Source organism: Notolepis coatsorum (genome assembly GCF_963971535.1).
Source record: "Notolepis coatsorum genome assembly, chromosome: 13".
NCBI lineage: Eukaryota > Metazoa > Chordata > Actinopteri > Aulopiformes > Paralepididae > Notolepis > Notolepis coatsorum.
Genome location: NC_140177.1, coordinates 49,293,267 through 49,365,355, shown reverse-complemented (window position 1 = coordinate 49,365,355; position 72,089 = coordinate 49,293,267). Strand labels below are relative to the sequence as shown.

The 72,089-nt window shown below is 42.4% G+C and overlaps 4 protein-coding genes across 4 annotated transcripts; 1 reads left to right on the top strand and 3 right to left on the bottom strand.

Annotated features, from left to right (window-relative positions):
- Positions 1 to 13,976: 13,976 nt before the first annotated feature.
- snap47 (synaptosome associated protein 47) lies at positions 13,977 to 43,090 on the bottom strand. The gene is made up of 6 exons (XM_084327551.1): positions 42,816 to 43,090; positions 42,131 to 42,658; positions 41,427 to 41,926; positions 38,778 to 38,902; positions 22,328 to 22,515; positions 13,977 to 14,385 (listed from the first exon to the last, which is right to left on the bottom strand). Exons 2-5 carry the CDS (start codon positions 42,628 to 42,630, stop codon positions 22,369 to 22,371), a joined length of 1,272 nt encoding a protein of 423 aa, XP_084183677.1. The 5' UTR covers positions 42,631 to 42,658; positions 42,816 to 43,090; the 3' UTR covers positions 13,977 to 14,385; positions 22,328 to 22,368.
- A 302-nt stretch (positions 43,091 to 43,392) lies between these two features.
- Positions 43,393 to 47,932, top strand: jmjd4 (jumonji domain containing 4). The gene is made up of 6 exons (XM_084327184.1): positions 43,393 to 43,845; positions 43,965 to 44,130; positions 44,485 to 44,610; positions 44,697 to 44,964; positions 46,212 to 46,358; positions 46,824 to 47,932. Exons 1-6 carry the CDS (start codon positions 43,593 to 43,595, stop codon positions 47,157 to 47,159), a joined length of 1,296 nt encoding a protein of 431 aa, XP_084183310.1. The 5' UTR covers positions 43,393 to 43,592; the 3' UTR covers positions 47,160 to 47,932.
- Positions 47,933 to 47,956: 24 nt separating this feature from the next.
- On the bottom strand, positions 47,957 to 51,106 carry iba57 (iron-sulfur cluster assembly factor IBA57). Its single transcript, XM_084327185.1, has 3 exons — positions 50,597 to 51,106; positions 49,571 to 49,926; positions 47,957 to 48,543 (listed from the first exon to the last, which is right to left on the bottom strand). Exons 1-3 carry the CDS (start codon positions 50,971 to 50,973, stop codon positions 48,152 to 48,154), a joined length of 1,125 nt encoding a protein of 374 aa, XP_084183311.1. The 5' UTR covers positions 50,974 to 51,106; the 3' UTR covers positions 47,957 to 48,151.
- A 6,315-nt stretch (positions 51,107 to 57,421) lies between these two features.
- Positions 57,422 to 58,675, bottom strand: gjc2 (gap junction protein gamma 2; the record flags this gene model as incomplete). The annotated part of the gene is made up of 1 exon (XM_084327366.1): positions 57,422 to 58,675. One exon carries the CDS (start codon positions 58,673 to 58,675, stop codon positions 57,422 to 57,424), a length of 1,254 nt encoding a protein of 417 aa, XP_084183492.1.
- Between the last annotated feature and the right edge of the window lie 13,414 nt (positions 58,676 to 72,089).

The following is a 72,089-nucleotide window of genomic DNA, read 5'->3' as shown; positions in this document are numbered from 1 at the left end:
ACACAGATTTGGTGCAAAAAAAACTAAAAAATGTTGACCATTTGATAAACATGGTAAGAATTCCCTCCAAAATACCACATTAAGACACCAAGACCTTGAGGAACACCATAGAAAAATGCTGTGATTTGATAAGATTTTGACATATTTATGTAAAATAATTGGTAAATATGCCAATGTATAGTTTGTTCGAACTTTACAAACAAAAAACAGATGCACCTGCCAATGTGAGAGTGGTGTGCATGACACAGATAAAACAGATGCACAAGATAGAATGTCTCAAATAATCCACTTAATTCAAAAGATCCAACGCATTCCTACGTTACTGCTCTGTGCCTTGTTTGTATACAGAATAAGGCATACAAATGGCAAGGGCCAAATACCCTCGCGTCACTGCACACAGTGCCTAGGATCCACAGACAGTGAGCCATATGAACAACACGTCCATTAAAAGGGAAAATGTTTCTGTCGTCTTGTTTGCAGATGTAAGCAATATTTAATGATTTACCCCTCTAATTTGGAGATTAAAGCTCACCACTAATGATAGAACACCACCATAACGTTGACTTAGAATATAGATGTCCCTGCTCCCTGCAAACCACAGGGCAAGAGAGGAGGAGGAGAGTGACGCACGTCGTTATATATATATAGACAGGGTGATTCCACCTCTAGCTCACCAGAATGGAAAGAATGTCTTGATAGATCCACCCCATTGCGCATGTATGCACTCACATACGCACACAAACACATATTACAAAGGTATTCCTAGGGCAAAACTGGGGACCCTGCATTGTCTTACATTCATTCACTAGCCCCTAACCCTAGCCTTAAAGGTACAATCTGTAATGCTGTCAAACATCGACGTCTAGGGAAAAGCACCTGCTTGGTTTTGCACTTGGTTTGTTTACTTTTTTGTTTTGGTCAGGCGTGTGGCTTGGAGTTTAGTAACTTATTGAACTGTGAAGTTCTCCAGACGTCTCTGCGAGAGCCTGAAGTGTGGCAAGCAGTAATAACCCTCCCCCTATACCCACTGAAATCTAATCCAGACAAAGACAGAAACTGTAAACAAAGTGCAGTACCATGTTGTCATCGTTTGCCTAGAGGTCGCTGTTTGATAAAATGACAGATTCTACCATTAACATTCACCAATACAGACCTAACTTTTAAACCGTAATGAGTTATTTTTTAACATTAAGTGGTATGAAAAACCTGTGGTCTGCGTTCTGGCCCAGTTCCAAATGAACCGGGAAGCTTCAGACCGGCGAGCAAAGGGGGTCAAAAGACAGAAAAGTGTTAATCCACATCACAACATGCAGGCAAAATGTTTTAACTATCCTCAACAGAAAACTGCAGTCCTCAAGCATTTCCTATGCTTGATGTTGGGAAAAGCCCCAGGTCACACTGGAACTAGTTCCAACACATCACTTCCTCTGAAGCAGAATAAATGCTCAAGGCCTGTGGTCTTCTGTTGTGGATGATTAAAACTTTTGCCTGCATGTTATAATGTGGATTAATACCTTTTTGTCTTGTGACCACGTTTGCTGCCTGTCTGAAGCTTTCTGGTTGGCTCAGAACTGAACTCCAACCACGGGACTCGTGATTAAGCTAATTGCGTTGCACAAACTATATACTAGCAAGTGTTTCATACCACTTGTAATGGCAAATTTTCATGTTCCAATGTCCTGTTTTACCTTGCACGTTACTTCACAGGTAGAGTATGGGAGTGATCCTACGCAGTAGACACAGCAACACACACAGATGGATGTCCAGTCGTAATTCCAGGTTTAGGGGTATTTATTGCTTGAAGTTGCAGTTGTACATTCCATTCATAATGCCAGTGTAGGTTCTGTAGTGAATCTCTGTTATTCTTTGATATTTCTGTCTGGACTGCTGGGCCCTATTCCCCGTACCTGGTTCAACTAAGTCGATCAAAAGTCCCATTAGCCAGATTCAATTAACCCGATGTTTGAAACCAGGCTTTCCCTGTTCCTCGAACGCTGATTCACTCTTGTTAATTCGAACCAGACTTGATACTCAGGATAATTGCGCGCGGCCGCCTCACCTGAAAATCAATAGTGATTTAGACAAACGTGCGTCGGGGAACCGAAAAGTCTATCTAATGTCAAGTTATCCTGAAAATTATCCGGCTAACTCAGTTAGCCTGGTACGAGGAACAGGGCCCTGGGCTGCTGAGCTGCTGGTAAGAACGGTGTGCTCCTCACTACCTGTGCCCTCACTAATCACTGCACCTGTGACCCTCTAAATACCTAACCAGTGCTGTCAAATCTAAAGCCCGCCACCAGGTGTCCAATAATAATATTACAAATAATAAATAATATGGCTCCTACACCACGTAACACATGCAGCGCCAGACCCGACATTTCTCGGGTTTTCATCATTTTTTCTTTTATTCGATTTTAATATTCTATACAGTCTCACGGACCTCGGTGTATCATTGGGACTCATTCTGAGACCTCGAGATTGCAATGCCGGCCGAATCCTGCTATATGACGTCAATCCTACTTTGATCCTTCCGATTTCACATCGATCGCAACGATCATATGTCACGTACTCCAAAACGTATGCCGTTGCTGACGATCAGAGCATCACAAAACGACCCCCCCCCCCTTTGATGCCTTCATGATGAAACATAATACCTATTATATACCTTTGATTTGGAAATAGTATCGTGTCCAGGGGAGCAATGCGAACGACTTTCGCAAAATGCACATACTGTAGCGCTCCATAACTCAGCTTCCAGGAATTAGCCCGGATCACTCTGAAACTATACAATATTCACCACGGGATAACACGCGAACGTATACATGAAGAAATTTACGAGAGATAGTGACTGTCAAATGACCCATAGTATTGTCTCCATAGCTATAATATAGAATATAGATATAGCTCTACAAACATTGTGAAACACCGTGAAAATTACCATCTTTGTAAGCGTGGCCACAGGCAGTGCAGATGGAGAGAAAGTGTTAATGTCCAAAAATCCGAACTATCCCTTTTACCTAACCCAAACCAACCACTCACCTGAAAAACAGGCTTTTCCCCAATAAGGGAAGTTGTTTTTGTCCCCTTTTGGAAAGGCTGTCCCAAATTAACTCTTTGATGGCCAAACCCGAGTAAAGTCGGGTTATCTCGCCAACCGCTGAGTGCCAGAAACCGGTTTTAATTCTTTGATCTTTTCCTTTGATCCACATTCTATACGGTCAGCCGGAGCCCTCTAGGTGTCTCTGATTGATCTACCTACGTTGGAATTGCAATGACGATCGACTCTCACCAGGTGGCAGTATCGCCTACCTTTTGAACTGGGAACTGGGGATATCACTTGTCTTGTGATCCACTCCGGCTGTTTTCGCTTAGGAGTGGACCACAACATAGCAATCGGTGGAAGATTTGGTGCCTCAAAGCTATTGTTTCCCGTATGGTAGCTATGCCCAATATACACAATACACAAGTAATTGTGATCGCCATGGGATCGACTGGGATTTATTAATTTTGGAGTACTTTCTGACTGAGGTAAGGTCTATCTTAGTAACCGGCTGGTATTTTTTTTTACGTAAAACATGCTTCTGTACCGATCAGTGTCGTAGTTTACCGGACATAAAACTTGCTTTTGGTAACGATCACAGTTTTGAGTTAAAACGACCCCCCCCCCCCTTGATGATTCTGTGAAGACACATATGTACATGGTATATACCTTTGATTTGGGACTATTTGGGGCTTCAGGCGATCAACCAGAACGATTTGGGCTTATTGCATATAATGTGTCATATCTCTCGATCTATGGAAAAAGACTGGATTATTTTGGAAATGGGGCGATGTTTAGCGTGTAGCATGTAACAAACTACTGTGTGTAGAAATTAACTGATTAGTCAGTAATGGACTATGAACAATGCCTGTAAAATGAGCCATACTGTTGTCTCCATAGCTATAATACAGAACACACGATGGGTCTGCAAACATCGCTAAAATGATCTAATTTGATACAGTACAGTAAGTCAGAAACATACAGTACAGACATGCACGCAAACACACACAGCAAAGCAAAAAGGACTTTGCAACAACCTTAGCACAAAATGACAAATGTGGTCCTATTAAAACAAAATGATAGCACAGCCCATTTAGTAAATCTCTTAAACATATGCAATTTATTACAATGTCTTTACCCAGATGAAAATGTAAAACAAATGTAGAGAGCTACAGTTATTGTAATGCATATAAAATTGACAAAGTATGTTTGCTCAGCATCTGTCCCATATGACAACGATATTGCGGCATAATTGTCAAGTTATACTATGACATAATACAGCATGCGTCAAAAAAAATTAAGTTGTTGTGGGCTGTGAAAACAATGACATAGTATCCGTCCACAATCTGCTAACACTCAGTTCTGACAGGAGATGATCTAATCAAAGTAACGTGGCATTTCCATTAATTATTACCACAAATGCAGTACTGTGACGTCTGGCTCTCGCCGTGATGGGCAGTACTCTGGACCTCCATCTGCTGAGTTGACAACCTCCACCTTCACTTCTAAAGTTGGCTTTGTACGCTCTTTGCATGTCTGCGCACAGTGCAACAGCGATGGTACGCCGGCAGGGTCACGTGGTTCATGATTAATCAGGCGGCGCCAGAAACGTAGACGAAGCGGCTCATGACTCCATTGTCCCACTCGACCTTATATGGTCAAGATGCAGCCTGGGATTGTTTTTGTGGATAAAAGTCGGGCTCCCTTCTCAGAAGAAAAGAACGCAAATATTCAATGTTTCTCGCTCTCAAAACATTGGTCTACCACAGGTGCAAGTTTTCCATACCAATTAGCAAGTGCTCCACCCACAAATTTTCCATCAAAATAAACCGGGAACACACAAAAAATGCACATTAAAATGGGAGTGATTGTCTTTGATATTCAATGCTTTAATTGAAACCAGGCTGCAGAATTACAGAGCTCTGTTTTGACGGCTCCATGGTTTCCATCAGCAGAGGGGATTCCTGACTGATATCCTGAGGTACTCTACATTTCCTTCAGAGGGAGACCGACCGACGTACTGTAGCACGTCATTGTTTTCCATTAGCTTTATGGTCAATAGGCATTATAGTTTTTTTTTCTTCTTCTATCTGTAATGGACACTGGGTCAAAGGTTCACACTCTAACTCCTTCTGCCACTCACACGGTAAAGTTCAGTAACCACCTCACATATGGCAGGGCTGGGTAAACATCTGGTAATCTTTGTTTCAGCTTCGCAATGGCTCACCAGGCTATGGTCTCTCTGTGTACTCAATCTTCTCCAATTACATAGTTGCTGGCGGCTCCCCCGAGGTTACGTGGACAAACCGTTTGGGATTGCGGAAGGGGTTTCCACAAAATAGGTGTTGTCCAAAAATTCCTCACAGTTATGGAAATAAACCCAAGAAAAGAGAAGGAGATATAGAGACTGAGAGAAAGAGAAAGCGTGCATGCTTAATGTCGCTGTGCTTTTGGGAACGTTGGACATCCTGGAAGTATTTTTGCCTTTAGTGATATCTCAGTGATATGATGTCAATAAACAACTCCAGTTACAAAAGGACTAAAGAAGAAACACCATTCTCCACTTTAGATGAGTGGGGAAGATCTATAGAGGCCTACTGTGGGTCAAGTGTCTGTGACATCTAATGAAAAAACTATTGTGTAGTTTATTGTGATTGTGCCAAGAGAAAGATCATAGATTAAGATTGTAACAATTTCACTCTAATCACTCTAAATCATATCCATTTGTGTGAGGCTAGTTATAATTATTCTTCCCATTTATGTTTGAAAACTAGCAGCCAACAGTATTAAGCCGGTGGCTTCCTTGTTGGAACTTCTTAAAAGGCCACGTCACAATTATTCCAACCTGACCTCGTTGGCCCACGCCCTCGTTAAAAAGACCAAAGCCTTTGTCCTGGCCGCGGCTCGCCTCCGTCAAACATCTTGGATCCCGTTGATCCAAACCGGCGACCCGTTCCGTCTTTCAATTAATTTACATTTAAGAAGCGGCGCATCTGGACAATGACTTCACGGGTCCCCTTGTCAAGGCTGCTCTTACCACGCCGGCAGGAAGCCAGGGGGAGCTGCTGCGGCTCCTTCTCCCTCCCCCCGGTCCCACCCAGACGCGGCGCGCGCTGTCATCCAGCTGAAATGTAAACCCCAGACTCAGCTGTGTTTGTTATGGTTGCGCCGGGCCGGCCTTCGGCGAACACACAACGTTGTCACAACGTAGCTACAACAGCGGGGCAATATTTCAACAACAATCTGTTTGGTCAGCTGCAATTACATCACTATAGGTGGTCAAACACACACGCGGTTTCGCAGGCATGATAATTAGGATTATTTCAGCGAGGCACTCTCGGCGAGGGGGCTCCTCGCGGTTCTGGTTTCCTAATACACCTGGACATTCAATACAGCAGTTTAAGTCAAGTGCTTTTAAGTATGTTGTCACAGTCTTTGAACTTGACCCTGTTGGACGGTGTTCACAGCGAGTGCCACCATTACGTTGCTCAGAGGAGGTGCTTGGTTTAATATTAGGGCGTACAATACGCCGTTGTATCTTTTAATCAACTATAAACAATGGTTTGGATTAGACTGCGGTTTTATCCTCGAGATCACTGGCCCGCCACACTAATTGTTGTTTACTCTCCAGAGAAAATGAATGGCATCTAGACAGACAGCTCTATCCCAAAATGACCCCAGTCAAAATGACCCCCCCCCCCCCCACGAGGTGAGAGAGGGACACATCCTGAACTGTAATCAGACCGTGTACACTGCACATACAAGAACCACTGTCATTTTAAGTCTGTTCTCTTGTGAGTTCACAAGCTAGTATAATTACGCCATAGCGTGGCATTGTAGAAGAGGACCTTATCTGAAACTGTTGCTCGATCATCCCCCCCCCCCCCCGTGAAAAAAGTTGCACAGTCCTAAAGCCAGTTGTTGCCGGAGTGTCCCTGTCGACTCTGGAGAGTGGCAGAGCTGGGGGTCTGCGTAGTGTGGCATCACCCGGGGTGGGTAATTTATTGTGGGAGCTAAGTGTTTCCATTTGCAGCGAGAGCCACTAAAAACAGTCTTGCTGAAGGTTTCTGGGGGGCCCACTCGTAAAATGTACTGATGCGGTGTGAGCTGGCTCCTGGCCGGACAACCTGTTTGGGGAGCTGTATAGATGGGTTTTTAATGAATACATAATCCAGTCATCGCAAGAAAGGATTCCTCACACTTGCCAAAAGGTATGCTCCTTGACCATGGTGCTCCTACTCCCATGACACCGGGATGCATTTTTAGCACAGGTTTACTGAAGGAAGACCTGCGACGAACTCCAGGTCGGTGGTTTCCATTACTGCGCTCGCTGTAAATTTCCACATGATTTAGACGAAGGGAAGGTCTTTGGTTTTGGATTATTACTAAGACAACGTATATTGACTTTGGTGAACATCAAATATAGGCAGACCACAGTATGTGCGCCTACAAAGTTGTGTGTCAGACAGACTGGTCAGCAACACCGGGGCCCCGCAGGGGACAGTCCTCTCTCCCTTCCTCTTCACTGTCTACACCAACGACTTCCACTATCGGTCAGAGTCCTGCCACCTTCAGAAGTTTTCTGATGACTCTGCGATAGTGGGATGTATAAAGGACGGTGACGAGAGGGAATACCGGGAACTGGTAGTGGACTTCGTCACATGGTGCGATAAAAACAACCTGCAGCTAAATGTGGCGAAGACCAAGGAACTGGTTGTGGAGCTGGGGAGGAGGAGGAGTGCACCTGTGACCCCCGTTTCCATCAGGGGAGTTGATGTGGATATGGTTGAGGTGTACAAATATCTCGGTGTGCACATCGACAACAAACTGAACGGGTCAAAACACGCAGAGGCACTGTACAAGAAGGGCCAGAGCCGACTCTACTTCCTCAGAAGGCTGAGATCCTTCAATGTCTGTACAAGGATGTTGAGGATGTTCTATGAGTCGGTGGTGGCGAGCGCCTTCTTGTACGCTGTGACCTGCTGGGGCAGCGGACTGAGAGCAGGGGACACAAACAGGCTGGATAAGCTGGTCAGGAAGGCCAGTAGCGTGGTTGGGGTGGAGCTGGACTCCCTAGCGAGGGTGGCGGAGAGGAGCCTTGCTAAGCTCCAGGCCATCAGGGAAAACCCCTCCCACCCACTATACACAGACTTGGCTGACAGGAGGAGCATGTTCAGTGCTAGGCTCACACTACCCAAATGCAGCACTGAACGTCACCGGAAGTCCTTCATTCCAACAGCCATCAGACTATACAATGCATCACTGTGCCTCACTGCATCACTGAGCACAGGGTGGCAGTTACCATCTTCCTGGACTTAGTTTGAAACAGCACTGTGCAATATTACTCCTACTGTAGACCTCAGTATATTTTTACTGTATTTATTTACTGTATATTTTATTCCATTTTTATTCTATTTTACTCTACTCTTATCCAAGTATGGTCTTGTCAATAATCCAATGTACAGTGTTGTTTGTACAGTTGTACAGTGTCCCCCACCCACCCCTCCTACCCAACCCCCCCCCCCCCCCCCCCACTCCTACCAACCCCCCCCCCCCCCCCCCCACCCACCCAACCACCTCCAATGTACAGTCCCCCCCCACCCCCACCTACCCAATCCAATGTACAGTTTCCACGCCTAATGTATATACTCTTTTCTTTCTGGACTCTTTTTGTATCACAAACAGTACTGTAATTGCAAATCTGGTATGTCATAAATGTATAGATGGAGCAGTACTGTCTATCTGTATGTCATGTATGTCATATATGTTACGATGAATTGAAAATGGGGGACCCTGATGTAAACAAGATGAAAGTCTTTCTCTGGTCTGCATCCCCTTAACAATTGTATGTATTGAGCTGTACTGTACTGTACCCATTCTGCAATCTGTTAATAAAGTTTTCATTCATTCATTCATTCAGGCAACTTGATTTGATTCGTTTTATTATTCTAATTCGTGACCTGTTCCGTTTAAATGTTGAGCGATTTGCAGTGTCAAATTTTCCACGGGATAATAAAAGTATTTCTATTCTATTCTATTCTAAGTGTGAAAAGATAAATAGGTGGAATCCAGTTAAGACTCATTTGTTTATATTTCAACAATCAAATATGACAGAAATGTCAGAGCTTGATGGTGTCCTCATAAGCACTAGTGTTCAATCAGAATAAAAGAGGTCGGGTCAGAATTAAAGTTTTGATATTAATTGTTCATCAATTAGGAGTTGTCATCTGTGACTCACTGCTGCCCTCTACTGAACACCATCACCAAACACCAGGGTGAAGACGTGTTAAGAGAGCCATCCACTCAGACCCGGAGCGAGGGAACTTATCTTCCACAAGTCTTTATGTCTGATACAAAATGGTATCTTTGTTATGATCAGTCGATGAAGTGGTTTTAATGTGACTGAAGTGGTGCAAGATGCCTGACACATAAACCGTGAATCATGAATCATGATGAGCAATCTCAGATGGATTTCATTCTTCCTCCGAAGCCTTTGATAGTGTAGGCATTCAAAAAGCATGCATATACCATCTCAACACACCATCTTCTACAGTAGCATATGAGGTGTACATCATTTGGGCCGACAGAGAAATTGTAGTAGGATTACCTTGATGTAGAAGGGCTGAAAGGAGAGGAGTGTGTATTCCAGCTGTGAGATAGGGACTGGAGGGTGGCTGGTATTATTTAAGACTGCTTTTAGTTTTTATGCTCCGGCCACATGGAATTTTCTACAAAATCCACGACAACAAACCATTCAGTTTCAATATGTAGGATATTTGTTCTTTTTATAAAGATCCCCGACAAATGTATTTTAAACCCTTAATAGTTTTTCCACGTTTTTCAATAAACTGCCGAAAATGGCTTATAGAAGCACTACACCTTTACCCTCATTGAGAATGCAAGGATCTATGAATATGCAAATTGACAAAAAGCACCCATTGATATTTACCAAGAATTGCAAGACACGTCAATACCTACTGGTGTTTTCAGTGTATGCTGAAGCTAAAGGTGTCAAGTTAATGAATGGACTGTGACAGATTTGACCTATTAGTGACATCACACATGCAACTCAGATTTCAGGGAAGAGAAGCTCTTAGGGAAGAATTTAAAAAAAACACTCTTCTGACAAGTTCAGCACAAATAACAAACTGCATAGTCAAAGACATGCCTCCAAGATGAGATAACCATACAAAATTGAGTGGGGGGATCTTTAAATAATTGTATTATTAATGTATTTGCACCTCAACATCAATGAAAACGAGGGCCAGACCTTAATGATTTAGATTTAAAGAAAGGTTGACTGAACAAATATCCATGTCCCCAACCACCGCACTTTCACAGTCTTATTGTTGTCTCACTGTTCTGTCCTGTCTTGCACTTTACTTACAATTATTTATTTACTGTTGTATTGTTCTTAATTGTGAAAAAAGTATGCACTGTAATGCCAAAACACGTTCCATTTTGTACCTGTATGAAATGGCGAATAAAGTAATCTGAATCTGAAATGAATAAATATATAATGCCCAACAATTCTGCCCATGTGCCCTTGAGCAAGGCACCAAAGCTTAAAACAGCTCCACGGGGTCTGCGCCGCCGGTGACCCTGTGTTTTGATCTCTCCCTGAAGAAACGCAGACGGCGCAGGAGACCAGGCGTATTCAGCGACGGGGATATGCGGAAAGACAAATTGTGATTGTCTCGTGTAAAATTGATAACAAAAGTAATAGTCCCTTTCTTCTTCTTCTTGTTCCAATTTTAGTATATGTCTAGCCGAAGCTTCGACTTCTTCTTCTTCTTCTTCTTCTTCTTCTTGTGAAGTTTGGCTCGGCTGCTTATAGCTCGTATAACTCTCTGACGGAAGATGAGACGATTAAGAGAATCCAAAGAAGCAGAAAGCCAAAGGGAACCTCTGGAAGACCATGGGGAGGAAAACAATGACATGTGCAGGAGACACACGATAGCATCACCATGCCTTTCAGCATCTGGGAAAGTACCATCCGAGCCAAGCGGAGGGCATTCCACGGGAAACATCCACGAGTAGAAACAAGGTCAACATGTGCACACAATTCAACAGGAATAAATAAAGATAAAAAAATTGAGTAAAGTGCTATTGGGGGCAAAAAAGGTAAATGTAAACAAAATTGCCAGATGCCAGATCGGTCGTAAGCGGATGTCATCATTAAGGGTAAGCAGACAAGTGAACTTCATGACCTTTCTGACGTTTGCCTGTTTGTCGGTATGTACAGTGGGCCTATAGGGATTTCTGTATTTGGACCTGCATTTGTGTTTCGTTTTCTCTTATTTTATCATATTGATTGTTCTTTTTTTTTTATCTATTTATTCTTACCAAGCATTGCCATGTAGTGTCGTTTGACAACTGCCCCATGTATCCATAGTGTTAACCCTTTCACTACCACACTACCAAAGGGTTAACCCTTTCACTGCGACAATACAGGTTAACCCTTTCACTGCCATGCGACAAATGGTTAACCCTTATACTACACTACAGAAGGTTAACCTTTCACTATCACTACAGACGGTTAACCTTCTGTAGTGTGGTAGTGAAAGGGTTAAGACATTTCTTAAAAAGAATTTATCTTATAAGTTATAACCAAAGACCTAGTATTAAATAATAGTTTCTCCTATCTTTTGGATACTAGACCCCCTCCCTCCCACGCCTGGTTGGACTCAAGCACCTTCCTTCCAGGAACATTTTCTCCCATTTCTAACATTAACCACCAGGCCTTATTTCCTGAAACTAGAGACTCCCTCAGCAAAAGGAAACGAAGCAACACCTGCAGCAGTAGGAGGACGGCCAGGACATGAGTCAAGAGTCAGGCCATTACGGTCAAGACATGCTCTAATAGTGCACTGAAAATAAAAAAGATATATATGGATTTCTCTGATTTCCAATTAGGAAGTTTCACTTCCACCAAAAACCAACAACCGTCCATTTTAAATAGTCAGTTGTAAATGTGTATATGGTATGCTGCCAAATAGATAAAAATGAACATCTTTATTCATTACGCACGCATAATAATATGTTTACTTCTGCTAGCCCCCCCCCCCCCCCACACTGCCCATACATCAAATAAAAGATAAGAGATAAAGGGGTAAAAAAAGGAAACTCAATAAACCTCAATAGCAATAAAGAACTCGATACAAAATAATTATTCCCTGGAAGAACTCGTCATAACTCTGATTAAATAGCTTTTGAGTAACAACATGACGTTTGTAACACCTAAGATGTGCTAGAAAATAAAGACTGTACTGCAGTAGATATGCAAATGAGTGCTTGTGCAAAGGAATGTGGGTATATTGTGCAGTCAATGAGTGTAGTTATTAGACAGACGGCCATCAATGGTCAAATCCATCATCTATTGAGTTTGCTCTTGAAAATCATCTCTGAAATGCATTACACAAGGCATCTTAAAAAAAGTTCCCAAATAGTCCTAAATAACCTGGCAGCAGATGTCAGGACAAGGGAAGTAATATATCTCCCGATTCAAATAGATTTTTTTTTAACCTAAGAGGGGAAAAACAACCTTCCCTGCCGATGGGAAACAAGATGACAACTCTTTAACTTTCTATAACAACCTTTATGGTTCCTCATTTTGGAGCAAGAGTGCAGCCCACATGTGCCCCGGCAGAATCCCACAATGTTTGGCCGCTCATAACCAGCGAAAGTTGATTGATTGGCCATCAATGGAGACACGCTCCCCGTATGAGAGCAACTCTCGCCGCAGGACTATCGCGTAAACACACTTGGAAGTCAAGGCCAGCAAAATCCCTCGTGTCTCCATACCATCCGTTAGGAAGGCAAAGCCGGATCTCATGTATCTGTGGTCAGACGAGACCGCCGCCACTTCCCCCGTATTGCAAGGCTGCTTCGAAACCACGCCAGTATGTGTGCCTCACTCTCCCTCGCCTTGTTTTTATTTTAAGGGGGGGGGGGGGGGGGGTTGGAATTCACATAACCATGTGGTATGCTTCTGGAGTTTGGGACCTCCAAAAAAAATCGCACTGTTTATCACTCAAATCAACACAAATAAATGGGCCACAGTGAAAACACATTCAACTGGAATGAAAGAACGTTTAAATATTGCCATATCCGAGCACCCCTTTCTTTTTGTCACCCCATACTTATAGGTTCTGCGTCTCCCACGTCTTTTAACAGCGGCCTGTGTTTAACAGAAGTGATAAGTTCTTAATGACTGGGTTGGAGACATGAGAGAGAGAGAGGCTCGTCGGTCTTCTTTAAAACCCTGTTTAGTACGACTTGTCTTCCCGAGTCATAACGGAGAGAGTGCCCCTGTCGCCTGCCAAATCAAATTAATCCAGGCTCTACAATCCTGGTGGTCCCCCCCTCCCTCCTGTGAAAAAGTCCCGATCCGGGGTGGTGAGCAGATGCCGTGCCAACAGGATGTTATAATAGCAGGCTAGTTTTACAAAAGGGACCCGCTCCCATCCAAACAGCACGGCAGTCGAAACAGTAAATAACGTCCGCTTCTAGTTTGCATGTGTTTGACATTCTCCGTGCCAATTTGTCACATGGGAGACCCGTTATGATGGGTGTTGCCTGCTTTCAATGAATGATTTGAGGCAACGACACTTTTTCCTCTATTCGGTGTTAGCAAAACAAGGGGGGGACGGGGGTACCGTCCAAAAGACATGCTTGCTAGGTACATACTCCTGCCACTGGCCTTGATCAAGCCACTGGCGTTAGAGCTGGCCCCGGCGGGCCCTGCACTGTGGCTGCCCACTGTTCCTGGTAGTTAGGGTGGCTCAAAGGCAAAGGACACATTTCTCCACCGGGACAATAAAGTGCAACTTAACTTTAATCACCTACATTCCAGAGACCTACTGTGCCAGTGATGTCATCTCTCGTGACTTCTATTTATAACTGAAGTGAATCAAAAAGCACACAGACAATAAAAGACCTTACAGATATTTCACGTTTAAATAACAGTTTGTTACAATTTCACCAAAATGCACACAGCAATAAAATTACAAAATTACAATATGCAAGTCATTTACAGATAACAGACTTAAAATAAGAATGTTGGGAGATATTGATCTACAGTTAGTTGCTGCTGTCTTCCATTATAGTATTGTTATGCTGAAATAAAGTTACGATAGAGAGACCACAAATGTGTATTATTTTGTGATTCTTTCCCCCCCAAGAGTCCTTGGACTTAGGCTTTACACATTCTCCTCTTTTAACACGAATTATGATGCAGCATTCCCATCATGATGCAATACAAAGCAGGACCAGGGGAGACATGCGACAGCTGAAGCCAAACTGTTTCCAGGGAGTAGTTTTGATGGACACCTGGGGTGGTGGAACTGGAAAAGAGAAGGATTGGCAGAGAAACACTTCTTAAGAAAATAAAACGGAAAATTAAAGTTCAATGGCAGAAATTGGAATAGTAAACGGCTCCATCAAACTCGTATACTATTGGTCTATTCACCACACGTTCACTTAGATGTTTAACACATGCCTATATTTGCGGCAACATTAAACACTTCTTCCATTGGCCATATTCACACAGCTGCCATTTTGCTCAACCTGAGCAAGACATAAGAGCAAAATGGCCACATACCGTAATTCCTCTAATAGTAACCCCGGCTTGTATTTGTTTCAACTGTAGCGGATACCAGGCTTGTATTAGGAGGAGGCATGTATAAGAGAGAGGCCTATATTTCTAATTTTCAAACCGATCATAATGAATAAATCAACATTTTGTGTCAGTTTGAACCCAGTAAAATGTACTGGGTTCATTTATTGAAACCAAGTACTGTATGAAATACGGTAGTAAACAGTGCAATTACAGGTGGTCAAAAAAAGTTAAATAAAGTAAAATAGTGCAATCACAATACTGGTATAATAATAATAATAATAATAATAATAATAATAATAATAATAATAATAATAATAATAATAATAATAATAATAATAATAATAATAATAATAATAATAATAATAACTTCGTTTTATACAATTCTGAGGTAGGCTTACTCTCTTGGTAAACATTAACACCATACCATTATATGGTATTTACTGCACAGCCAGGCCGCGTGAATATTAAAGGCAACCAACTTGTGTTCGGCTTTTCTCTGATTGGCCGCGCCCCCCCGCCCCCACGCGCAGGCAAGCGCAGTCGTCCCACGTCCCAAATGAAATCCAAGGAGCGCGCGCGAGCGGCAGCGCGGGCAACCAACTTGTGGCTGCTGTTCCAACGCACTTGTGTTGGGCTGCGGTAGCAGTGGAGCGCTATGAAATGCGCTGAACTAGAAAGCGTAACGTTATTATGTTTCGCGTTTTTAACAACCAACTACCAGATTCACTCGTGTATAAACAAAGCCCATACAGTTATGAAATGCGCTGAACTAGAAAGCGTAACGTTATTATGTTTCATATTAAAGGCAACCAACTTGTGTTCTGCTTTTCTCTGATTGGCCGCGCCCCCCCGCCCCCACGCGCAGTCGTCCCACGTCCCAAATGAAATCCAAGGAGCGCGCGCGAGCGGCAGCGCGGGCAACCAACTTGTGGCTGCTGTTCCAACGCACTTGTGTTGGGCTGCGGTAGCAGTGGAGCGCTATGAAATGCGCTGAACTAGAAAGCGTAACGTTATTATGTTTCGCGTTTTTAACAACCAACTACCAGATTCACTCGTGTATAAACAAAGCCCATACAGTTATGAAATGCGCTGAACTAGAAAGCGTAACGTTATTATGTTTCGCGTTCCATTGATTAACGCCATTACCTGCTGTGCTGTAGGAAGCAGAGGTACAGTAAGTTACAGTAGGTGTAGGTTACATGTTTAATCAAAGCCCATACAATTTTTTAGATGAATGATTGTGGATATAATATAGAAAACACATCATTATGATATTGTCAGAGGAGAGGCATGACTTCGCGACAGCCATATTAGACACTCACTGTACATCAGTGTGGAACTGTAACGTTATATGTTATATCGCCCGTGGAGGCTGCTGAGCCTGAAGCGCCAGCGGGGCGACGCGGTGGTTTATCCCCGGCTTTTGTGCGCCGCCGCCGGCTTGATACAGCTTCAGCAGCAGCAGCGGCGGTGCTCTGTTGTAGGAAGCCCTTCAATGACAGCGGCGCGCTCTCATATTTTGCGAATGCATAAACTATATCTTAAATTATGGCTATGTGTCTAATATGGCTGTCGCTTATCAATGACTTCGCGACAGCCATATTAGACACATCGCCATAATTTAAGATATAGTTTATGCATTCGCAAATATGAGAGCTCTGTCATTGAAGTGGGTGGTGGCAGCATTACTAACAGTAGCGATTTTTATTGTTTTGTCATGACCAAACATAATCCCAACATAGATAGGAGGTGTACTGTATGTCAAATGTCGGTCATGTGGTGGAATAGTTTAGTACAGTCACACAACAGAACACCGCTGTAGTACAGTCACACAACAGAACACCGCTGGTTCGACCAGCGCTTCTGCCGCGCCGCAAGGGCGTGTGCTAGTGGATTGATTGATTGGCCGTGTGGCCAATCAGAGAAACGCTGAACGAAAAGCTGAACACAAGTTGGTTGCCTTTAATATTCACGCAGCAACAATAACAAAATATACCCGGCTTGTATTAGGAGGCCGGCTTATAATTGCTTAGCTCAACAGCGCACCCGGTCATTAATAGAGACCCGGTTTTTAATTGAATACCGGTTACTATTAGAGGAATTACGGTAGTTTAATTGGTTTAAATTAGGGATGCTCAATATTGGCTTTTTTACCGATACCGATATACCGATATTGTCCAACTCTTAATTTCCGATACCGACCGATATCAACCGATACAGATATATGCAGGGTCCCCCCCCCCCCCCCCCCCCCAAAAAAAACTGAATAATTTCAGGTCATTAACATTACATGGCTGCTTTTTTTTTTTTTTTTTTTTACATATCTCTTGTTGTGGAATTAACACAACATTATGCATTCTTTTGACAATAAATAAAATCAGAATTTGTTCTTACTTGCTTGCCTGGGTAAATAAAGGTTATAGAAATGTACAAAAAAATATTAAAAATAAATCAATTCCGATATCACATTTTAATGCCAATATCGGCCGATAATATCGGACATCCCTAGTTTAAATGTAATCTAATGGGCCGTTCAACACAGTTACCAAATACATTAACACCAGGAAGAAGATGTGACAGGACAACATTTACACATCCCGATGTTAAAAGGATAGCCCCATTTCCTATACAACGATGTGGTCGATTGGTAGAGTCCTGTCTCAGCGCAATCCATGCTGTTCCTCATACTAGGTCCGGCTAGTTAGCCACAAGCAAAGATTCAAGAGTTTATTCATCACATACATACCAGGGCATACAGTGAAACCATTTGCAAAGCCATTGGGGTCGTCTGTACAAGATGACTGAAACTTACACACAAAGTACATTTCAGTTAGCTTCAGTCCGCCTGTATAGACGGGAGCCTTACCCCATTGACTTTGCATTGGTTTGCGGCCACCCAGCCGGAGCCGGTACGAGGAACAGCATGGGTTGTGCTGAGAAAGGACAACATGATCATTGGTGAGCAGGAAATAGGGTTCCACGAATCAGAACTATCCCTTTAATGAAGATTCAATTAGATAAAAATGTATCGTCATTATACAGCACATGTACAGTACAACGAAAATAAGTTTGGCATCCAACCAGAGTGAAAATGTAACAGTAAAGTAAAATAGTAATATACAATGCACAGGTGATTAAACTAGATATAAAATATATAAATTATTACTACTGTGTAATAATGCCAATCAGATGTACTATATAAAGACACTATGGTAGTAAGTTATACTGGCCAGCAGCATAACTAGTAAGAGTAGGTAAGGGATATGTACAGATATAGTATCTACAGATAGCTTCTGTCAATCAATTACATTTCACAAATCCCATGTAGCTCTGCAGTGCCCACCCCCTCTCTGGTACCAGAAGAATTGTACTTATCATTGGGGTTTTATTTGGCCTCTGATGAAAATGATGACCGGTGACCAACAGCGGGTATATCACCGGGATGCTATGTGTGAAATGTTCCAAGACACGACCTGGGTGACTTGCCGATAATAATAGTCAAGCTGGTCAGACTAGAGGTGGTGGCAGAGAGGGGGATGAGAAGGAAGCTGGCTGCTATCCTGGAGAATCCCTCCCACCCCCTCTACGACGAGCTAGTCAAGATGAGAAGCACGTTCAGTCACACTCATACCCCCCCCCCGACACTCAACTAACCGCCTCGGCCAGTCCTTCATACCAGCGGCCATCAGGCTCCACAACAGTGGGCAGGGACTGCTGCCAGACATCCGACTACAACTACTAGGAACCTAAAAGGACAATAAAATACTACCTTATGCATACTGCACCTTATGTGAATACTGTATATTTCAGTTAGTTAGTTAATTATATTGATTTGTTATATTGTTTACACTGCTTGTCTTTACTACCTGTACCTCCCCTCCCCCTCCCCCATGCTGCTATGATGCCTGAATTTCCCCAAGGGGATCAATAAAGGAATATCTTATCTTATCTTAATTTCTTAGATTTATATAGCGCATATAAGAGATGTGTTGCAGACGCCCGACAGATATCTAGCATGTTAAATATCTGGACCCTTTCGGGGACAGGCAATGAGCTACAGCCAATGAGAGCACAAGACATGAGAGAGAGAGAGTGAGACCATTCTGCTGTGGTTGAGTTACATTGACTTTACTAGTGAGGGACCACAAACCGAATGAAGAAGCTCTGTCTTGAAAAGCTGTCAATTTAAAAGCAGACAAATTATGAAACCACCTATTGCAATGTTCGATGACCAATGCCGTGTTATTAGTGTCTCTATTTAGTAGTCATTCATTCATGATTTTAGGGACATTTTAAAAGGGATGGGTGGAGATCTGGGAAAAATAACCAGCCCATTACCAGAGTGTGGTTGACAAGTAGGCTTTGCTCTCCGCTAGCATTTCCTCTCGGAGAAAGAGAGACCGCTAAAACCTCGCCTTGTGTTTTCTCCAGTGCATTCCGCTGACCGAAACAAATACCTCCGTGACCAAAGCCTGTGTCACCCTATGTTTTTCGTGACAGAATGTAGTTAGACAGACTGGTCGGGACTCCTCCTGGTGAAAGATCTTATAGTGTGTAAACCCCCACCGCTGCTCAGTCACATCACATAAAACCACAGCAACTTCACAACCACTTCAAGATCCCCGATTACGAGACAGAGAGTTGTGTTGCACTGATGATTTCTAAAGTTGTGTAGTGTGTAGAGGAGCAGGAAACAACACTGTTTTTGTAGAAATGTGAATGGCGGTTATTAGGGGTGTAACGGTACACAGAAGCCACGGTTCGGTACATACCTCGGTTTTGGGGTCACGGTTCGGTACAACAGGGAAAAAATATTTAGAATTATTATTATTTATAATAATTATTATTATTAAATAGAATTTTCTTTTTAGTGCTGTCAATAGATTTTTTTCTACTTAAGACCGAAGCTTGTAACAGATATTTACTTGAGTCAAATCATGGAATTAATGTAGAATCAACACAAAGAAAGTATATTTAGATTCAAAGACTATTTTAATAGCTTTCTTTAATCTTTGAATACAGTTTATCTCCTGTGAAATACAAATGTTCAACAAAACCATCAACATTGACGCAGCTTTAAAGACCTCTTTCTTATATCCGCGGCTCTAACAGAAATAAAAACAACCCAGGCCTATATGTTAAAGTGCAGATTGGCTTAGTGGACGATAATGTCTTGTATGAACTACCAGTAATATAAATCATATTAACAACAAAAATGTGTTCCGGCATCTTCATGTCAGATGATTTTCAAAAAGGTGCATGAGTCAATGCAAAAGAAGAATAAGCAAAGATACTGCTGGAAGTTCAGAACGTTGAACATTTTTCACTCTATAGATTAATCTAGATAAATTTTTTAACGCTTTAAATTATTTAAATTAATCTCCAAAGTTAAAGCATTAACTTTGACAGCCCTAATTTTTTTTATTAAGTTATACTTAGTTCTACCTAGGCTTGCCGCGGTAGTCAGTCAGTGATAACGGTGTCATTCTTGTGTTCAGGAATCCACTTGAGTAAATTAATTGCCTAGCGCCCCCTCCCCCCACCGGTCCCCTATACTTTCACTTTCACTTCTAGAGTAGATTTTACTTCACGTGAAGCAGAGACATTGTTACACAGCAACGACAGAGGATTTATCAATATGTTGGATTTAGGGCTGACCCCTATTAGTCGATTAGTCGACTAATCGGTCGAAAGGAGCCTTGTCGACCAGCCAACCTCTTAGTCGAATATAATTTTATTTATTTTTTTATCATTCTTTCCAAAAGAAAAGAGGCCTAGAAGCGTGGCTAGCGCTAATGGCGTGCATACCAGAAGCTAACTGCCTATGAAAACAGGCACAGAGGCACTGAAAGAGGATTTCACCCATCTAATGAACACACTAGACTAGACAAATATCAAGATGTATCCATCAGTGGACCAATTTCATGCTTTTGCAGAGGACAAGAAGCCTTCAGTCGACTCCTTCAGACATTAAGCACCCCCACAGCCCAAATGGAATGATACAAAAAAAGATATATATTAAAAAAAATTAAAATTTAATATTATACTTTTTTTTGGTCGACCAATAGTCGACTAACGGCAAATTTTGGCCAATCATAGTCGACCATCCAAATCCTTAGTCGGGGCAGCCCTAGTTGGATTTAAACACCGCAGCTCGACTGGAGAGGAGCTCAGAGTACCAGTCCAGATCAGAAAAAGTATGTTTGCGTTTCTCTCTCTTGAATCAGCTGTGAAGGGAAAGTAGCGCGGAACACGTTGATGTGTGCGCGCGTGTGTGTGTCTGTGCAGAGTGCGTGGTTAATTTGTTATGTCGGCTTGTCATCCTGCCTTTACAAGCTTCAACGTTTTATTCATCATCTAAATGTGGCAATACAAGCTTGATATTCAACGTTAAATGAATGACCTTCTGTGTTAAGACTGGTATTAAGCCAGTAAGGATATTGAGCATACATTTGTCAAATGTGCAAGTGCAACCCTAGTTTCACCTAGTGGTATGATGCGTCGTATTCTTCGTATGGCTAGATGTACCGCACCGTGATGCCCGTACCGTAAATTCGCGGGACGAATACACGTACCGTTACACCCCTAGCGGTTATAGTTTTACGTCTCTAAACGCTAGGATGTCACAAGGTAACAGTAATTCATGTTTTTAACTTTATTAGAATAGTGCCACTGTGAGGCCAAATTACTGTGAACTTCACAGGCCTCCTTGCCATTATAAAAGGAAAACCTTTTTTTTTTTATATTTGGTGCAAATTGGACAGTGCGTTCACAACTAATGCATCACTTCCTGTTTACCACGCGGTCGAAGTGGTCCAGTCATATGGTTTGGCCTATCAATTATCTAAATTACACATTTACAGATGTGAGTCCTTGGATTACACACATCAAGTTTGGTGGGAATCAGGTGAACAGGCAAGGGGGAGTAGGACACATTTTTAATTACAGAAAATCCAATATGGCGGTCTTCATAAGTCCATATCGCTGCTGTCGGGACAAAACCTCATAACTCCATTTTTTGAATTTTTTTTTATTATATAAATCAACTCCGTAGATCATCCTCCATATGTGTGTGTGGGTTTTACAAAGTTTAAACAATGGGAAAGCATTAAACCGATCATCTGTCTAAACCTCCTAACTCTATTCACCCTCAAATCTGTGTTAGTTTTTTTCATCTGCTGAAAAGTTGGGTTTTTGGAGTTATGAGGTTTTGTCCCGACAGCAGCGATATGACAAATGTGTTGTCCATGAGTAGATGCATCTCTGGATATCTGTTTCATGACTGTATGACTAATGGGTCAGGAGATAATCATTTGAGAGTTTTACGTTTGGCCTGATTGTGGCGCTAGAGGAAAGGTCACGGGGGTCACCAAAATCAATAAGGTTCTTCCTTTAGGAGTCATGAATGTGCACTACAAATTTGAAAAGATATGAAAGCAAGCTATTCGAGTTATCGCGTTCAAACCTAGGATCTGCTGTAGCGCTCGGGGTGAATTCAAAATATCCCTGACACTGTTCGATTCGCTAATCTTAACATTACTGAAAGGCTACAGCCACGGAGAAAATGGGAGAAATACTTCCGGAACAATAGAGGGGGGGGGGGGGGGGGGGGTCAGGCACTGCTATGTTGGACGCCGCTTTGTGAGGAGAAGAAAATAGAAACTTACAGTGCATTTCTGAGTAGTTGACACAAGTCTGGTGGACTGAGCTACAGAAGTCTCTTCATGCGGCAGGTGTGCTTGTCTATGTCCATGGTGGCCCGGTCGGTGGAGCTGGTCAGGACGTCCAGAGCCTCGTCGTGGCGCTCCAGCTCAGTCTCCGCCTCCAGTGCCAAGTTCTTGAGTTGCATCAGCATCTGGGTCCAGACACACACAAAATGTACAGTACAGGCCATAATTAGCTAAATTAAATACACGCTGGCCCCCTTACCAAATTTGGACCAGCGAAGCAGAGGCAATGGATGAGAGAGGAAACTGGAGCTGAGAATGTATGGACAATGGGGATCTGAGAGAGGGTGGAGGTGTAGAGATGGGGTCAGTGAGTTAAGCAAGGGAGTTGAGTCAGTGGAAAAGAGGAGCTGGGAAGAGTGATTCTTTATTCGATTCACAGCTCTCGCTCTTTCTCCCTGCCTTGGCCAAGAGAGAAAGAGAGAGAGAGGCTGAGCATCTGTTAAATGGCTGCAGATGAGATGGCAACATTACAATTCAACACACAGCCGTTCACCGTGACACAATCACAGCTACTCATGTGACAACAAGCCTATGATACTTGATGCGCGAGGTAAAGGGAGGTCTTGGCTCGTCTCCTGAGGTCATTGATAGCGGCAGCCAGTCGGTGACACTTTGCTTTCGACTTTCCACGTGTTCTGGGAATTCTGCAATTCCATCTCTGCGCTCCGACAACTGTGTATGTTATGGTCGATGGAACAACTTAAATAAACCATGATGTGCCAAGCAAAACCTAATAAACACTCACTCCGAACCCCACCACCGTGGTTTCTAAACTAATATTATGTTATCCTACACATGCTCACACACACACACATTATGTCAGTACTCGCTGGCCAGTAAACGTGGACGTTGCAACAGAGCACAGGAACAGCTCCAGACACTAGTTAGACAACAGATAGTATTTCAACACAACCTAAGAAGTCAAGCTAGAGTAATATGACTTAATCACACTGCACGGTTACAGTAATTCCAACAAGGAGTCCTGGTGGTGTCATAGAATAAATAATGAAATTACTATTTTTAGGCACTGCTTATACCACAGTTAGAGGACTTAAGTCATGCAGAAACCCCCAATATTAACATTTATTTAGAATGGGGGGTGGTGTGTGTGTGTGTGGGGGGATCATACCTGTGAGGTAAGCTATTTCTAAGAACTTTGAATTAATACAGAAAATAACATAAAACACATTTTGGCGATTTCAAGGAACAAGGATGATGAATTTTCAACTTCAAATGATAATAATACGCAATTGGATATCGTTGGACAAAGGGGGCTATTTGCTAAAACCCTTAGCTGGACATTAAGCTTAGAAAGCTTCTCGACAAGTTGCCCCACTGTAGGTCCTAATCTTGACCTGAATTACATTAAGAATAGGGTGTGTCCAAAAGTGTACCATTTAGTAAAAAATTGGTAGCCTTTCAAGTTTGAGGAACCATTATAACTTATCAGTGGCTTATTGTCTGCCGCTGATAAGAGAAACAATAGACAATCACAACTCCATAAGTGACCTAGGACTATTTGTCAGTGCTATGACGAACTTGTCTGAAAAATTATTACATAGAGAAAATGATAACGAATTACACAAAGATAAAAACAAAATGTTGACACGGCTATGATGTACAATAATTAACTAGATATTGACTATCGAGTGCTCACAATGGGCCTCATTCATGAAGCGATACTGTATAAGAACAGATTTCGTTCTTAACTACATTTAGTCATTTAGCTTTAGCTGACGCTTTTATCCAAAGCGACTTACAAGTTCTGTACGACAAGCCATCAGGAAGGGCACAACTCTATCAGCTGAGCAACAATGTTCATCAAAGTGTTGAGTGCTACAGTGTAGGTTAGTTTATTAGGACAAGTGCATGACAGAGTACGGTTAGTTAGGGTTAGATTTTTTTAAATTTTTTATTCAGATAATGGTTGAAGAAGTGCGTCTTTAGTCGACGGCGAAAGATTGGACGTGTTTCGGCTGTCCTAACTGGGGTGGGTAGTTCATTCCACCATTGTGGGGCAAGGACTGAGAATAGGCGACTTCTCTTTGATGACCCTCCCGGAGCTTGGATAGGAGTAGGTCTGAGGCGGCCAGAAGATGCAGAGCGTAGGGGTCTTGAGGGTGTGTAGTTAGAGACCATTGACCGGAGGTAGGCGGGAGCGGTTCCCTTTGCCGCATGGTATGCTAGGTCGAGGGCCTTGAAGCGGATTCGTGCAGCAATGGGAAGCCAGTGCAGGTCCCTAAGAAGTGGGGTGACATGGGCCGACTTCGGTAAATTTGAGATCAGGCGGGCCGATGCGTTCTGAATGAGTTGAACGCAGCAGCGTTCTTATTTTGTTCTTACCTGGGATTCAGCAATGTTTTCTTATTGTTGCTTTTCTCTCAGGCAAGACCAAATTCTAAGAGTGGTCGAGAGCACTCTTACCCAGATAAGAAACTCTTACCCAGATGAGACACATTTAAAAAAGCCTACCATTCATAATAATAATAATACATATGATTTATATAGTGCTTTTCCTAATTCTCAAAGACACTTTACAAAACAAACAATATAATACAATACAGTTTTAGTAGATAAAATAAAAATATATAAAATGGTGAGAGAGGAAGGAGTTTATGGGTTGAAAGCAAACCATTGGCCAATTGCCCCCAAATACAGTACCCCCAAATACGACTTTATAAACCCAGAACTTTTCAATAATAATTATTATTATAACTTATTGCGTGCGTTCTGCTTCTGAAATGGATTATATATTGCTGTTAGAACAGTTAGATGCTGGCTGCCCAGGCCGTACGCATAGGAGGGAAAGAACAGATGGTGGAGGTAAACGGTATCCTATCCCCCCCCCCCCCCTCACAGTGAGCTGTGGTGTTCCACAAGGAAGCATACTAGGACCGCTACTGTTCCTAATTTATGCAAATGACATGTCGTCAGCTTGTGACTGCAACTTGTTCTTGTTCGTGGACGACTCAGCCCTGCTGGTCTCTGACAAGAACAAGTTACAGGTTGAAAAATCCCTCAGCTCAGAACTCGGCAGAATCGCCACCTGGCTCGCTGATAACAAACTATCATTACACCTGGGTAAAACAGAGTCCATTCTCTTCGGATCAAATAACAAACTGAGCAAGACCGACGGCTTCTCAGTTACAGTGGTTGACAATATTGTCACAAGGAAAGATGAAATTACATACCTAGGTTCCATCCTAGAGGCAAATCTTTCCTGTGACAAAATGGCATCCAATGTACCGGTAATAAAAAAAGCCAACCAACGAACTAGATTCTTGTACCGGATCTCCTCTCTGGTAAACAAGAATACCCTGAAGACTCTGGCAGGAGCACTCATTCAAGGGTACTACGACTATGCTTGCACCTCATGGTACCAAAGCACCTCAAAGGCGCTAAAAACAAGATTACAAACATCACAAAACAAACTGGTCAGACTACTACTTGACCTTACTCCTAGAACCCACCTCACCCCTGCCCACTTTGACTACCTAGGATGGCTTAGAGTAGAAGACAGAGTACAGCAACTTGCAATGGGCCTGGTCTACAAGATACACTACACGACTAAGGTACCCATGTACATGTCAAAATACTTCACAAAAGGTCAGTGAATACCACGACCACAACACCAGAGGGAGCTCCACAAATCATGTTAAACCCAGATTCGGCTCAAACAAGGGACTAAACACGTTTCACAATTATGCCACATCAATGTGGAACGCCCTACCCAAAGCTGTAAAGGAATTTGATTTGATTTGATTAGGGATCCCCATTAGCTGGTGCGATAGCAACCAGCTAGTCTTCCTGGGGTCCACACACAAAAAAACATACAAAAACAATCACTATTGCAAAAAACAAAATTATTAAAAGTCAGTACACACAATGCATAATGAACCTACTGTAACAATTAATATAGCTAAAATTACATTAGTGTAAAACAAAAACAAAAAATTACTTTACAGTGTTAAAAACAATTTAAAAACTATTTAAGATTCTTTTTAAAAGTGAATCTACTGTAAATGCAGCAGAGGTTCCGAGGCAGGCCATTCCACAGAGTTAATGCTCTAAAAATAAAAGATCTCCCCAAAGCGCTGGTTCTAGGACCTGGCAATTCAAGCTGCCCACTACTGGAACCTCTAGTGTAATGCTCGTGCACAGTATTACTAAAAACAATCTGATTATGTATAAAAACAGGAGTTTTACTGCTCATGACCAACTTGAACAGCACAAGTATATTAAAAGACAATCTATTTTCAACGTTAAGCCAAGAGGCGGGCATGCATACGGCTCACATTAGACCTTAGTGAGCAGCCCAGTACCAACCGTGCTGCCCTGTTCTGGACCACCTGGAGCTTCCTGAGGTCACCACTGGCAGCAGATGACCACATCGCAGAGCAATAGTCAAGATGACATAAAACTAAACTTTGCACTATCTGACATAAAAGGGGACGGGCAACAAAAGAAGCACATTTCCTGGAAATACCAATTGCTCTTCCCATTTTTAAAACAATATAATTAATATGCTGAGACCAAGACAGAGTGCAATCCAGCATCACTCCAATTAGTTTAGTACTTTCAACTTGTTGAACTGCTGAATTACACAAGTTTAAATTAAGCTTTGGATTTGTAGATAACCTGTGCCTTCTTGTTCCCAGCACAATACATTTAGTCTTGGAGATATTAAGGACAAGTCTATTACATACTACCCAGTCATGCACAACTTTAAGTTCTCTACTCAAAACTTCATTAAGTACATTGCATGATGGTGCAGCGTAATACAATGTTGAATAATCTGCATAAAGAACTGTTGTAGCACATTTGGTAGCCCAAGATAGGTCATTAGTAAATACAGAGAAGAGCAAAGGTCCTAGGCAACTTCCTTGCGGCACGCCACACTCTAGACCTCTGCTACTGGACAGGCTGCCATTTAGATACACCTTCTGTGATCTAGAGGACAAATAACTTAGTATCCACTTTAAAGCAGAAGAGTTAAAACCATAACATTTAAGTTTATCAACCAGTAGAGAATGGTCCAGCACATCAAATGCAGCACTAAAATCTAACAGCACAGCTCCCACCAACATAGATTTATCTATAGCTTTAAGCCAGTCATCAGTCATCTGTATCAAGGCAGTAGAAGTAGAGTGACCAGCTCTATAGGCATGTTGAGAATCTGTTGCAAGCTTGTTTGAAACAAAATATATATATTTATTTTTTATTTTTTTTTAAACATAACATACAATTAGATATACAAGCATTAATTAACAGTACACATCCAATGAAATCACCATTTATAAAAAATGTAGCATACGAGATATACACCTAATACTTGCTATCTAATACCCTGCATACATATGCTCTCGCTCGCTCCCCCCCCCCCGGACCCCCACTTGGATAATCCATCCATTATCATTCACTCCTAACCAGGCACTACTATTCATATGCTAGCTTTTATTCTCTCCACCACTTCTAACCACATTGCAATTTTGGTTTCACTGACACCTAGAGTTCTTGCTGTAGATATTTCTAGATAAATCACATCGAGATATGTAAGAACCCAAACCTTCCGACACATTTTTTCCAGTTGAAACCATCTTGATGCCATCAGCTTTTTAGCCGCTGTGATACCAGATAAAACGAATCTCTTTAGCTGTATAGGGACTGCAAACTCAAAAACATCATTCAACAGCAATACAGAGGGGTGTACAGGTATATTCAGAATTAAGAAATTTGATAATTGCTGGGACACTTCTTTCCAGAATATCTTAACTGGTGGGCAATCCCAGTACATGTGCATAAATGTACCCTCATCCCCATTTGTACATAAGGAGCATCTGGAGTCTTGTTTAAGTTTCAAGTTTCTTTAATATTTGTCATACAGAAGTACAGAATACTTTTATACAAAATGCTTCTTACTGTTACTCTCCAGAGACTGTGCAAGACAAGATAAGTATGAAATAAAATAACATAGTAAAATTAGAAGTAAAAAAATGAGGTCACAGTGTTCAGTTTAGACATATGTACAATGTTCGATGCAGAATAGACGTAGTTACCATACAATATACAATACTGTGCAGTGTACTAATATACAATACTATATAGTGCAAGGCAGAAATGGGACGAGGTGCAATTTAGGTACAATTCACAGTAGGTGTACGAGTTGTAGTGCAAATCCTTTATCAATAAATATAAGTCCCATTCTGTTCAATCTTATAGGAGTCAGGTATGTCCTATGAATATAGTTGAGATTAATTTGTTGATGGTCCGGGTTACGTGACGCAAGTCGAACGTTTGCCCAGGCTTCTTGCCAATCAAAATTTATTTCCAGGTCTGGTATATCCCTCCTCCAGACTGAGTCTAGGGGGAGGATTCCATATGAGGACGTTAGTAATTGATGATAAAAATCTGATACAAAACCTCTCGATGTTTCTCTTTCATAGAAGAATTTGTGGTATCTGTGGTGTTCAATTGGTATCCTTAATGGGACTCCATGAGCCTTCAAACATACCAATAACTGTGCGTAAAAATAATATGTGGAACTGGTGAGATTACATTTTTTATGTATGTCTTCATATCTACAAAAACCCTGTTTGTTGAAAACATCTCCTAATGTGTGTATGCCCTGCTTTTCCCATTTAGGGTATCTTATAGGTCGTTTTCCAATCAGGAGTGCATTGTTATTGAATAGGGGAGTATGACTATGCCATTTATGTGGGTTCGAATATTTTTTTTGTGTTTCACGCCATATCCGGATCGCATGAGTAATAATGGGGCCAAATTTCAATTCGCATTGCTTAATTGATAATTTGGTGTATACTATGTTCTGCAGTCTATGTGGTGCTACTATATTTACTTCAAATTTTCTCCAGGATACTGATGCTTGGGAATCAAGCCAGGTTGTCAGTGGTCTTAAAGTGTACGCCTTAAAATAGTGGTAGAAATCTGGAAATGCCATACCTCCGTCGGCTTTGTTTCTCTGTGCGGTGGATCTTTTTATACGTGGAGGTTTGTTATTCCAAATAAATGTGTATGCGGTAGAGTGTAATTTTTTCCAGTAACCATCTGGAGGGGGTAACGGTAGCATTGAGCTAATGAAGTTGATTCTAGGTAGGACATCCATCTTAACTATTGATACCCGTGCCTGTACTGAGTTTTTAAGTTTTGACCACCTGTCAAAGTCGTATTTGATCTTATCTTGGATTTTTATGTAATTGTACTTCACCGTTTGGCTTATAGTAGGGGATACTTCAACTCCCAAACATCTGAAGTGTTTAACCATTGGTATTTCTTCTGGAAGGAATATATTTTTTGCAGGGGCATTAAGTGGAAGGAAAGCCGACTTTGGCCAATTTATCCTAAATCCTGATAGATTGCCAAAGTCATCAATCAGCACCTTATAAAAGGATTAGAATAAAAAAGATTAATCCCTTGGTTCACACCTGAATTATCTGCCTTGCTTAAGGAGAGAGATAGAGCCTGGTCACTTGCCAGACGCTCTGGTGATCAGTCACACTGGGCAGCATTTAGACGGCTTAGAAATAAATGTACAGCATCTGTGAGAACGGCTAAAGTTGAGTATCACTTAGAACTAGTAACCAGCTCCTACTCAGATCCTGCTAAATTTAGGAAGGCGGTGAATTTAAATAAGACCAGAACCACAATTTCCCTCCCTACAGAGATTAGAAAGGGTGAATCCTTGATCTCGGAACAAAAAGAGGTCTGTTTAGCCATAAACCAACATTTTATCGAAGCTGGTCATCTATTTGAGAATAGCCATGTAGGGCCACCAGGTGGACAGGAGCAGGAGCCCTGTACATTCCCTGTGCAGATAGGAAATTATTTTCAGTTTCATTTACAACCCTTGTCTGTAAACTCTGTTCTTGAGGCACTTCAAGCCATTGATACCAGGAAATCAACTGGAGAGGATGGGTTGGATCCTTTTTTCCTTAAACTAGCTGCACCATTGGTTTCAAAGCCAATAACACACATATTTAATCTTTCACTACTAACAGGTGTGGTTCCTGTTGCCTGGAAAACAGCCCATGTGACCCCCTTGCATAAAGGGGGGGATAAAAGTGACCTAAATAATTACAGACCAATCTCCAAGTTATCCTGTCTAGCAAAAATCCTGGAGTCATTGGTAAACAACCAACTTAAAACATTCATCACAAAACACTATATTAAACCCACACCAATCTGGTTTTAGAGAAAACCACAGTACAATCTCTGCGGCTACTGTAGTTATAAATGACATTGTATCAGCCCTTGACAAAGGAAAGCATTGTGCTGCCCTGTTTGTAGATTTGTCTAAGGCATTTGATACTGTTGACCACCTTCTCCTCTTACAAAGATTGCAGAGTGTTGGCTTTGATACAGGTTGGTTTCAAAACTATTTAACAGAAAGATTTCAGTGTGTGAAAATGGGAAATGCCCAATCAGAGCTTCTACCCATCACAAAAGGTGTTCCACAGGGATCAATCCTCGGCCCGGTCTTATTTACCATTTATATTAATAATATTGTCTCATCTCTGAGCAGCTGTCAAAGCCACCTTTACACGGATGACACAGTTCTCTGCTGATTCTGTGCAACTGGCCACTAAATATTTACAACTCTCCTTTGACGCCCTGCAAGATGCACTTATTAGTCTAAAATTGGTGCTTAATGCCAGTAAAACTAAATTCATGTTGTTTTCCAAAGCCAAAAATATTGTTTATAGTGACTTGCATATATCGACTCTGAACAGTTCTGATATCGAGAGAGTTTCAGAATACAAATACCTTGGTATTTGGATTGATGAAGGACTTGCATTTAAATATCATGTGGGCGTTCTCGCCAGTAAATTACGGAAAAAGAATGGCTTTTTGTATAGAAATAGAGCCAACTTCCCTATGATTAGTAGAAAGAGAGTTGTTGAAGCAGTGTTCCTATCTGTTTTGGATTACGGAGATGTGATTTATAGACATGCAGCGGCTTCCACTCTTAAGCCCTTAGACTCTGTTTATCATTCAGCCATTAGATTTATCACCAGTGATAGTTATGGTACTCACCATTGTATCCTATATAATAAGGTCGGGTGGGCCTCTCTGGCAGAGAGACGTAAGTTGCATTGCAATCTTTTTATCTATAAAGCCATAATTAGAGATTGTCCAAATTATATTAGTTCTTTATTGGAATGGACCACTGGACCCTGTCATACACGATCCAGTTCTTGGCTTACACTTAAGAGTGCCTAGAGTTTGTACTGAACTTGGTAGATCTGCTTTTGGCTTTTTTGCCCCTACATCATGGAATACCCTGCAGGAAACACTGAAACTAGACACTCTAGTGTCTATGGGTCGGTTTAGAACCTTAATGACCAATCAGGTCACCACAATATGTACAGGGTATCTGCAGGTTTAGCCCAGTCATATTTAATGCTTTTTAAGACTTTTTAATGCCACTCAGAATTAAATTTAATACCAATTTCACAATAACAAAATGACAAAAATCATGCAATGACACCAATTAGTTTAAGTTTAGGGACACATTGGTCCAAAGATGTTTATTAAAACATAACTTGGAAACTTAAAAATCTTGAACTTAAAGGAGTAACTGGATTGGATGAATTTCAACAAAGGGGTGACCAGACATAAATAGCAAATATAACAAAATATACCAGGGGCCAAGCAGCAAGTGCAACAGCCACTGTCAGAACACATAACTATTACCACCCTCCCCAGGGTATCAAAAAAGTCAACCAACAAACAAGATTCTTGTGCCGGATCTCCTCTCTGGTAAACAAGAATAGTAATACCCTGAAGACTCTAACAGGAGCACTCATTGAAGGGTACTACGACTATGCTTGCACCTCATGGTACCAAAGCACCTCAAAGGCCCTAAAAACAAGATTACAAACATCACAAAACAAACTGGTCAGACTACTGCTTAACCTCACTCCTAAAACCCACTTTACCCCTGCCCACATTCAAAACCGCTCTTAAAGAGCACCTACGGGAGGCTGCAATTAGAAACTGGGCACCGTAAATGTCCAAACCCCCCTCACCCCCCCTCCTAATGTACAGTCTCCTCCCCATCATATGTATATATTTTCTGTTAGGATCTCTGGGTAACAGTACTGTATATTTGCATATCGTATATGTCACAATTGTAACACTACAGTACTATATAGTATACCTGTATGTCATGTATGTCCCTATGCCATAAATGTCATGATGTCATGTATGTTGAGTATGTCATAAATGTCATGTCACTATAATTGAAAATGGGGGACCCTGATGTAAACAAGACACGTCTTTCTCTGGTCTGCATCCCCTTAACAATTGTGTGTATTGAGCCGTACTGTATTGTACCCATTCTGCAATCTGTTAAATAAAGTTTTCATTCATTCATCCAGTTGTTTTGTTTTTGTGGTTTTTGTTGAATGAATACTTTGTTTAACAGATTGCAGAATGGGTACAATACAGTACGGCTCAATACACACAATTGTTAAGGGGATGCAGACCAGAGAAAGACGTTTGTCTTGTTTACATCAGGGTCCCCCATTTTCAATTCATAGTGACATTTATGACATACTCAACATACATGCCATTTATGGCATAGGGACATACAGGTATATAGTACTGTACCGTTACATTTGTGACATATACGATATGCAAATATACAGTACTGTTACCCATAGATCCTAACATACATGGGAGGATACTGTACGTCATTAGGAGGGGGTGGGTGGGTGGGAGGAAAAAATACATAGTGGGTGAAGATCTCATCGAACATAAACACAAACGTGTCCTTGTTTACATCCGTGAATAGATTATTTTCAAGTTAAGACCTCAGCTTCAAGCTTTGGCGTGGAGCCGAATGTTATCCGGACTTCTGTTGGTGCAGATGTTATAGTCCTACCTGAGATGGCGCAGCTGGTGTGGAGGCAGGGGCCGAAAATAAATGCGAAATAGTAGTTTGCAGGCGGTTTTTGCAGAACGCTCAGCATGTGCGACGCGACTGCTCTTTTTTTTTGCAGCGGGGCTTGTAATGGTCTTTGACTGGGACCAACCATCGCGCAAACAGTGGATTGTCGAGCGTGTTCTCATTAAATTGGCACTTAGTTTCCCATATTAACGAGTGCAAATGCTAAACTAAACTAAACGTAAGTATACTGTGACATGCTACAGAAGCTTCAATACACGGGTGCGTTTATGGGGGACCCTGATGTAAACTTGAGTATAGATGTAGCAGTACTGTCTATCTGTATGTCATGTGTGTCATATGATGAATTGAAAATGGGGGACCCTGATGGAACCAAGACGAAAGTCTTTCTCAGGTCTGCATCCTCTTAACAATTGTATGTATCGAGCTGTACTGTACTGTACCCATTCTGCAATCTGTTAATAAACTTTTCAATCAATCAATCAATCACGTTAGCGTTATCGCTTCGCCTTGCTAACGTTAGCTAGACTCCGTTGCTGAAATGGTTCCCCGGCCAACACATTACACAAGGAGTTGTGTTGGTTCCGCCCCATTCCGGTCTGCGTGATTCTACAATGAAAAGTCAAACTTTATCTCCCGTTATAGTTTTCCCCCAGATTTCATAATAAAACATAAGATGACATGGGATTTTATCTTTCCTTTCTATGGCATTTTTAAGACCTCTGAAAATGGATTTAAGACATTTTAAGACAAACTATGGCCTTAATAATTGATAAACAAATGTAAGACCTTTTAAGACTTTTTAAGGATCCGCGGACACCCTGTATGTAATTGTTTTTAGATTATTACCTCTGTTTTAATTTTGAGCTATTTTATTCTTTTTAAAAGATTTTTTTATAATTTGTTTTAATGTTGTTGTTTTTTTTTTTTTTTTCTCCTTTTTCCCGATTTTTTCTCCCATCCCACCCTTCCTGGTTGTTGCGTACTTTCCCCTACTGTTGGTCCGGGAGACCGGAGACTGTCACATGCTTTCCTCCGACGCATGTGCAGCCTGGGGCAGGCCAACCTGGCCGCGCAGGTTCTCACCGGGGAGAGTGTAGCGTGTGGGAGGCCACACTATCTCTCCTCAGTTCCAACCCTCGCTGAGCAGGCGCCCCGACCGAACTGTAGGGGTCGCTGTCCACAACGCCCAGGACCCACCCTTCAGCTTTCCCACCCCCTGATACAGCCAATTGTATCAGTGTGAGAGGCCAGCCAAGCTGATAGCAACGCCGGGAGCTGGATTCGAACAGGCGAATCCTAGTGTCTCCCGGTGTTGGTGACGAACGTAATCTCTGTGCGCCACCTGCCCCACCCCCTTTTTTAATGTATTTTAAAATGTGCTCTCAATTATTCTGATTGTCTGATGTCTTTATATTTATGAACACACTGTGACACTTGTGTATGTAACATCTCGACGGCACTGTAAATGAGTTTAATTACTCAGTGTATTATCGAGTATAAATAAAGATTGAATTGAATTGAACTGAACTTGAGAAGATGAGGCATTGAGGTGTTAGGGTTTTGCATGAACAGTATTACGTCGTCCGCATATAAACTAATTTTATGTTGTGTGCCCTTGATTGCGATTGGTTCTATGGATTGGGATTGTCTTATATATTGTGCTAAAGGCTCTAATGATAAATCGAATAGTCCGGGACTAAGAGGGCAACCCTGTCTAGAAGAGCGTGATACCGGAAAGATTTCGGAGGTGATTATACCTGTTGTAATCATGGCCGATGGGTCTTTGTATAATACTTTAATCATATCAATGAATCCTTTTCCTAACCCCATCCTTTCTAATACTGCCCATAGATAGGACCATTCCAACCTATCAAAAGCTTTCATCGCATCCAGGGACAGCATCGCCTTAGGTGTGGTCTCATCCTTGCTGGCATCTAGTACATGTAGTAACCGTCTTATATTATCCGTGATCAAGCGGCCTCTTATGAAGCCAGTCTGATCAGGATGAACTAAAGACGTCATATGTTTTTGAAGTCTGATGGCTAATACCTTGGAGTACAGCTTGATATCGGTTCCGAGGAGGCTTAAGGGTCTATAACTACCGCAATCGGTGGGGTTTTTGTCTTTTTTAAGGAGGACTGTTATGAGTGCAATATTGTCGTTCTTATGGAAGTTCCCCTCCTTGATTGAATATAAAATCATATTAAGTAATAGGGGTCCAATTACGTCCCAACATGAGAGGTACATTTCTGGTGGGATACCGTCTCTTCCAGGGGCCCTGCCACTTTGCATTTCAGATATGGCCTCCCTAAGTTCATCTAGTGTGATGGGTGTTTCTAACTGTTTAGCGTCATCCTCTGATAGTTTAGGGAGGTTAATTTGATTAAGATATGTGTAAATTTTTTTTTGATAGAAAGGTCGTTTCTGATTTATACAAGTTGGAGTAGATCTCTTTGAATGTCTCGTTGATTTTTTTAGGGTCTGTAACAAGTCCTTGTTGTGCTTTAATGGTAGTTATATCTGCAAATTTTGCGTTGACTCTTAACCGCATAGCTAGTAGGTGACTTGGTTTAGAACCATGAAAGTAGTGCTGTTGTCTTGTGCTACGTATTTGTACTTCAGATTGTTGTTTATAAATGGCAAAATACTCTTGAATTTGTGAATGCACCAACTTTTCCATGATTTTGCTCAAGACAGGTAAAATACTTATAGGTCTAGAATTTCCCTCATTAAAAGCAGCTTTGGTATCCTTAGGTAAAAGAAAAACCTTAGCCTCCTTCCACATCTTTGGAAATAGACCCACATCCAAACATCTATTCATAATATGACATATAGGAGATGCTATAATACCAGCAGTCATTCTCAGCACTTTACTATCCAGGTTATCTAGGCCTGCTAACTTACTATCAGGAAGAGAGCGGAGTAAAGGAATGTGAATCACTACCCACTTTCAAAACCACTCTCAAAGAGCACCTACGGGAGACTGCAATTCGAAACTGGCCCCTGTAAATGTACAGTAAATGTCCTAACCCAATAATACACAAGACCCTCTTCTTGGGACCAAGTAAGGTTGTCGATATTCCAATGTACAGTTTTGCTTGTACAGTTGTACAGTTTCCCCCACCCTGCCTACCCAACCCCCCCCCCACCCACCCAACCACCTCCAATGTACAGTTCCCCCACCCCACCTACCCAACCTCCTCCAATGTACAGTTTCTACATCAAATGTATATACTCTCTTTTTTAGACTCTTTTTGTATCACAAAGTCTTTCTCTGGTCTGCATCCCCTTAACAATTGTGTGTATTGAGCTGTACTGTATTGTACCCATTCTGCAATCTGTTAATAAAGTTTTCAATCAATCAATCAAAACGCATAGAACGCATATTTACAACCTCTCCTCTCCTCTCTTCTCTGTATAGATGTAGCAGTACTGTCTATCTGTATGTCATGTATGTCATATATGTTATGATGAATTGAAAATGGGGGACCCTGATGTAAACAAGACGAAAGTCTTTCTCTGGTCTGCATCCCCTTAACAATAGACCTATCTCAAACCCTGCCCCTTTTCTTGATCCTCCAATCACAGCTGTCGCTTACCTCGGCGAGGAAGTCCGAGGTAAGCGACAGCTGTGATTGGAGGATCAAGAAAAGAGGGCAGGGTTTGAGATAGGTCCATTGTGTGTATTGAGCTGTACTGTATTGTACCCATTCTGCAATCTGTTAATAAAGTTTTCAATCAAATCAATCAAAACTCTGCTCCACACCTAAAGTTCTGAGCGCACTCAGAGTTTTAGCCACGGACATAACCTATAGGTTCGGAAATACCGGATCTGTCACCTGTCATCTCTCTCTGAAAGGAGAGAGCATATGGATCAGCGGCATATATATATCAGTATACTGCGCGATTGGTTCTTGACAAGCGCGCAGCCAGTCGTTCAGTATTGACAAAGCCTACTTTGCTGGAACGATTTATTTCGCACTATACAGTACGTATACGTATAATAAGTACAAGTATAAGTCTTTATTTGTCATCAGATTAACACACACACATGTGATGAGCGACCCACAGGAACACACACACACATGCACTGAGTTGCAAGTCGTGAGACGTGTGTGTGTGTGTCATTTTGAGATCAGTCGCAAATTGCTTCCTGTTGAATATATCAGACAGGGATCAGATGCCGAACCACGGCTGTTTTACACACGCCTCATTCGCCTTATAAGGAGATGGTGGGCGTGTCTGTATGCAAATGAATTTTTGCGCAAACACGCTTTTGAGTTTAAGAATGAGTGGGATTCATCATGCAAATCTCCTGGGTAAGCACAGATTTCGACGTTAAGAACGGCTTGATGAATGTGGCGGTGGCTTTTCTTATTGTTCTCTTAACAGACAGGTAAGCAAGAATATAAGAAAAATAATAAGAGAGTATTGTTGAATGAGGCCCAATGCCTCTACTCTACTGCTCTGGCTCCCAGGTAGTTTGAGTAAGAAAACAACAAGTAAATGCCGTCTATATTCATTCTAGATGCAGGGAAGGAAGCGGTTTATGTAACCTATTATGTACAGTCTATAACACAACTGCGAGGTTTCTCACTCTAAGCAACCCATCATAATGTGGTACGTGAAAGATAATTGTGGGATTTTGCGTCACTGTTTAGGTCTTGTGTTCACAGCCCGTGCATCTAACTGTGCACCCTGTTATAAGGTTCTGAATGGAAAGACTTTAAACAGTCTGACCAAATAACTGACCATGTCTCTTTCCCTCTCTTAAGCCCAATAGGGACGTTGGTTTGTGGTCTCACCAACCGGCATTTAAAACATACAGGATGAAAAATAAAAATCATTATGCTGAATCGCGGTTTGGAATGGAAATAACGTTTATACTCTCCATCCTGGTTTTCGTGTGGACAGCTTATTTTCTTAAAAACGTATTGTTATGATGACATAAGTTTAACACATGCCTCGGTAATAACACATACGAGAACCTAATCATCAAACTACGTGTTACCAAATTCATACCCTAGTTTATAGTAACAATAGTCACTATTTGTGGCAAGTGTCTGTAATTTTCTGCACGTAGACATAACATTTGTATGGCCTGTCCTATGCAGGGCAAATCTACAGGTGACAATGGGTGAAGTGTTATGTCTATTGATGCAGTAGCATCCAGATTCATAGACCAAAGTTAGAGCACTGTTGCAAAAAAAAGACATTAAATCACAATATTATTCTTACTTTTGGCAGTATAATACATTTTGCAATCTTTCGTTTTTTTCCCAATACAAATTAAACTGTGGTATGATGTTTTTGGATGTCACTGGCTATTCTCATCCAATTTGATACTGTTGCAATGTGCACTTTTCTGATCATATTTATCGGATAATAATAATAAGTATATATATATATATTATTTATTTTTATAAAATATCATTGGCAACCCTACATGGCCCTTACCTGTCTGAGCTCCTGGGCCTCAACCTGACTGACAGCTGGCTGGAGGACGTGCACCTGCACCTGGGAGAGCTCCCCAGCTGGGACCTCCACTGTGACTTCTGTCTCCTGGCATCTCTGCAGCAAACCTGACTCCATGGGTGGAGAGGGGGTGAAAAGAAAAAAGCTGAAATGGCCCACCTTGGAGCACATGTGCTGCGTATGAGGTAGTTGGACAAAAAACTAGCAGTACAGAAACTGGGATGACTTGACTTTCACCAAAACACATTTCCATCGAGCAGAGACGCCCCACAACCTAACACAACAATCATGTGTATTGAATGTGTTATATCCAACATTTGACGTATGCTTAGATTAGAGCTGTAATGGAGCTTACAATAACCTTACATTACAACCCAGTGCAACTAGATTGTTACATAGGGTACTTGGTGAAATGCAGTGCTAAAAACAGACCTTTACTGCCACATGGTGGTGGAATCCACAACATAGAGCTGTGCTGTAATTACCAATATTTTGGTAAAGGGTTTCTCTGCAGCATTGTGGAATTTCCTTTCAATGCCTTTTGTTAACACCTCCCTCCCCCTGTATCCTCCTATCCTCGCCCCTCACCGGGTCATCCCGCCACCTTTTCTCCCAGATAGCTGTGCGTGGCACAGCGGAACAACAACACAATCATCAAATTTGCTGATGATACAGCAGTGGTGGGCCTGATCTCTGCCAACGACGAGAGGGCCTACCTGGAAGAGGTAGAGAATCTGTCACAGTGGTGTCAGGAGAACTGCCTCTCCCTGAACGTCAGCAAAACAAAAGAGATGATTGTGGACTTCAGGAGGTCGGGGGTCAAGGACTACAGCCCCCTCAGCATCGACAGGGCACCGGTTGAGAGAGTGAACAGTTTCAAGTACCTCAGAGCCCACATATCCGAGGACTTGACATGGACCACACACATTGACAGTGTTGTGAAGAAGGCACGACAACGCCTCTACTTCCTCAGGCGCCTAAGGAAGTTCCAAGTCAGTCAGAAGATCCTTAGGAACTTCTACTCATGTACAATAGAGAGCATCCTGACTGGCAACATCACCTCCTGGTTTGGGAATAGCACTGCACAAGACCGTAGCAGACTACAAAGAGTGACACGTTCAGCCGAACGCACAATTGGAGGGGGGCTTCCCACCCTCCAGAACATTTACAACAAGCGGTGCAGGGGGAAGGCGTTCAAGGACTCCAGCCACCCGAACAACTGCCTCTTTGAACTGCTGCGGTCAGGCAAGCGATACCGGAGTCTTAAGGCGAGCACAGAAAGACTCAGAAGAAGCTTCTATCCCCAGGCCATCAGGCTGCTCAATGAACAATAAACACTATGCAACAACCATCAAATGCACACAGCACACACACCCACACGCACACACTCACTTAAACAAACAACACACTGCAGCACCCACACTCCACACTTTAGATCACACAAACACACTTTATATTTATTGATAAAGGATTTGCACTACAACTCGTACACCTACTGTAAATTGTACCTAAATTGTACCGCATCCCATTTCTGCTTTGCACTATATAGTATTGTATATTAGTACACTGCATAGTATATTGTTATATGGTAACTCAGTTACGTCTATTCTGCATCGAACATATGTCTATACTGAACACTGTGACCTCATTTTTTACTTCTAATTTACATGCTATACTATGTTATTTTATTTCATACTTATCTGGTCTTGCACAGTCTCTGGAGCGTAACAGTAAGAAGCATTTTGTATAAAAGTATTCTGTACTTCTGTATGACAACTATTAAAGAAACTTGAAGTGGGTGCTTGACCCAGTCTCCTGGCCAGAGAAAGTCAAGTCCTCTACTGAACTCCTAACCTAAATTGTATTTGATTAGCCATGTTCTATCAATAAATGAGTATCAACCATGAAGATCTGACCACATGATTATTGGAACATGATTAACCTCTCCGGTTCAAATAAATTGCACAATATTCTGTGGTCTGAACAAAGGAGTCTAGTCTGTTAATTGTTGAAAACCAATTATTAAGGAAATCTTGAGTTTAGCTCCCAGAAGTGAACACCTACAAACAATGGGCTCATCTTGAAGTAACGCAGACAATATATTTTACATTGCTTATAAGATTTACAAATTTTTTTTTTTTAATTACAGATCACAATCCTGCCTCGGCTGGTTGCGTGCACACAGAGCAATGTTGGTAAACAATAAACCTATTGTAGCCTAAAGACGGTTACTTACCGGGTGCTACGGTCCAGACAGGCCCTTAGTTACAGTGATAACCAGCACCCACGGAACTGTCCTTTAGGTGTGTTTATTTGGAATGGGCAGAGATGATGTACGCATTTCAGCTGAAACATGTCGTCACTGCCTCTTCCAAATAAACATACCTAAAAAGACAGTTCTGTGGGTGCTGGTTATTTCTATAACTGTTTATTTGGAACAGGCAGAGACAACAAACACATTTCAGCTGAAACGCGTACATCATCTCTGCCCGTTCCAAATAAACGTATCTAAAGGACATTTCTGTGTGTGCTGGTTATTTTAACTAAACAATAAACACATATAAAAGGAAGCAATAAACAAACAAACAAACAAACAAACAAACACCCTTACTGTAAATATACCTTCCTCACCTTGGTTCCATACTGAACTCTCTGTGTGACATGGAGATGTGGCTGGCGTCGTCTTGAAGGCAGTGTACTCACAGGTGTACTCCACCTTCTTCTTATACTGCATCTCCAGCACAGACATCGCCTCTGGCATCTTGGCGGAGAGAAGACGGTAGCAGATGTCCGGCCTCCCGATGAACCGCTGTCTGACACTGATCTCGTACGGATTGTGCACCCTGATGTCGTCAACCTCGCTCCGTTCGAAGCGGTGGATGAGCTGGCAGTTGGTGTCTCGCACCTCCAGCGACGACACCAGCACCAACAGGCACCCGGGTTTCAGGTCCGAGTCCCCGCCTTTGGACACCACAGCCGGGATGCCGGTGATCACCTTGTTCCGACCCGTCCCCTTGCCGACGGCGGAAGCGGCAGCTTTGGCGGCATGTTCGGCCTTGGCCTCCTGCTGACATCGCCAGGGGAGTTTACCAAACGGCCACCAGGGGGGAGACTCCAGCTCTGACAGAAGCCTGAAAACAGAGGAGATAGGAGTGACAAGAACCCACACTATTGTCTGATTGTCACCATTTTACATTAGGTTTCATTTGTATGGCAGCTACAGGATCTTAATAACGTACAGCACAGTGGCATAAACCTAGGATATTCATAAAAATCTAAATTAAACACTCATGCTAAGTGAAATCAACCCTGAAAATGTTATTAAATGCCATTACTTGTCTGCCACGCCCAAATCAGAGTCAATCTTTTCCAGTCCCTGCATCATGTTATCAAACTGCTCTCCCTGGTGGTTGAGGACTCTGCCTGTGTCCTCCAGCCTTCTCTGTGCCCCAGCCACCAGGCTGATCAGCTCCCTGCCTTTGGACGGCTGGGCCTCGGCCCCCTGGACCTCTGTGGTGGGGGACAGCAGACGTTCTCTCCAGAAATGCTCCAAGACATTGTAGACCACCACCCTGTTGGGCTTCAGGGAACCGAACCAGTGCTTCACGTTGCCCTGTTCCAGCACAGTGAGGGTGCTGAAGATGAAGCTGGACGACTCCATCTTGATCTCCATGATCCGGGAGAGGCGGAAGCTGGCCAGGCTCTCCTTATCATTCTGGTCCGAGGTGAATCGCAGTGTGGTGCGGGTGATGGACAGGATGCCATTTTCCCAGCATTTCTCATTGTTGATGTAGTAGGAGCCAGGCCAGCTGTGGATGGGAATGTCCCGACTCATTCTGGAGGATGGTGGAGATGCTGCACACCTAACGTTAAGAGAAGGAACACGAACACATCATCTGAATAATTTAATGAAAACGTATGCAAATGCTTCATTGGTGTTAACTTCATCCTCATCTGAGAGTTGACAGCATGCGTTCGGCTCTGTATTTACTATGTAGCAAGTTATGACGTTAACGTTACCTACTAACGCAAAGGTCATCCAAATCAAAGTGCGAATTGGAAAACGATCCAGGCAGTTGGTGGGCTGAGGCAAGGCGAGGTATGTCAGTTAAAATGTCAACGTAGCTAGCTGGAAACCCGTAGCGTTATACGAGCCCGTTATTATATGAAACGTTTCATATAAGTTTCTCATGCTGCCATTCAAAATGTATTCCGTTTAGCTAGTGTCGACATATGTACATACAAATATAACTGCATTGGTTAATTCAGACGAACGACGCCTTACAAAGTCATCACAGCAGTGTTGTTTATTACGGAAGTGAACATGGCCACGTGACACGTCCAGCAGTGTTTACGGTCCGACTGGGAACTGGTCCTACCTAGCTAGCTAATTTGACATGGTTTTGTAAATATAAACTGCGTGTTACTCTTTAATCCAAAACAATAAAATGTGTTGTCACAGTAAATGAAAGTGTCATTGTGTGTAATGTTGTGTTTAAAATAAATGTTTTCGAGTATGTGCAGCGTTCTTTTGTATTCCCAATCCCCTCCAGCTTCGCGATGGAGCCGGATGGAGCAAGCGTGTTCTGTTGTCAGAAAATAAAACGTTGCTTGTTTAGCTTTAGCATAGTCCTTGAGCTCGCTTAAATAAAGGACAGGCACAATGCCATTTATCAACATTAACGCGGTTACTTATATAAGCTAACGTTAGTTTTTAGCAACATTTCTAGATTACTATTCAGTGACAGCGTAGCTAACTAGCTAGCTGAAGGTTTGTTTACCATCATCATCATCATCATGGACAGGGAGTCATATCATAACTGCTGCAGTCTCGTCAAAATACCAAGGCAATCATATGAGCAATTTTGGTCTTCACACTTTGTGGACTACATCGAGAAGGAGTTGAGTTATTCTAAATTCTTTAAAAAGTACCTGCTTCCCAACCATCCATGTATGTTTTCAAGAAGGTTCACCGAGGACTGGAAATGCAGGAAACAGTGGGTAACAGAAGAGGGGAAACCAAATTTCCAAAAACTGTTGCAAGAATTTGGTAATTAATGTTTATTACCAATGCATTAACTACTACTCGTCAGCGTGAACACACTACTAATAAGCAAAGGTTCAGTGCACCTGTTTTATTGCTATTGAAATGTGTAATTTCCCTTGCAGATGAGACTCCAGTTCCTGTTGCAAATTGTAATGCAAAGGAATACAATGCAAATCCCAAGCAAATGATGCCTTTTAAGGAATTTATCCACTACTGGAGGGAATACATCCAGAATGGACACTCGTCACCAAAAGGATGTCTCTATCTGAAAGACTGGCACATGCTAAGGTTTGATTGAAAACGTTATTAACAGATTGCAGAATGGGTACAATACGGCTCAATACAAACAACTGCTAAGAGGATGAAGACCAGAAAAATACTTTCTTTCATCTGTTTACATTTGGGTCCTCCATTTCAATTCATCAAGACATACAAGATATACAAATATACAGTACTGTGTAAGAAAAAGAGATACAAAAATATATACATCCAAAGGGGGAGAAACTGTACAGATTGGGGGGTCTCAAATTAATATGAACTGAACCTTACTTTTTGTGAAATGCCTTTTGGAAATGCAGTTATTCATGCTCACACAGTGCTAATGCTGAGATGTGTAGTAATACGCCATGCTGTTTCCCATAGGGACTTCCCGGAAAACAATATTTACGCCACACCAGTGTTCTTTTCATCTGATTGGCTCAATGAATATTGGGATACGCTGGAGGTTGACGACTATCGGTTTGTCTACATGGGACCCAAAGGCTCATGGTAAGTCAGCAACACAGATTATAAATGGTACAACTATATCCCAATACATATTTTTCTTTAATATGATCTGCCCTTCATTGTTCTAGGACCCCGTTCCATGCTGACGTGTTCCGCTCCTACAGCTGGTCTGCAAACATCTGCGGTAGGAAGAAGTGGCTCCTGTATCCGCCTGGCCAGGAGGAGCTTTTAAGAGACAACCACGGCAACCTCGCCTACGATGTAACCGCACCCGATCTCCGGGACAAAGTGTTGTTTCCACGTGCTGATGAAGCCTGTCAACCTCTTGAGATCATTCAAGAGGCGGGTGAAATCATATTTGTGCCCAGCGGGTGGCACCATCAGGTTTATAATCTGGTAAGATCTATAGGAAGGTAACCACTTTGATTGATTGATTGAAAAACTTTATTAACAGATTGCAGAATGGGTACAATACAGTAGCCTACAGCTCAATACTAACAACTGCTAAGAGGATGAAGACCAGAAAAATACTTTAGTCTTGTTTACATTTGGGTCCTCCATTTTCAATTCATCAAGACATACAAATAAGTATAACACATTTATGACATACAACACATACAAATATACGGTACTGTGAAAGACAAAGAGATCATGAAAAAATATACATCCGAAGGGGAAGAAACTGTACATTGAACACTTCACTTGTACACTTCACAGTGTTTGAACTTCTATGACAAATTACCATTAACATGTATTCATTAATTTCATTAACCTTTATTTAACCAGGTAAATACCATTGAGATTATAATATATTTTCCGAGAGTGACCTGGCCAAGAATGGCAGCAGTACAGAAGTTTCATACAGTACACACACACAGACACACACATTAAAAACAGATCAGCTCAAAAGTGCTTAACAGTAAAGGTGCAGGGAAGCCATGTTATCCTATTTCAATTAAAACAATTACAAACAGAGTCCGTTTATATAGCTTGAGTGACTAGATCCTGGAGTTTAAGTTAATTTAGCAAACTATTCCATACAGATGGTGCCGAAAACACGAAGGCCTTATTTCCTAATTCAGACCGAACTCATAAGTATAATAGAATAATAGTACTAATAGTATAATACAGTAGAAAGCAAAGGTTATCTGATACATTTTGAATCGTTTATTAGTTTAGTTGGGTAAATGGACCTAAGCCGGACAAAATAAAGTTAGCCTAAATGCGTGAAACAGAAATAATATAGTTTTAAACACAAATTTGCACTTGAACAAATGTCTCCCAAAACTAGAATTTAGAATGGGACTATGTGTTGTCAACAAAAGGCTTTCTGGAGCCGCTCCACTGACTAGGCCAGCGTTGTGGGCAGTACTCCGGGTGTTTCCTCGAATATGGGTACATTTACTAGTATATGACTGTTGGCACTACAACAAAGAACAGTTTGTTTAGATGTAACTTTCAAACCGATGAGTACAAAAGTTAGCTTAGTGACTCCCAATTCATTGCATTGCAGCAAAATGTTTGATAATGGCATCAGATGATTTTTTTTCTTGCATTATAACTGTAGGGGAGTTTTTTTTTTGTGTTTTATTTATGCAATCTATCAATCTTGATACAGTGACTTTCCTCAACCTATTTTGCAGGAGGACACAATCTCCATTAATCATAACTGGCTGAATGGCTGCAACGTCGACATAATGTGGCAGTTCCTTCAAAATGAGCTGTCTGCTGTCCAACGGGAGATAGAGGAATGGAGAAACACCATGGACTCATGGCATCAGCACTGCCAGGTACTGTAAGGAAAACACAGTCGGTAGTGATGCACCGATGTGAAAATTGTGGCCGATACCGATAACCGATATTAATATTGCTGTTCTGGCCGATACCGATATTTACCGATGTCGATATCTCTGTATAGAAAACACTTTTTTATGATAATCAAATAAAGAGCTATTTTCCAAAACGCATAATTTTTTTACCTTTGTAACTTATTTTCAGAAATGACTGATATTTTGAAACTATTTAAGGCCAAAACATGTAAAAAGAAAAAAGAAAAAGATAAAAAAAAAAAAATTAATATCGGCCCTATCTTGATATCGGTCCGATACCGATGTGTAAAAAAACGGCCATATCGGCCGATATTATATCGGCGGCCGATATATCGTGCATCACTAACAGTCGGTCTACACGCCGTCTTAAAAACATGCTGTTCTTAATATGTACTGTGTTTTGACGTTTTTGTGCTCCTTTCCCAGGTCATTATGAAGTCTTGCTCTGGTATCGACTATGGAGAATTTGCCTCGTTCCTGAAAATCATCGCCGACAACCGCATATCTTTCCTGAGCTCTTGCTCCTCTGGGAACTCCTCCAACTACCCGAGGCATCTCTCTGAGACCCTCGCCACGCTCGGACCTCATCACGCTGCCTTTGACCTCCAGAGGGTTGCGCATATTCTCCAATGCCTTCTCTGCAATGAGGACTTTAAGAGACTGGATCATTCAACACTGAGCTCACAACCCGAAAGCCTGTTGCAGAAAATTCGAGAGACCATACACTCCACTAGAGGGCAGCACCTCCCTTACCAGGAATAGGCTTACTTTTATTATCCCCCTAGTTCTGTGTTTTCACAATGTGTCGTGCAATTCCCACCAATACGGGTCAAATGCCTTCATCACAGCTCATTGGCCACAGTTGTCATTTAATGATAATCATATTTGATTACAAATTACCTGCCGTTTGCCCACCAAGATGTCTGCAGTCAAATACTATGAATAAGTATCTTGGTTAAAAAAAGAAGAAAAAAACGTATCCTGGTGTAGTTTTGAATTAATAAGTGTGCCAATTTGTATGTTGTGAATAAGATGTTGATAAAGTTAAAGGGGCACTGATTTATTCTGCACATAATCTAACACATCCCAAAACTAAACAATTTTGCACATTCATTTAGAGTTATTGAGAGTGAATGAGTTTGAATATGGCCACCAGTGATGTCATTGGGGAAATGTAATCCTTGTGTTGTGTTAATTACAGCTCCATGAAATGACGTAGATGGAAAGATAGCAATACCTTGTCTTATAGGGATTGCTACCATATAATTTCATTGAGCTGTAATTAACACAACCCAATGATTCAATGTCCCCGATGACATCACTGGTGGTCATAATATTCAAACTCAACTGTTCAAACGGTTTTGATTTTTTGGAGTGCGTGTGTGAGATTATGTGCAAAATAAATCAGCAGTGTTTTTTTGGTGAAGTGCCCCTTTAATACTACCCATACAGTCCTATCTTCTGTTTGTGAACTCTTGCAATTTCTAATGTGGCTGTGAATGTCTGGAATTCATATTTGCACTTGAAAATATAAAAATGAAAACAACCAAAACTTGGGATTGTGTTTGTGCATTTTTACTAAACAACAGACTTATATATTAAAGTATATCTTCAGAGCAAATCAGTAGAACACCTGTTAAAATGCAGAAGAAGCAAAAATAGGTGAATATCTCAGACAAAGACTTGGCACAGAGAGTCTTCAACATATTCGCAATGCGTAATCACATTAACGGAACTATTAGAGATTTCCAACTTTATTTTGCTTTCGAGTCTTTTGGCCACCAGTCCGGCACGGAGACCTCCAGTGTCACGGTGGTGTCGTCGGGCGATTTGAGCGTCAGCTGCTCTTTGGCGTGTGCCAGGCGGACCAGACTCAAGCCGAGCTCTCCGGTCCCTGCCCGGTGCTTCCCCGCGGCCTTGCCGGACTGCGTCTGTAGCGACGCTCCTTCTGCGACGCCTTCGACCGGCGTCGACAAGTGCACGGGCATCAGTCGCTTCCTCACCACCCCGGTGTGATGCGTCCTGGCCGTGAGCTCCTGGCCTATGTAGCAGCCCTTACTGAAGCTGATGCCCTGCATGTAGACCAGGTTGGACTCCAGGGGAAGCGCCACTCCCGGGGGAAGGTCTTTAACTCCCTCGGGAAGTCCTAGGAAAAAGGGAGTAACGACAACAAAAACACTTGTTACATGTGTCAGGGGTTCACAGGTAGATATTGTAGCGAATTCAGGGAGCTGCCTGGTAATCGAACCTGGGTCGCCCAGACCACAGACGACATCACTAACATCGTTAACTAAAGGGTCTGACCCATTTGTTGAGGGCTAGCGAGTCTAGGCATCCATGGTCTCTTCTATGTGCCGAGTTGACTCATTCACTCTCAACAACTGTCAAAGTAAATGGATATGTGCAAAACTGCTTGAGTTTTTGTATGTGTGCGATTATGTGCAAAAATAAATCAGCATGTTTCTTTTTTTTGTGAAGTGCCTCTTTAATGTCCTGCTTCACATTTATTAAACAGTTACACACATTCACACCTCGGAGCTCCCCAGTACAACTGTCTACTACTGACTAGGGCTGAACGATTAATCGATTTTAAATCGAAATCACGATTTGGAACGATGCAATTATCAAAAAAAAAAAAAAAAAAATTGTGTGAGGGGAAAGCATTATTCATCACTTAACCTGCGCAGATTTCCCTGCCACTCCGGGTACCTGGGTGTCAACCTTTTGCTTCTCTAACCTTTAGGACACAGCTAAATTGCCAACTATAAAGTATCGTCTCTAGAGGACATCAAGGACAGAATGCTTCCAAGGGTTGAAGTACCAAGTGGAATTTTTAACAGAGGACTTACTTTTAGACCACATCATGGTATGTTTACTTTTACTTTAAAGCTGCACTATGCAAGATTGGTAAAAACACTTAACGAGTTCTACTTTCAAGAAGTTTCAGGAGCACATAAAGATAATAATCCACACATCGCCCCCTCATGTCTCCTACAATGTTGATGAGATGGATCCATATTATTTATCACACTTGTAAGAATAGGAGTATTGATCTATGATCAGTGCTCAGGTTACATGACACCTCACTATGTAATAATGGTCACAGATCAGCACTCCGACTTTAAGACGCTTGAAAAATAAAATACAGGTCCTGACCTTTTTCTCGGTTTTACCTATTGCATAGCGATGCCGATGGTACTCCTTCGTGTAGCCTCGCTGACACGATGCAATGATATCCAAAGGGTCAACCTGACCGTCCAGCAGCAACCTCCAGCCCATAGCTTCAGTCCGCGGATCGGCCACACACACCAGGCACTTTTCTGGAGCAGATAAATGCGGTGCGGCCTTCTCCTCCTGACTCGCCCTGGTGTTTTCCTGAGGGAGCACCGCCCACACAGAGAGGTCGGGACACGGGTTTATGGTCACCTTCCGGCGGATCTTGTATATCTTCAAGTGTCTCAAGATGGAGTCTTTCATTGTGCTGTCACACTCCAGGAGAACACCACTCCCTGCCTCTGCTTCCTTTAAACTGAAAGCAAACACAACATGTCAGAACCTTAGTCACACTCTGTATGTCTGCATGTTATCCTTTTTACATGCCTGTAGATCTACAATATCTATATCCGTAAATATTCCTTACCTACTCTTACTAGTTATACCACTCAGTATGACTTACTACCACAGGGTCTTTATATCTGTATCATCACTGTACTGTACATAATACAATAACACTGTATACATCTGATTAGCATTATTACTCAGTCAGTAGCACTCAATTATATATACTCCAGTTTAATCACCTGTATGTCACTGCACTTTACTGTTACATTTGCAGTCTGGTTAGATGCCAAAATAATTTTCGTTGTACTGTACCTGTATAATGACATACATTTGAATCTAATCTAATCAATGATGGCTACAACCTAGATTCCTGACCGTGTACTTACTGTACCAGTATGTAAGCTGGGTTTTAACTGTATTGTACACGTCACTTGTTTTTCATTTCCAACATCTCATCATAAATGTGGACAAACGTACAACTGGATGTAATAGATAAGTAACGTTCCAGTGCCACACCCACAAAAGTCGACTGTGTTTTTGTGGTCTGTCTCTCACATGTATTCTATGACAAGGCCTACATGCCTTTAGATACTTGTATCTGTACCAGATCTATAGGGCCATCAAAACAATACATGTACCTGTAAAGCATGATGTCATACAGCGTCCTTCCCTGTACGTTCAGCATATGCGCATACATAACGTCAGCTCCACGTTCAGGCTCTTCAAAGAGCTCCATGTCATTGGTAATTATTCCTTGGAGAAATGAACTAGTATCTTGTCCTTGGATTTTCACCAAGGTCCGGTGAGGAAGGTTGTAGCACACAAATTGTCGCGGTCCGTTTTTGCCCGCGTCCTGGTTGTAATTCTTCACATGGATCACTCCTGGACTTGGTATACCTATCAACTCCAAGCGGTACCGATCGGTACATTTTCTAGCGTGACGCATATAAATACGAAGTAAACCGCTGGACGCTATCGTGCTCCTTGCGAAACAAAACATTCCCATACTATGCATTGTGTACAATGTCAGAGCAGTAACTTCGACTTGTACAGTAATGTGTGTAATAAACGTCCCTGATACATGAGATACCTAGGACCATAGTTATGTCTAGGACACAGCGTTTGACTCTATGGTTTGACTTATCCAGGGTTCACTCCATTTTGAATTCCCACAATGCATTGCTTAACAATATTGGAACACGTGGTGAGTGAGTCGACCGTGGGTGTGCGGCGTGATTGCGAAACCTAGCCGCATTTCTCGGAGACACTCTCTGATTGGCACTGACTGACGCTCTCTGATTGGCCACTGACGCTATTTGCCCAATCGTGTGACAAGCTATGTCTTTGCCCATTTCCACGTCAAACAGCCTGCAAACTACCTGGCGTTCTATCGCCATGCTCTAAGAGTGCCTAACCAGTGTAGAAACAGGCGTCGGCCAGTCAGAGAGCGTCTCCGAGAAATGCGGCTAGGTTTCGAAATCACGCGGGTGTGAGTGGGTTTGATTGATTGATTGAAAACTTTATTAACAGATTTGACAACCTAGGATGGCTTAGAGTAGACGACAGAGTACAGCAACTTGCAATGGGCCTGGTCTACAAGATACACTACACGACCAAGGTACCCATGTATGTCAAAATACTTCCCAAAGGTCAGTGAATACCACGATCACAACACCAGAGGGAGCTCCACAAATCATGTTAAACCCAGATTCGGCTCAAACAAGGGACTAAACACGTTTCGCAATTATGCCACATCAATGTGGAACGCCCTACCCAAAGCTGTAAAGGAATGTGAATCACTACCCACTTTCAAAACCACTCTCAAGGGACACCTACGGGAGACTGCAATTCGAAACTGGCCCCTGTAAATGTCCTAACCCAACCCCCTCCAATGTACAGTAATTTACCTAGTATGGTTTTGTCAATATTCCAATGTACAATTTTGCTTGTTTGTACAGAGTCTCCCCCCCCCCCCCCCCCCAATGTACAGTTTTGCTTGTTTATACAGTGTTTCCCCCCCCCCCCCCCCAACCACCTCCAATGTAAATTACCCAGTATGGTTGTCAATATCCCAATGTACCCCCCACACAACCCCACCCAACCTCCTCCAATGTACAGTTTCTACGTCAAATGTATATACTCCCTTTTCTTGACTCTTTTTGTATCACAAACAGTACTGTATTTGCAAATCTGGTATGTCATAAATGTATAGATGTAGCAGTACTGTCTATCTGTATGTCATGTATGTCAATGTCCTGCTGAATTGAAAATGGGGGACCCTGATGTAAACAAGACGAAAGTCTTTCTCTGGTCTGCATCCCCTTAACAATTGTGTGTATTGAGCTGTACTGTATTATACCCATTCTGCAATCTGTTAATAAAGTTTTCAATCAATCAATCAATCAATCAATCAATCAATTGCAGAATGGGTGCAATACAGTACGGCTGTGACTGCAGCTTGTGACTGCAACTTGTTCCTGTTTGCGGACGACTCAGCCCTGCTGTCTCTGACAAGAACAAGTTGCAGGTTGAAAAAACCCTCAGCTCGGAACTAGGCAAAATCTGCATATGGCTTGCTGATAACAAACTATCATTACACATGGGCAAAACAGAGTCCATTCTCTTCGGTTCAAATAACAAACTCAGCAAGACCGACGGCTTCTCAGTTACAGTGGGTGACAATATTGTCACAAGGAAAGATGAAATTACCTACCTAAAAACAAGATTACAAACATCACAAAACAAACTGGTTTTGATTGATTGATTGATTGAAAACTTTATTAACAGATTGCAGAATGGGTACAATACAGTACAGCTCAATACACACAATTGTTAAGGGGATGCAGACCAGAGAAAGACTTTCGTCTTGTTTACATCAGGGTCCCCCATTTTCAATTCATCAGGACATATATGACATACATGACATACAGATAGTCAGTACTGCTACATCTATACATTTATGACATACCAGATTTGCAAATACAGTACTGTTTGTGATACAGAAGGAGTCAGGAAAAGAGAGTATATACATTTGACGTAGAAACTGTACATTGGAGGAGGTTGGGTGGGGGGGGTTGGGTTGGGTACACTGGGATATTGACAACCATACTGGGTAATCTACATTGGAGGTGGTTGGGGGGGGGGCACACTGTATATACAAGCAAAACTGTACATTGAGGGGGGGGGGGGAGACACTGTACAAACAAACAAAATTGTACATTGGACTATTGACAAAACCATACTAGGTAAATGACTGTACATTGGAGGGGGTTGGGTTAGGATATTTACAGGGGCCAGTGTTGAATTGCAGTCTCCCGTAGGTGTCCCTTGAGAGAGGTTTTGAAAGTGGGTAGTGATCCACATTCCTTTACAGCTTTGGGTAGGGCGTTCCACATTGATGTGGCATAATTGCGAAACGTGTTTAGTCCCTTATTTGAGCCGAATCTGGGTTTAACATGATTTGTGGAGCTCCCTCTGGTGTTGTGATCGTGGTATTCACTGACCTTTAGGAAGTATTTTGACATGTACATGGGTACCTTGGTCGTGTAGTGTATCTTGTAGACCAGGCCCATTGCAAGTTGCTGTACTCTGTCGTCTACTCTAAGCCATCCTAGGTTGTCAAAGTGGGCAGGGGTGAGGTGGGTTCTAGGAGTAAGGTCAAGCAGTAGTCTGACCAGTTTGTTTTGAGATGTTTGTAATTTTGTTTTTAGCGCCTTTGAGGTGCTTTGGTACCATGAGGTGCAAGCATAGTCGTAGTACCCCTGAATGAGTGCTCCTGCCAGAGTCTTCAGGGTATTCTTGTTTACCAGAGAGGAGATCCGGTACAAGAATCGAGTTCGTTGGTTGACTTTTTTTATTACATTGGATGCCATTTTGTCACAGGAGAGATTAGCCTCTAGGATGGAACCCAGGTAGGTAATTTCATCTTTCCTTGTGACAATATTGTCACCCACTGTAACTGAGAAGCCGTCGGTCTTGCTGAGTGGTCAGACTTCTATACTTGACCTTACCCCTAGAACCCACCTCACCCCTGCCCACTTTGACAACCTAGGATGGCTTAGAGTAGACGACAGAGTACAGCAACTTGCAATGGGCCTGGTCTACAAGATACAGTTGGGATTTCAGTTGGGCCTGCGCAAGCAGAGGGGGTTAGGGGGTAGCTGCAGAAGCTACACTAGCTACAGGGGCTAAGCTAGCAGTGGGGGTTAGGGAGGTAGCTACAGAAGCTACACTAGCTACAGGAGCTAAGCTAGCAGTAGGGGCTGCGCTAGCTGCCTGGACTGTGCTAGCTGCGGGGCCCAACATTTTTTTTTTTTTTTACTAGACATCACTCAGGTGTATTATTGATGCTCTCATTGATACTATGTTTGTTTCTGAAGTGTGTGTGTGTGTGTGTGTGTGTGTGTGTGTGTGTGTGTGAGATATATATAGAGAGGGGGGGGGGCTTTGGTAGACTATTGCATTGGTCCATTCATTGAAGATGAACGCAATGCGACATCCTTTACTAGGCTCACCCACCAACAGTGCAGGTGCTGAACTGCTGATCCGAATGTATAGGTAAAAACCATATTATGCGTTTTCATCAATAAAAAAATGGCAAAAAAGAATTTCACTCGCGCGCCAGCGTACAATTAGGGTTTCACACAGCGAGGCGCTGGGGTCTGAAAGCTCGGAGTTGCTAATAAACATTTTAAATCATTGTTACAAAACAAGTGGTACTTACAGAGCGAGCCGTGTATTTCCGCCGTTGGTGTCACAGCGCATGCGCACCAGGCAGCCAAATAGCCTGGTGCGCATGCGGAATGCCCCACTGTCACCTACCCGCGACCCCACTTTGGGTCGCGACCCGTAGTTTGAGAACCGCTGCAATACCCCAAACAATTAGAGTGTTCCTTATTGTAATTTGTATACACTCTTAAACTTTGATTAAACAACTGTTATACTACCTTTCCTCCTAATTCCTTCTGCCTGCACCGCTGAAAGAAGAGAATTGATTCCCAGAGCTTTAAAGGTATTGAATCACAACGCAGAGTACCAGCAACCCGGTTCTGAGCAGAGCAGAACCGAAATAGCTTGGGAAATCCACTTCAAACTCCACAGCTCCGGGTAGTTAGCCACAGAACAAATGTAAAGTAATGGGGCCACACTTCAGTCTGTACTGAAAAGTCCTGAAAAAAACACTGAAACCTACTCCACAGTGCACCCAAAGCAACGCAGTTTCTTTTCGACTATGTTTAAGTGATTTTAGCGTGTGCCCCCATTAACCTTACATCAGTTTCATGGCTAACTGGAGGAACTAGGAAGCGCAACATTATCGATGAGTATGGACATAGGGCTAGCAGTCACGCATTCTGAACTTACCCTTTAATTTTCCTAAGTGCAGAGTTCCTGCATAATTATTGTCTAATCATCATCTAATCAAATATTGTTACATATATTTACATTTAGTCATTTAGCTGACACTTTGATCCAAAGTGACTTACAAGTTCTGTATAAATCAGCAGGAAAGGTACAACTCTGGCAGCTAAGGGCAAGTAAGATTGCTCGTCAAACAGTGTCGAACTTGAGTGCTTCACTCTTGAGTGCATAGAAGTATAGACATATTAGCATAGTAGATAGTATAGGCACAGTAGAATACTTAGTAGCAAAGTGCATACTAGTAAAATACTACAAGTAGTAATGTTTGTGTACATATTGTACAAATATACTGTAGTTATAAAAAATAAAAGTCCTTAATATTGTGATTGATTGATTTTTTTCCATATCGCTCAGCTTTACTACTCCCCCCACTGTGTGGAATATATAATGTGCCAGAGGGCATGATCCATATGCTACTGTACATCTGTGTTAAACCAAGCCTTGGGAATTTATAGCATGCAGTACTTGTGCCTTACATAATTTATTTTGCACTATACAATAAGCTTGGATACAAAATCAACTACATCAGATGTAATTTAACCCGAACGCTCCCATAGTATTGGCTATTGGAATAAAGATTACACTAATTCAAGTTTGTTTTATTTCAAAGTATCTTTACAGCCTGTGAATCTTGGAGGACAAGAAAACACACACATTGTATTGTATATGGTGAGAGAGAGAGAGAGAGAGAGAGAGAGAGAGAGAGAGAGAGAGAGAGAGAGAGAGAGAGAGAGAGAGAGAGAGAGAGAGAGAGAGAGAGAGATATGCCACAAAAGCAGGACCCAATCATTTCAAATAGGTTTATATTTCATGAGTAAAACATTTGAACAATCTTTAAACAGTTTGAGGCACTTTGACATATCGTAATAGTAAAGGCAGAATTAGGTATTATTCGGAAACTACTTTTAAAAGAATATGTTGACAAAAAAACACAAGATGCCCATTTTTAAGACAAAATGCATAAACATGAAATAAATGTTGAGCTAATGTGAAGCTAATGTAACTAAGGAAGGATGGGTCTTCAGCTGTAGTCTGTGCACATTTACAAAGTAAAAGCATGCATTATCATCTCCAAATTGCAGAAATGATCAGTATTTAGTTTCAGAATTTCAATACAACTCACTTACCTCTTCCTCTTTCAAATTGAACTATCTCAAACCCCATCCTCTCATCTTGATCCCCCAATCACAACCGTTGAAACAGTTGTGATTGGAGGATTAAGTAAACAAGGCAGGGTTTGAGATAGGTCAAACTGGACACGGCAAAGCTTTTGAAAAGTATAGAATAGATCAAAGCTGATCTGTTATTGACTTAGAAACTCATATCATTATTTTCCATCAAATTATTTCACATTTTGTCTGCTTCCAACAGCAGCCATACATACTACATCCAATATTATTTCCTTAAATATTATACATGCGTCTTTTCAAAAAGATCTTATCATCAGTCAATCCCCCCCCCCCCCTGCATTCTGTCCATTCACAAACAATCATGATTCATCAGAAGTACGTAAATGTGCAACTACACAGTGTATTTGCACTGCATTTAAAAAATTTGATTTAGGCCACCATGTATAAGAGACACCCTGTAAACGTTGAATCTTCCTCACACAAATCCAGTTCCACAGCAGCCAAGGGTAGATCAAATAATAGTTACAATAATTTAAAATGGTAATTTTTATCATTATAGCTAGAATTAGAGATATTTATCCAAGGATAGTATATGTTAAGCATGTCCAAGCTATGATAAGCACAAAACAACACACTACAGTAATGAAGAAGATTCACTGAATTTGGTAATGTCTTAATGTTCTTCAGGTTTTTCCTTTTTTTTTTGTTACTGTATTGTTTGAAAGTCACTCGTAGATTTGTATGCCCTCTATCAGCTATGCTTCACTAGTATTGTGACAATTGGGTAGTGGGATTGATAATCTATTCCACCACTGTTATTGTCATTCATCTTGGCATCATACGCACATCCTCACACTATTGTCTTGGTGTTCCAAAAAGGCTCTTCCATTGATTTACTTCAATGGGATTTTAATCCTAGATCCACACAGAGGTCTTTCCGTCTTTGACAGCGGTCCCAGCTTTCTCTGTGGCTGATTTTGGCCTGGCTCCTTGCTTCTCCTGCACTGCGTTGACCCGGTTCTGCTCTGCCATGGTGCCGCCGGACACCGGACTGCTGGCTCTGGAGGCGGGCTGGTTGCTTTTGGTACTATACGTCTGGAAGGCCATATCCAGCTGCTCCTGGGCAACCCTCAAGTGTCGGTGTAGGCTGGCCAGATCCGAGGGGATGTTCTCATCTGGACTGGTGTACTGCTGCTCCTGGGCCACATTGGCCATGTTCTGCTCGTGGGCGACGAGGCTGTTGGGGATTTTGCTGGGCTTGTCCGACTTCATGACAAGGTTGTACCCCGGAGGAGAGGCTGGAATGTTTCGAGAGAACGGGTAACTGTAGGACGTCCGGCGACCTCTGTTCCTCTTCTGACGCAGGGTGTCACGGAAAGTGCCGATCCCCAGGTGGAACATCTCACACACATTGAGGAGCAGACAGAGGCAGCTCACCACGTACATGATGAGGAGGAAGATAGTTTTCTCCGTGGGCCTGGAGATGAAACAGTCCACTCTATGGGGACACGGGACTCGGTTGCACACGTATGAGGGACTAACGCGAAACCCGTAGAGGAGATACTGGCCTGCCAGGAAGCTAATTTCGAAGATGGCTCGAGACATGAGCTGCAGGACGTAATACCTCATCAGTCCCTCCTCTATGATTCTTCGGCGGCCGTCGTGTTTCTGTGGGCCAGTGCTGGCAGCTGGCTCGTGTTTTGCCTCCTGCACCTCCAGCGTGTCATCGTAGATCATGGGCTCTGCGTCGTCCACCTCCTCCTCCTCCAGCACGTCCTCCAGAGGGTGGCTCACTCTCCACCGGGTGTGCGGCGGCGGCTTCTTGCGGAATCTGTTGCTGTACTTCCTGCGCTCCGCCTCCGAGGTACGGGCTATTTTGTGTATAGCGTAGCCCAGGTACATGACGGAAGGGGTGGAGATCATGATGATCTGGAAGACCCAGAAGCGAACGTGCGAGAGCGGAGCGAAGGAGTCATAGCAAACATTGTCACAGCCCGGCTGCTTGGTGTTGCATGTGAACTTGGTCTGCTCGTCCGAGTAGATGGACTCCCCCCCGACGGCGGTGAGCACGATGCGGAAGATGATGAGCACCGTCAGCCACACTTTCCCCACAAAGGTGGAGTGGTTGTTGATCTCTTCCAGTAGACGAGTGAGGAAGCTCCAGCTCATGTTGGCCTCTCAGGTTTCTCAACTAGAATCTGTAAATATAGATCAAATAATTGATTAGGACTGGACTTAATCTGGGGTCTGCCATATGACAATGAGCACCTGTACCTACTTGGATAAATTAGGTGCGGGGTATTGGGAGTGTGGGGGGTGGGGGGGTTGGGCTCAAGATCAACAGTACTGTAGGTGCCATACACCATCAGAAGACTGGGACCCTAATGAATCGTTTGAGATGCAGCTCAACACTGTCAATCATCTCTATGTGATCAACATTCTTCCTATCATCTTTCCTATTTAAATTCAGATTTGTCTGAGTATATGGGGGCTTGGGACATTATCTAATTTACCTATAATAACCAAGACCATGTTTAATTATGTTAAATAAGATGCTTCAGCAATTTCTGGATTGATACCACAGTTACAGATTTGGAGAATTGAAGGGGGATGTCAATAATCCCTTCAAACCATTAAGACCCCAAGACCTTGAAGAGCACTTTAGAAAAGCTCATACTATGATTTAGTATTAATTTTTTAGGGGGGGGGGGCAGGTGGCGCACGGAGATTACGTTCGTCACCAACACCGGGAGACACTAGGATTCGCCTGTTCGAATCCAGCTCCCGGCGTTGCTATCAGCTTGGCTGGCCTCTCACACTGATACAATTGGCTGTATCAGGGGGTGGGAAAGCTGAAGGGTGGGTCCTGGGCGTTGTGGACAGCGACCCCTACAGTTCGGTCGGGGCGCCTGCTCAGCGAGGGTTGGAACTGAGGAGAGATAGTGTGGCCTCCCACACGCTACACTCTCCCCGGTGAGAACCTGCGCGGCCAGGTTGGCCTGCCCCAGGCTGCACATGCGTCGGAGGACCAACAGTAGGGGAAAGTACGCAACAACCAGGAAGGGTGGAATGGGAGAAAAATCGGGAAAAAGGAGGGGAAGAAAGATAAAAAAAAAAAAATATATATATATATATATGATAATAATACTAATAATATTAATAAATAAATAAAAGTAGCCCAGTAGAGCCTGTTAAAGAGGCACCCTGATAGACTCCAGTAGAGTTGCAAATTAGTGGGGCGCCAGCGTGGCGCACCACGTAACGCACTGTGGTGCAACACGGCCGTCCCATGTTCGACTCCCGAACCCGGTGACCTTTGCTGCATGTCTTCCCCCATATCTCCTCCCGTTCTTCCTCTCTGCCGGACTTGTCCAATAAAGCCAATAAAAAATCTACCAAAAACATAATCTTTAAGAAAAGAGTTGCAAATTTGTTGTAGATGACTTCTTCATTGGTGGGGAGAGTTTGAGCTATTAAGGGAACATAACTGAACATACCAGCCCCTCAAATGGAAACGGCTGAGTCATGGTAACAAAATGCTAAAATAACAAATGTAATCCCTGGGCCCATGGGCCGATTTGAGATGAGTCAAATGATTGAGTACAGGTGTCCTTGAAGCTGTATTGAAGTTAAGTATGAGAGACAATGATCTCAATGTCATCCTAGAGGCAAATCTTTCCTGTGACAAAATGGCATCCAATGTAATAAAAAAAAGTCAACCAACGAACTAGATTCTTGTACCGGATCTCCTCTCTGGTAAACAAGAATACCCTGAAGACTCTGGCAGGAGCACTCATTCAAGGGTACTACGACTATGCTTGCACCTCATGGTACCAAAGCACCTCAAAGGCGCTAAAAACAAGATTATAAACATCACAAAACAAACTGGTTGACCTTACTCCTAAAACCCACCTCACCCCTGCCCACTTTGACAACCTAGGGTGGCTTAGAGTAGACGACAGAGTACAGCAACTTGCAATGGGCCTGGTCTACAAGATACACTACACCACACAGGTACCCATGTACATGTCGAAATACTTCCCAAAGGTCAGTGAATACCACGACCACAACACCAGAGGGAGTTCCACAAATCATGTGCAACACAGATTCGGCACAAACAAGGGACAAAACACGTTTCGCAATTATGCCACAACAATGTGGAACGCCCTACCCACAGCCGTAATTTTTTTTTAATCCCTACCCACATTCAAAACCGCTCTCAAAGAGCACCTACGGGAGGCTGCACTTCGAAACTGGCCACCGTAAATGTCCAAACCCCCCCTCCCACCCACCCCCTCCTAATGTACAGTCTCCTCACGATCATATGTATAGGATCTCTGGGTAACAGTACTGTATATTTGCATATCGTATATGTCACAAATGTAACAGTACTATATACCTGTATGTCATGTATGTCCCTATGTCATAATTGTCATGATGTCATGTATGTTGTGTACATGTCATAAATGTCATTATGAATTGAAAATGGGGGACCCTGATGTAAACAAGACAAACGTCTTTCTCTGGTCTGCATCCCTTTAACAACTGTGTGTATTGAGCCGTACTGTATTGTACCCATTCTGCAATCTGTTAAATAAAGTTTTCATTCATTCATTCATTCATTCATTCATTCATTCATTCATTCATTCATTCATTCATTCATTTGTCTTCAATTATATATCTTGAACCACAAACTGTACAATCATATACTGTAGTTCTTAAAACACCAGACACGTTTCTCATCTCATTGCATTGTTTACGTAACAAAAGGCATGTCAATGTAAAGTTACTCAAAATGTTATAGCAGTGAGTATTGTGGAAATCTGAATGAAGCCCCTTGAGAAACTATCCTCCTGCATAATTGTCAACACATACTCAAACCGTTTCAGAAAGCCAATCAGCTATATATTGCATAATTTAATCTGTTACCCTGATTCGCTGTCTGTCAGTTGTCTGCAGGATATCAGCTAGCTAGTCAACAAACAAGTTGTGAAGTCAAAAACATCCACAGCAACCGTGACAATTGACTTATCACCTGATAAAACAACCAGCACAGGTTAGCCAATGGTAGCCAATGTTAATCTCCCAAACGGAACCGATCAGACTTGCCCCATGAATTTGTTGACATACTGAGAGTCGGCTGTGCTCAGAGAGGGTGCACAGTTGTGAAACAGTTATAACAAATCAAATTAAGCTGAACCTGAAGCTGAAACAAGGACAGTGTCATAGATGTGAAGCGTTCTCGTATAGATTCAACTGCTCTTCAATCTATACAAAGCACCATGCCGTGAGTCACCACTAGGGCCAGAATGGCTAAGTGTGAATGAATGAGTGAGTGAGTTCATCATCATCAGGTGGCTTCTTTGTTCCGAAGGTTGCCTATCACTCTCCAACCCATTCTGTCCCCACTTATTCTCTCCAATTCTGTGACTCCGCCTCTCACTCCGCTTCAATCACAGACGTTGTCTACCCAGCCTCTTCTTGGTTTTCCACTTCCTCTCTTTCCATCCACCTTCCCCATCACCACCTTCTTGAACATCTCCCCGCTGGATCCTCTCAGAACGTGCCCACACAACTCCATCTTTCTCTTTTTCAACCTCTCCAGCAGCTGTCCTCCTTGCATACCCGCTCTTCTCAGTACCTCCTCATTCTTGATCTTATCCTTCCATGTTATCTTCAGCATCTTCCTCAGCGTCCACATTTCAAAAGAGTCTATCATCCTCTTTGCCTCTTCATTCAGCATTCATGCTTCTACTCCCTATGAAAAGACATAACATACGTTTCCAAAAGCCCTCATGCATCAACGTGGACTTTGAACTTGACCTACTTCCACACGTAAGCACGGAATGTAGAACTAGCGTACGCACAGGGAAGTCGGCATTCATCACACGTGCGTACGCAGGCTCTATGGTCCTCCGTGTTGATGAATACCACTTTGTTCTACCGTCAATGCTCGTGCATGATTATCCATATATGGTCATGAAAATGAGGAAACACCCCCCATGGGATGTGAAATAATGGACCGACCCGAGCGGGACTCCGAGAAACTCCACGGAGAATTCACTGCTGTCGAACCAAGAAGACACTATCGCGTATTGTGGGATAAATAAAAGGCGGATTTGTAAACGGTGATGTCAGATATCAACGGCTCCCTAAGACCATTGCTGCAATTCTGCCTGGACAGCTCAAAATACTAATAAAGACCGTTCGTTGACCAATGACCACTGTTTGGCGTTGGTTGTGTGTCATTATAACCGTGCTTGTAATATGAATGCCTTTATTAGTTGTGTTCGATTGGCTATATGATTTTTAGATGCATCTATTTTGTTGTCGGCTAATAAAGACCGCGCTGGAATATGACTGCCTTTTCCCGTGTTGTTTGATTAATACCCCATGGATTAAAGTTCTCCTCAATTTTATTCCAAATCGCGATGGATCTCCCGTCAATTTTCTACCTGCTGCATATGATTTCTAGAGGCATACTACAATCTATTTTGATGTCAGTATTGGGTAGCCTATATAAACAATATAATACGAGAGCATATACAAGAACAATGAATCTCACTGCATGTATGATAGCCTGCCTTTCAATACATGAACTTGAATCCCATCATATACATAGTCTGTCCACTATAGTGTCATTGCAATGCGTTTTCTATTCTTTCTTATACAGTAAAAAGGGGGAAGAACACTATATTAATATGACTTGTATTCTGCTTACAGCTTCGAAGTTCCACTTGTTTCGTTTAACGTAAAGCCTTTTAAATATAATCAAAACGTTCCCGTGTTTCTGCGGTCTGCGCAGAATAATAACGAGTTGAGCTTTATGATTTATGATGAATTGAAAATGGGGGACCCTGATGTAAACAAGACGAAAGTTGGTCTGCATCCCCAATTAACAATTGTATGTACTGAGCTGTACTGTACTGTACCCATTCTGCAATCTGTTAATAAACTTTTCAATCAATCAATCAATCAAGCTACGCGGAGCGCAGTCAGTCAGTAGCCTACACCCCGTATATTCCGATAACGCTATATAAACCATGCTGCATTCATTCTGAGAGAAAGATCTATTATTCCAAATGCTATTTATAGGGTTTTGACCATAATTACACTACTGTTGCTATTTTACAATGAACTATAATGAACTACGGTTCGTACAGAACGTGCCAGTGTTATTATGCACAGAAGCTCATTTCCTTGTTGTAATAATATATTCTACCACTGGGCGCTAGGTACGCCAGGTCTGAAAAGTGCGTAGATGTACGCACAAAGTCAAGTTCAAGTTGAAGTTGATGAATCCCACTCTTTGCTTAGAAATGATCGTACGCACAGGGTAAGCACAGATCTGTGCGTAGAACACGTTGATGCATGAGGGCCACGCGTGGTCTTCGTTTTCCAACTTATGTTTTGTCTCAATAATTCTTTAATAGTTAGTGACGGTTATATAGAGATGCTTCACATCTAAAAAAAATTAAATGACACTCCTAACATTAACATTCCACTATATGCTTTTTCTAGCTGAAATAACATCTTTGGACTGGCACTTTAAAGCAACATCCGTTTTAAAACTATTGCAAAACCCAAGACTAAACTAAATACATGTCAGTGATGTGGTGTAGCAGTAATTTGGTCCTCATTCCATACAGCATTTCTGGTTCAATCTTGTTTTATACATTTTAAAATTACCATCTGATGTTCTGTTAGAGAAGCATATTTATAATTTTTCTTTCTTCCTTTTTTCCCCATAATACCAGAGAGAAAAATATCAGAGAACGTTACTAAATGGTCAAATAAATGATAAATGTTGCATTTTATATAGCGCTTTTATCCAAAGCGCTTTACAATTTTGTTCCTCACATTCACAGATTCACTCACACATTCACACACCGGTGGCAGAGGCAACCATGCAAGGTGCCAATCTTCTCATCGAGAGAAATTAGGGGTTAAGTGTCTTGCTCAAGGACACTTCGACATGCTGCCCGGGAGGAGCGGCAATTGAACCGGGAACCTTCCTACTACCAGACAACCACTCTACCTCCTGAGCCACTGTCGCCCCCGTTCAGCCCTAACACGTTCAGATGCCAGATATGATGAAGGAATTTAGAAAATAGGAAAATATTTGTTAATCACACACTCACACTTACAATAGCATGTCTCTCCATCCAGGAAAAGGACATCCTGTTAACCCCATTTGATTACTATGATAAACACCCTATTGCTCTGCTCTACCTCCTAGGCCATTCTGACAAGGTGACACATTGAATATAAAGAATGGGATTTTTGCTGTCAGTGTTAATTCTGGCAGCAATTTTACATTTAAAATGAACAAAGTTTCTTGGTATTTTGGTATTAGTATTTGTCACTAGTCACATTATAATCATGTCCACGCTAGTTTCTGTACACCAAAAACCTTCATGTTGGTCAGATCTATCTATACTGTGTGCTTACTGGCATATCTCTACTGCATTCTCTTTGGCAGTTGGCACTTGGCAGTTATATTAACAACTGTAATATTAACAATACATTTGATTTATATATCGCTTTCCACCAAGGGGCAGGGGTAGTGAGACAAACAACAGACAAGCGTAACACAAACGTACAAGGATGGATTGGGGCAGGATTAGAAAACATATGTCATGTCTTGGGGGAAGGTGTTCCAGAGCCTGGGAGCTGCCCTGGAGAAGAGCTCTGTCCCCAAAACTGTGAAGGTTGGACTTGGGGTGTGGAGAGACGGCAGGCTGAGGGACCGAGAGGGTTGGTAGGGGGAGAGGAGGTGAGATGGGAATTGGTGAAGGGCTTTGTAGGTGAGGACCAGAATTTTGGTGTTGTTACTTTGTCATGCCCATCTAAACATTAGTTCCATTTATAAAGTGGCACTCTGAGTGAAGGGCATTACCATTTTAGAGCACTGGCAAGAAGTGGTCATTTCTTGAACAAAATATAGACCTCAACAGCCCTTTTTCAAGTAACAAAAACAAGACGAAAACGAAATTCCACTATACTGAAATGAAAGAAACATAGAATAAAATTTGTTGTCATTTATGTTAGCTAAAAAGTGTCTAAACAACCAGCTGACATAGGCTATGATTTGTTATTGAACATCAAATTAAATGTGTATTTGTATTTTGTACTAAAGTAACTGTATGATGGGGTCAGTAATAGATTCTGTTTTCTCCTCAGGAAAATGGAGGATAGTCCCATCTGAGTGATGGGGGTAGGGCCCAGATGGAGTGAGCTCAGATATGAAGGTCTGTCTGTGTTACACTGAACTGCAATGGAATCCCTATGGTTACTGTCCCAGTTTGCTCAACATGCCTCCTCCGCTCTCAACTGCTGAATAACTACTGCTTTGACATGCTGCTACAGAATTATAACATCAACGACAACAATTATATAATAATGATAGCTCTATTGGGACTTGTATTTATTTTCCTTTTTCTTTTTTTTCAATATAGAAATCCAGCATACATCAGGAATTTCTTTTAATGTTTAAGTCATACTAAAAAAAACATAGGAGTGAACGACACGTTTTGGATTGTGGGTTCTTCGGGTTCTCCCTCTTCTGCTAAAAAATCAACGATTTAAGTGACTGAAATATTGATTCTAAATAGATCCTTAATAAATAAATAGTATATGAGATGACTAAGTGACACTGCCCTGTGGGGACAGCTATAGCTTCTCTGTCTTGTCCTACACGGGGCTGCTGCATCACGCTCTGGGTGATGATGAGCTCATGGCCGTGTCGCTGTGTTCCCTGGCGTGGGACATGCCGTCTCCCCTGCCATCTGAGTGAACAGGACAGGCTTGTTGCTCTGCCACGAGGCCTCCCCTCCAGACCTGTCACCGATGACACTGGGGAGGGGTATGGCCACATGGAGACAGATGGCATCTATGGTGGGTAATACATCTATCTGCCCCGCAGGAAGAGCATGACAGGAGGGTCACTTCACTAAAGATTTATCCAGGGTTTTGGCCAAGTCATGTGCTGTTTTAGGAGGGTTTCATGTTGAGATCTTTATTCTGTTGTCAAACTAGAAGTACTCAATGTTATCTTGCATGCAATCTATATGCAAATGTGCAAAATTATGATATATAAAAAAGCACAATAGGATTCATGATCATATAGTATAGGTCCAACTTGCACAAAATAACAGTGCTCACTGAATGCAAGACAACGCACATCAGAGAATGCAATATCTGAACAAGAAAATTGTGAACATATTTTCATGCATAAAACCTTGCCTTAGGGAAAGATCTATGTTCTTTTAGATGAAAACATTATTTTGCCTCAGATTTGTAATGTGATGGTTGTATCCAGCTATAGTATGATAAATAAAATAAAATAACAATACTTCTAAATAATTGTACTGCTATTTCTTCTCATCAGTAAGAAATGCTTGTTTAGCAATACTAACAGTGATGTCAATTAAGCCTTTAAGGGGCACTTCACAGAAAAACAATGCAGACTTATTTTGCGCATAATCTCACACATAAACTGTTACACATAAACTGTTTAGCACACATTTATTTAGTTTGACAGTTATTGAATGTTAATGAGTTTTACTATGGCCACCAGAGATGTCATCAGAGGACACTGAATCATTGTGTTGTGATAATTACAGCTCAATGAAATTATGTAGATGATTGCAATAGGGATAACAACACAAGGATTCAGTGTCCTCTGACATCACGGGAGGATATATTCAAACTCATTCCAACTAAATAACTGTCAAACTAAATTAATATGTACAAAACAGTTTAGAGCCTTGGGATATGTGTGAGATTATGTGCAAAATAAATTGGTGTTAGTCTTCGGTGAAGTGCCCCTTTAAGTGCATGATAATCTACGTAAATAAATCAATTGATAATCCACTTTCAAACTCTGTTACAAGGATGTACAGCATTGCTTTGTGCTACTTGGCTATAATTGGTATAAACCTTCATCATATTATAGATACAAATTTCACATTTATATGCTCACCTTTAGGATGGCGCTGCTTGACAATTTGAAGCAGAACGTTTCTATACATTTTGCATTGGCATTTCCCAGCTTTTCACCGAAGTGGAATCACATTTTCAAATATAAAAGCTTTCATTCAGACACAAGCAGTCAGCATTCCATAAATTGACCAACGTGCAATTTCCCCTCGTGCGACTACAGTGGCATGGTCAAAATATAACGGACATCACAGGGTTTGTTGGGAGAACGTCAAACGACAAAACCCACCTGGAGAAGCTGCACATGCTTTGCCCATCCTGAAGTGTGTCCACATTGCCTCTGTTCTCCCTAGATATCCCACGCCAGCTCTCCTCCACGGTACAGGAGGTCCATCCTAACGACCCCGGCCCCTGCCCTCTAACTGCTCACTTCCAACACAATAAACTGTTAAAGAAACATTTGATCAAGCCTTCTAGACTACTGTCTGTAATATAACCTGTTTGTTTATCCTATTGCCCCGCTCTCTGTGAGGAGCTGAGATGTCGCTGCTGTGAATGCCTCACATTCTGACTGGAGTCTGGTTTCTATTACACCAGCCTTCTGCCCAAGAAGGAAATTAAAAAAGAGGCAGAAAAAAAAACCTCCTCCTCTGGCAAATTACCCTCATCCAAAGGGGTCAGACTGCAGGATATCAGACCGAGATTCAAATGAACTCCTGAGTGAGGGAACCTTGTTAATTATAACACCCTAAACCTTCCTGCAACCCCACACTCTACACATGAAACAAAGACGATGGGGGTCTCTCTCTCTCTGTCTCCTCTCTCTCTCTCTGTTTCTCTGTTTCCTCTCTCTTTCTTTCACATACGCACACACCCTCACTCTTCTCTGTCTCATCTCTCTCATACACATACACACTCTATCTCTCTCTCCCTCCCTTCCCCTCCATCTCTATCCCCCTCTCTCTGCATGTCTCTCTCCCTCCCTTCCCCTCCATCTCTCTCCCCCTCTCTCTGTCTCTCTCCCACCCTCCCCCCTTCTCCCCTCTCTCTTTCTCTCTCCCTCTCTCTCTTTTTCACACACACACTCTCTGTCTCAGTCACTGTCTTTCTCTCTCTTGTCATCTCTACAACACAATGTATATGTGGGCTCAGATCCTTGCCACCTATAGCCCGTCTCCTCATGACCACCTACAGTATAAGCCCTGATGATACAGTAGCTCACTGTGGAAAAGGTGACGTAGAGACTTGCGTTATACCTCACACATACACACATACACACATTTACATGATGTAGAGACTTGTGTTATACCTCACACATACACACGTATACACATTTCAATATGTGATGTAGAGACTTGTGTTACCTCACACACTTACACATTTCAATAAGTGATGACTTGTGTTACACCTCACACATGCACACATATACACATTTCAATAAGTGATGTAGAGACTTGTTATACCGCACACATACATTTCAATAAGTGTGAAAAATTATATACATAACCCCTCCCTCTCTCTATCTATCTCTCTTTATCTATCTATCTATCTCTCTCTCTCTCTCTCTCTCTCTCTCTCTCTCTCTCTCTCTCTCTCTCTCTCTCTCTCAGACACACAAAGTCATACAACTACACTAAAGGCAGATCAAAGGAAGTCATATACACAACCCCCCCCCCCCTCTCTCTTTCTCAAGAATTGTTCAAGAATAGGAGGACATCACAGACAAAAGCCACATTGCCTCCGAGCAGATCCGCTAGAATGTATCCAACAGGTATGCTCAGTCATAGTATGTGTCATAATATTTAGGCCTTCCATCCAGGCGAGCGGCCAGATATTAGACCAGCGGACGGGTCACACTGTGCTCTTCACTCCACATCTTTTCCGACTCTGTGTTTATACTTAAAAAGCTTTCTCCTCGGCATGTGAGATGCAGTAGCATACCATGTCTCTTAAAGTGTATCAGCCCCCCCCCCCCATGTGATTAGAATCAATAACATAGTACACTGTGGACAGAAGTCATGTCTGTCTGTCAATGATATATCTTTTTTTGTCCTTTGTTTGTTTTACTTTTGTCGGAAGGGAAATATAAGGATAAATTATTTTATCCCGTGAGATTAAAGTGGGAAGATAATTCTTCCACAACTTTACAGTCCGCCAGCCACTGCTCTTAAATTTTCGGGAAGTGATCTAAACTCAGCTACTTTTAATAGACAACACATAAAGGGTTTAGTGTCTGGCTTGTATTAATGAAGTGGATCTGGTCATTGTCACAACGGCCATATTACAGTAATGATACTCAAACTAGCCCCTCAATAGCCCTTAATTATATCCCATTTGAGGATAAAGCAATGAAGCAAAATGGTACAAAATATGAATTGTCAATGAATTATGAATCTTCAATGCCAATCACAAAACCTACACGTTCTGCTATAGCAATGTTTTCCCCCCACTATTCTCAAATTTCGCAGGACTCTGCACAAAAAAGAAACAAGATAAGGCTGTGTGTTTTTGTTGGTAAAAGTCAAATGAACAAATGAGTGTGTGAGTGAGTGTGTGCACAACCACGAGAAGCATGGTACAGGCAATGTGCTGAGATCTGGGTCTGTGTGAGTGTGGTGAGCGAGTGGACCAAGTGGCTGCAGAGTCTGACAGTGAGCCAGCTGGGCCCTGCAGGAGTCCACCCCTCCACAGGCCTCGCCTCCAAACATTCCCCTCCTCGTCTGACGAAGGAGATGTGGCGTTGCATGCGCCCCTTGTGCAGCATGGAGGAAATGAGCAGAGGGGGATGCTGCTGGAACGACTGGAGCATTTGGGTGTTGGGGTTTAGCTATTAGACATATGTGCTTTCCCTAAGGGTCAGACCGCCACGTGTTTGTTTCTTAAGTTGCATTGCATGTCTCTCTCTCTCTCTCCTCCTCCAAATGCACCCTGCCACCCTAAAGACACCAGATGGTCCAGTGAGGACTATGGGTGAGAAAGTTGTGTGACGCAGATTCACAAGTCAGTCAGGGAGAGTGTATCTTTCCTTCATGGTGTATTGCTGAATATTGCTGGGATCTTCAATTAACAGTGTGCTTATTTCAGTTTAGTTCACCCTGTAAGTTATTGATTGAGAATAAAACCAAGAAGTCCATTGATAAGGGTATAATAATAAGAGTGATTGGTTGCATGCTCATTCTTACAGGCCCTGGATTTTATTTTTCACACTGGGCTTTTGAATCATCCCTGTGGTGCATTTACCATTATGATCTACACAGGATAAGCATGGTTTAGTGCTCACTCCCAGCCAGTAGGCTATGGCTATCACCTCCACGAGGTCACTGAGAGTGCTGTGGGTTTGCAGCACAGCCGAGAGTTGAGATGATGCAACAGTCGCGGCCAACAAACGCAGGGAAGTGAGCATCTTGACAACTCTCCTTGGCCGCCGCCAATGTCATCCCCAGGAGTTTCATCTCCATGTATCCACTGAACAAAGTTGATGCGCGCAGACTGGGGGCTATGGAGGTCTGTGTTTATGTAACAGATCAAGCTTCAACCATGTGACTTAGACAACCCCCACCCCCCAGAGTGACACAAGACACCAGAGCAAAAGCATGCAACTCAGTGCTAAGCCCCTCCTTTCCGCTCCTCTCCTATCTTCCTCTCTCCCCTCCTCTCCTGATCTCCTCTCCTCTCCTCTCCTCTCCTCTCCTCTCCTCTCCTCTCCTCTCCTCTCCTCTCCTCTCCTCTCCTCTCCTCTCCTCTCCTCTCCTCTCTTCTCCTCCCCTCCCCCACACCACACCACCATCGTTCAACTGCTCTTACCAGGCTGCGAAGAGGGCATCCCATAGGCTCCCTGAGAGTGGTGGCAGTCCTATCTCATTTGTTCATTATTCTCCCCGTCTTTTCAGCCGGGCCTATCCTACCCTCTGGGTGAGTGAGTCCCGTGCCAGTTTGACTAAGGCTGGATTCTACTGAAGCGACTGGGATGAGAAGCCTGGCGGTACATGCCAACATCACCCCAGAACAACATCCTTCAGCTGGGCTTGGGTCTCTCTCACAAGTGAGAAAAGCAACTTGCATTTGACATGTAGTACACTGCATTCATATCGCAGTCTGGAAAACAACATCAACTCAACTTGATGTGTATGTTTTCACAGTTCATGTTTCTTGATATAAATCACAGTGTGTAATTATGCACACTTAAACCTAAACTTAAACCTCAACTTATTGCCACATACAGTATTTTCCTACAAAGCATTGGATTTCTCAATCAACTCATTCATGCATACTAAGGCACATACAGTAGCAGTAAAACTAAACAGTTTATCATTGTTGATGAGCTGGACTCGTTGAGTTCATAATGTCCACAATAGAGGATATTATATTATTTTTATCCACTTTTTCTCCCCTTTTTCTATTTTTCTCCCATCCCAATTTCGCTGTGCCAATTCTCCCCTCCCCTGTCTTGAACGCTGCTCGCATATGCCCCCCACTGGCCGGTTGTAGGGAGGATAGAAGCCTTGCATCACATGTCCCCTCCGATACATGTGGAGGCAGCCTGTCACATCTTTTCACCTGCCAGCGCGGACTCTCATTGGCGAGGTGTAACGTGTGGGAGGCTCACACTACCCCCGCCAATTCCTGTCTCTGCTGTGCAGGC

Coding starts and splice junctions, on each gene's coding strand:
- snap47 (XM_084327551.1), bottom strand. CDS start 42,630: ATGAGTCGGGACATTCCCATCCACAGCTGGCCTGGCTCCTACTACATC. Junction 38,903..41,426: donor GAGTTCAGTATGGAACCAAG/GTGAGGAAGGTA, acceptor CCATGGAGTCAG/GTTTGCTGCAGAGATGCCAG. Junction 22,516..38,777: donor AGGCCCAGGAGCTCAGACAG/GTAAGGGCCATG, acceptor GTCTGGACCCAG/ATGCTGATGCAACTCAAGAA.
- jmjd4 (XM_084327184.1), top strand. CDS start 43,593: ATGGACAGGGAGTCATATCATAACTGCTGCAGTCTCGTCAAAATACCA. Junction 44,611..44,696: donor ATGGGACCCAAAGGCTCATG/GTAAGTCAGCAA, acceptor TCATTGTTCTAG/GACCCCGTTCCATGCTGACG. Junction 44,965..46,211: donor ACCATCAGGTTTATAATCTG/GTAAGATCTATA, acceptor CCTATTTTGCAG/GAGGACACAATCTCCATTAA.
- iba57 (XM_084327185.1), bottom strand. CDS start 50,973: ATGCATAGTATGGGAATGTTTTGTTTCGCAAGGAGCACGATAGCGTCC. Junction 49,927..50,596: donor TATGACATCATGCTTTACAG/GTACATGTATTG, acceptor GTTTGCTTTCAG/TTTAAAGGAAGCAGAGGCAG. Junction 48,544..49,570: donor TCGGCATCGCTATGCAATAG/GTAAAACCGAGA, acceptor CCTTTTTCCTAG/GACTTCCCGAGGGAGTTAAA.